Raw genomic sequence first — 72089 nt, forward strand, 5'->3', positions numbered from 1 at the left:
AGCCTGCTCCTGTCCCTTACCCCCCCCTGCTCTTCTGGGCCTTGGCTCTGAAGGGTCTCATATGACAGTGTGTCAACACCTTACACATCCAGGCAATCTTCACAGCCCTCCTCTCTCCCAACCTTTCCTATCCTTGCTGCCTTGACCACTCTGAGGCCCAAGGACGTGCACACCAAGCGTGGTTCACTCTCTGGAGGATGGACATAGGGCAAAAACCCAAGCAGGTAGGCCTGGAAGCAGGTAAATATGGTAGTCCACGGAACCAGGTAGCCATATCCACTTGGCCTTAGAAATTTCTCACCAGGGAAGAGGGCAGCCAAGGAAAGGCTAGCAGGTGGCTCATAAGCTACAGGTATTACCTGCACATGCACCTGGCCCGCAGGACCAACCTGTGCCTGCAGGCCATCATCAGGCATCTGGATCCCATTTTTTACCTCAAAGAGAAGAATCTTTTTTTTTTTTAAGATTTTATTTATTTATTTGACAGAGAGAGATCACAAGTAGACAGAGAGGCAGGCAGAGAGAGAGAGGAAAGCAGGCTCCCCGCTGAACAGAGAGCCCAATGCAGGACTCAATCCCAGGACCCCGAGATCCTGACCTGAGCCAGAGGCAGCGGCTTAACCCACTGAGCCACCCAGGTGCCCCCCAAAGAGAAGAATATTAATGAGAGGTTGCTTTGAGAGCCACTATGATTCAGGCTTCATGGCCTCCACGCCCTGAAGACTAGGCCAACGGGGACAGGAACCTGGCAGCTGGAAACTACGAGCTGAGGCAGTAGCCAAGGGCACTAGGGAGACAATGTCCTTCCTGATCTCAGGGCCAGAGCGCTCTGAGGCTTGACCCTTGGGCAAGAAGTTACAGCTGTGGCATTTAATAACAAATAGTAAAAAAAATTCTTTTTTTAATTTCCCAGCTTTTGTTCATAAAAAACAGATTCTGTGTTGGTGAAAGACAAGACAAATAGATCAATGGAGTGAAATAGAGATCTCTGGGACAGGCCCACAAGAATATAGTCGAGCAATCTTTGACAAAGGGAACAAAGGCAATACAGTGGAATAAAGATGGACTTTAAAAAAAATAATGGTGCTGGAACAACTGGATATCTACATGTAAAAATCAAAAATCTAAACATAAACTTTATGTGTTTCACAAAAATCAACTCAAAATGGACCACAGACCTAAACATATAAAATTCCTAGAAGATAACATAGGAGAAAATCTGGATGACCTTGGGTTTGATGACGACCTTTTATTTTATTTATTAATTTTTTGAGAGGAAGGGGGCTTGGGGAGGGGCAGAGAGAGAAGGAGAGAACCTCAAGAAGATTCTGTGCTGAGCATGGAGTGTGACACAGGGCTTGACCCCACAACCCTGAGATCACAACCTGAGATGAAACAAGAGTCATATTTAATTGACTGCACCACCCAGGTGCCCTTTGGTTTTAAATTCAATTAATTATTTTTTTTAAGAGAGAGCTCGCATGAGCAGGAGGAGGAGGAGCTGAGGGAGAAGGAGAGAGAGAATCTTAAGCAGACTCCATGCCCAGTGTGGAGTCCAACATGGGGCTCAGTTCTGTGATCCTGAGGTCACGACCCACACTGCAGTCAAGAGTCAGATGCTTAGTGACCCCTGAATTTAGTTTTTAAGAAGAGAGTACTATAGATTGCTTTGTGTCCCCTCAAAATTCCTATATTGAAATCCTAATCACGAATGTAATGGTATTATGAGGTGGGGTTTTGGGGGGATTACTAGGTAATGAGAGGAGAGCCCTCCTGAATGGCATTAGTGCCCTCATAAACCCACACACACAGAAGAGAGAGCTCCCTCAGCCCTCCAGCATGTGAGGGCGCCGTGAGAAGACGGCTGTCTGTGAATCAGGTAGTCCTCCCCAGACACCAGATCTGCTGGGACCTTGACTGCAGAACTGTGAAAAATTAACTTCTATTGTTTATAAGCCCCCCTGTCTATGACATTCTGTTACAGCAGCCTGAACAGACGAAGACCGAAATCTAGGAAGAAAAAACAAAAAATGCAAACAAAACAAAACACAACTCAGTCGTGCCCCACCCACACCCACCAGTTTCTATATAATAATTAATGGTTTTTGAGCATTCACTATGTTCTAGGTGCTAGTGTACTTGCTTTATTCAGCCTATCTCGTGTAATCTACTTTATTCTCATTTCAGCGATGGGGCATGAAGAGGTTAAAGAATGTGCCAGAAAGCACACAGATAGATAGTACTTGGCGGAACCAGGCTTTGAACCCCTGCCTGGTTCTCTAGAACACACTGTTAAGCACTGAGCCTCTTTCGTAAAACAGAGGAAATGATTGCTGCTCTCCTAGGGCTGTTCTAGGACTGGCCGATTTAGGCTATAAGAAGTGCCTGTTGAAAGCAGAATGCTACGTATTCTGTCACTGCTGCTGCCTCCCTTCCCTCTTTGCTTCCTTCTTTCTTCGGCCGTTTGCCTACTTTCTCTGACTACTTTCTTTTGACTCCCTGAGTGTGCAATTCCCAGTAATAATATCGATGTTCCTTTTGGCGTATTTATTAACCAAGCGCTTCCCTCTACCTGTCTTAGGTCTTCCGTTTAGACTGATCACGTCGTCACTCATTTTGTTTGTTTTTGTAATCAGTCACCACAAAGTCTTCTTTTCTCTGGGGAGAAGACAGGGTGTAATTTACAAATCAAGTCAGCGGGAGTAGGAGGCCCTATGGGCCCTTATAACTCTGTCATCACTCCTGGAAATGATCTCGTTAAGCACACACCCTTTCAATGGAGTCAGCACTTCTGTTTTGACGCAGAGGGCCTCCTGAGCAAGTCTGTCCTTCAGTTGCTGCGCACACGGGTTAGCCTGGCTCTGATCTACCGTGCGCTGCCTTCTACTTTTTGTAGCTGGGAGTCCCTGGAGGAGGGCAAGTCACAAAGAGGGCATGTGAGATTGAAGAGATCTGCGGGATCAGTTTCCCTCCCCAAGGAGAACAAACTATTTCAGTCTTTGCTTAAGGCGGTCAAAAGCAAGACCCCTCCATGGAGGAAACAAAGATCTACTGAACATCGAGGGAGCTGAGCCATCCAGAGCACAGACTCCGTACCCGCGGCCGCGTCTCCATCACTGGCCGGATTCCAGACAGTGAAAGCCCGCGTGGCTTGCTCCTCCCACTGGGCAGGGATGCCAGTTTTTATCCTAACTGAAAGAAAATCCCCCTGACTGTTCCACCCACCAGAGATTCCTTCTGGGCCAGCCCAAGCTGTTTGCATCACCCCTGACTGCAAAGGGCCAGTTGCATCACTGAGAAGAGGAAGCCCTGAGGGGAATCTATTCTCTGCCAGTTTCTCTGAGTTGTTATGACTTTTAAAAGTGAAACCAACCATCTGCTTCCTCCATTTAGCACATTCCTGAGATTAGTGAGGCAAGGGAGGGGGGCCCTGGGCTCCGAAGGGAAGGCCCAGCTTCTTTCATGATTCAGAGCCCAGTTACAGCTCAAATGTCTGTTAACCTGCCTTTAATTCCCTCCAGCTGTCAGGTTCTCCAAGTGGTCTGAAGAGGTCCTGCCTTCCTAATACCCAAATAAGGAGATCTGGGCTGGGTCCTGCTCTTGGAGAGACTGAGGGGCTTGGTGTGGACTGGACCCAGGGTTCATTTCCAAGACGACCCTGGCACCCGAGAGTTTAGAATAATGATATTTTGGAAAATCACGCAAAATAGGCCCAGGAGGCACTGACTAGTCGCTAATTCAGACAGCTTTGCAGATACCAGGAGTTTCTTCCCTCTCCTGCTTTTGAGCTCCTTGTTATGCAAAGCCTAAGAAGGTTTTTTGGTTTTTGGTTTTTTAAATAAAGAAAGGCCAGGGAGGAAAACTCTCCTTCGTCTTTGTGTACTGATAGGTTGAGGGGGACTCCAGTTGGAAGACGAGGCTATAAACATCCTATTCTAGTCCTCTGGTGCCCTGGCTCCTCGCCTCTACCCTTACCCACTTCTGGGATGGCGGCACCCCTTCCAGCTGCGCGGAAGGAGCTGCGGCATGGGCTCCCTCTCTCCGCTGGCACCGAGGAGACTGCTCAGTCACTGCCTGCCCAGACGCCCAGAGAGCTGAGCCAGCTTCTTACGAATGAAAAGGAAGGAATCATCCCAGGCACACCCCACTGCAGCTTTTCCCAAACAGCTTCCCAGGTATTAACTTGTGCGAACAATGAAAGGGAAATTTCTAGGGTATAAATTTCCACACCTCAACGTCAATGGGCACAAACTTGCTCCATGTTGAAGCCCAGAAGGAATGTTCTGCAGGTGATCAGTGTGTTCTAACTTAATTCTTTAGATTCTTTCTTGCATTCCACATATTGCTGGCCTGGATTTGTACCTCAGAGGCAGTTTGCAGAAGGAAAAATATTTAACAAGGCATATTTTTTCCATTGAATCCTCCAAACGCGTTACCTTTATAAAATTCAGATTATCAGGGTTTTTTTCACAAAGCTCAGGATACTATCTTAATTGCTGAGAATTAGTCTCAAAAATGTTTTTATAAATAAAAGTTTACTTGGGCACTTTTTTTTTCCCCAAGATTTTATTTGGCAAAGAGAGAGAGCTACAGCAGGAACACAGGCAGGGGGAGTGGGAGAGGGAGAAGCAGGCTTCCCTCCAAGCAGGGAGCCTGATGAGGGGCTGGATCCCAGGACCCTGGGATCATGACCTGAACTGAAGGCAGACGCTTAATAGCTGAGCCACCCAGGCGCCCCCTTGTGCACATTCTTTAAGGACAAAGCTGGCAATAACTGGATGTCACCTGTCCTTCAGTCATTTGCTATTCTAAGCAGGCAAACAGAAGGGAGTACTCTGGATGGTTTGCTCTCTGTGGCACTTTCACTGGAGACCACAAACTCATTCTCTTATTTTTGTGTAATGTCTCACAGGCAACTCCTTTTTTTTTTTTTTTTTAAGATTTTATTTATTTATTTGACAGATCACAAGTAGAGAGACAGGTGGAGAGAGAGGAGGGAGCAGGCCCCCTGCTGAGCAGAGAGCCCGATGTGGGGCTTGATCCTAAGACGCCGGGATCGTGACCCGAGCCAAAGGCAGAGTCTTTAACCCACTGAGCCACCCAGGCGCCCCAACTCACAGGCAACGCTTAAGGCTAAGGACGAGTTTGCCAGGTCAGCAATATACTAAAACCCAGTTGGAACTGGGGACTCATTGCTACCAAGCCTTGCTCAGACTTTTTCTCATTTATCTGCCTGTGGGACTTGTCCTCTCTCACTGCTGAGTGGTTTTCTCCATATTTGGTTAAAACATGGTCACCAGCAACTCTTGAGTTTGACCTTCTGCACCTTGTACCATCTGAGATGGTATGTCTCCCCCACCCTCAATTTCTCTCTTCTCAAGTCCAAAAGTCCTTTGACAGAGAGTTCATTGATTCAGTTTGGGATACCAGAGAATGGTTGACTCCGCCCAGAGATTTGGAACAATGAAATATGTTCATGAAACACCAAAATGTTTTGAATGGCTCAAGTGGGGAAGTCCCTAGTGGCTAAGATCATGAATGGTCTTCTATAACATATTTGGGTTTTACTTTGAAGGTAAGGAAGGAGTCATCAGAGGATTTTAAACAGGGTAGTGGCAGGATAAGTGTCTATTTTATAAGCACACTGTAATGTGGAAGACAAGAGTAGGAGGCTCTCGGGTCGGTGCAGCCATGCACCAGCGCCTGTGAACTACGTACAGTGTCTCCTTTCTGCACATCTGTGACTCATGCAAGATTCAGTCTCACAGTGGCAATGACCTGGGCCCCACCTTTTAGCCTTTTGCCTTGACCAACAGCCAAGATGCCTTGCCTCTTTTAATTGGATTGGCAAAACCTAGTAGGACACACTTAGTCCTGACCCAGAGTAAAGAGAGAGTATTTGTGGGTTCTGCTCCCAAGAAAGCTTTTTCACCACAATCTCCCTGGCCCTGCTTGCTGTGAGAGAATGCGTCTGAGGGATTATGGTGATAGGAAACAGTTTTCATAGCTCTTCCCAGAGTCATCATGGCCTTCAAGTAAGAGGAAAATTTTATTTTTAATTGCATGTTTGGGAATTACATTAGAAGCATCCCTACTTAAGTGTAGGAGAGGAAAAAATTTTCTCAACCTTCTTAGGGTTCCTGGCCAGACTTGAAAATTAAACTGACAAAGACAGTACAAAAATAGATACACAAATATATGGAACAAAAAAATAACCCAAAAATAAACCCACAATTATATGGTCAATTAATCTATGATAAAAGAGGCAAAAATTTGCAATGCTAAAAAGACAGTCCCTCCAACAAATGGTGCTGGGAAAACTGGACAACTATAAGCAAAAGAATGAAACTGGATTGGCTTTATTACTTTATATGTAAAAATAAACTCAAAATGGATGAAAGATCTACATGTGAGACCTGAAACCATAAAAGAGCACAGGCAAGAATCAACTGAAAGAAAGAAAATAATGGTAATGAATCTTCAGAGGCCAAAAACCAAAAGAAAGTGGAACCCAAAAAAGACAGGCAATGTTTAAGTACATAATGGCTGAGAATTATCCAGAATTGCTAAAAATTTACTCTCAGGTTCAGGACACCCCAAACAGGGTCAGTGAAAGGAAACTCGCATCCAGATGCATTGTGCTGAATTCATACTTCTCTGCACTTGACATCATTTTCCAACCGCCTTCTGTGGGTTCCATTTGGTTTGGATCCATTCAGTTCTGTTGTTCATCGGAAATGCTATAGGCTACATTTCCCAGAGTCCACAGCTGAGGTTCTGGATGTGACTGAGCTTCTGCCCATGCTCTCCTATGCCACTTGAAAGACAAAAGGGAGGCGAGCCCGTCTCCCGGCTACAGCGCTGTCTGCTGAGTGCGGTCCTGAGATATGAGTGCTTCAAGACCATGGCGACAACTGGACTCAGGGACCTCTATGTTAAATCTCTCCTGTTCCTTGTTTTAAGACTCATACTCCTTACTCCTAACCCCAAGGAAGACCTCGTGGGTCTCCCACTAGCAGAGAAGAAATAAAAAAAGCTATATAAATCATCACTCCCAGATGCTCTGGATTCATTCTGAGGAGCAGCTGCTATTCCTCTACCTCTGTCTCCATATCAGAAGGAGCTCCTTATTCCAGGTACCTGCCCTAGGCGGGTCCCTGATTTGCAGGATGGCAAGAAGCTGTGCTTCAGCCACTGCCCTCTGACTACCTGGGTCATCTGTGACAATGCTTCCCCTCTGTCATCATGCCCTCTGACAGGATTCCACTCTTATTTAGGAGAACCCTTGCTAATGGTCTCTTCTGTGGTATTTTTTCCTCTTTGATAAAGCTACAGCCTTATAAGAGTGACAGTAGCACTTAGGTTTGTTAGTTCTGCTGGAACATTTCTTGCTTACCAATTTACATTTTTCAGGTTTTGTCTCATTTCATTTCTGCTAATTTCCTTAGAACTTTTCATGTGCCTTTTCCTCCTACCTAATCAAATTAAGTGCTTTCTTTATTTTCTCATTATTTTTAATAGTAAAAGCATCGAAGACTGAGAACTGACCTCTGAGTATTTCTATGACTTTGTCCCAGAGGTTTTCTGGATTATGAGGAACTCTAATTTTTGTTATTTTATCCAAAGTCTGTTATTAAGTCATTGGCTCGTGTCTTTTTCAGTGATTATATTAGAGAGCTTTAAAACATTTTTCATATAATTTTTTGTTGTTATTTACTTGAATTCTTGTTTTAATAATAATAATAATAACAATAGGGACGCTTGATTGGCTCAGTTGATTAAGCAGCTGCTTTTGGCTTAGGTCATGTTCCCCGTGTCCTGGGATACGGTCCCGCGTTAGGCTCTTTGCTCAATGGGGAACCTGCTTCTCCCTCTGTCTCTGCCTGCCACTTTGCCTGCTTGTGCTCTCTCTTTCTGATAAAATAATAATATTAATAATAGTAATAATAGTGAAGTATTACTGATAACTATTTCTCATTTTATTGCACTGTGACCAGAGAACACAACCTGGAGAAGTTCTTCTGTTGTTCATTTATTTGGACCCAAGGAAAAGAATTCTACTCATTAGAAATTCCTGATAGTTGTCTTATTGTTATTTGCTGAGGTTCTCAAACAACTTAAGTAGTTCCCTAAAGCCAAACAAAGTATGCAGATGTCTGAAGCCATGAGCCTCCCAGACGTCACTTGAGGTCTATCACAAGATAAGACATCACAATCTAAAATTGCTCTGTAGCAAATTGAAAGGAAACTCTCCCCCCCTTGGTGAGCCAAATTCCTAGCCTAATTTTCTTTCTCAGTTTCGAAATTTCCCATATTTTCTTGTCAATCTCGTATATCCAGACATTTTCCGTCAAGTTATTATGGTTTGGTTCCTCTTAAAAACACCATTACTCATATTTTAGATATCTTCCCTTCTGAGCACGTCATCTCAGCAGACTGGTTAACAGCATTTCTCCCCGACACACGCCATTCTGCAATGATTTGTTTGCAATTATAAATCTGTCACACAGGAAGCAAGTACCATTTTTTGTTTATTGTTGTATCCCCAGAGCAACTGATTACCCACTGCATACATGTTTGCTGAGTTGTTTATCAAATTTAGAAAGTATTTTGTTTAAAAAAAAAAATACCTGTCTTTTATTTCTATTACGAGATGTTAGGGAGGGATGCTTGCCCCTTCATCTTACAGAAGGAAGGTGGCTTTCCATTGGGCTACTGAAAAAAGTTCAATTTGTGATCACTGTATGTCATAAAGATTTGAGGTTTAATGTTCACCCAAAGATGGGGTGTCTGGGTAACTAGCTAAGTCAGTTAAGCTTCTGACTCTTCATCTCAGCTCAGGTCACAATCTCCCAGCTGTTGGACTGAAACCTGCTTGAGGCTCCGTGCTCAGTATGGAATCCGCTTCAGGTGCTCTCTCCCTCTCCCTTGCTCTGCCTCCTCCCCAACTCTCACTCTCACGCGTGCGCTCTTTCTCTCTCTCTAAAAATAAAAGTACTAAATTAAAATAAGATAAATAATGTTCACCCAAAGAATCTCAGCTCACATATGAGCTAACTGCTCTGGTGGCAAGGAAACAGAACATGCTATTATATTGAGATTGGCCAACACTGCTTGAGTTTGTCAAGGCAAAGATGCTGATGGGAACCAGGTACGAGAGCTCTGGGTGTTTGCTCTGTAGAGCCACCTAAAGAAGCAGTGGAACTCCAACAGCAAAAACCTGGAAATAAATGCCTACAGAAAGCACAGTAACTGCAGAAAGCTCAAGTAACTATCTAGATTGGAAAAGTATCTGCTTGAGAGAAGGGAACTGAAGTCTGAGAGACCTGATCCTAGCTTCCAAAGAGCCAACAAAGAGCTTCATGAAAGACTCTGCTTTGTTTAAGCAGACTTTCTTTGTTTAAGCAGACTTTCTTTGGTCACTTCAATGGATGCTTTTTCTATTCCTTTACATTGCCACACCAGCAAGGTAAGAAAGGTTAAAAAGAGAGTTAGGGAAGAAGTTAACTCTGACCCCCTTCCCCACTAGAATTTTCCAGGCTGAAACCAGCTGATCCATAGGTAGGAGGGAATGAGCCAAAAAATCACATTTTGAGATCTCTTTAATATCTTTTCCTAGATACTGTAATTATTAAACATATTTATGTATTCTTTATTTAAAGTGACCATACATCCTGAATAGAAAAGAAATTCAGGGGTCTACCAGAGTTTTCAGAGTAGGGGGAGATTACTTCTTCTGAATAAATATTAAAGGGATAGTACTCTTCTTATATCATGAGTTATACACTGCTTAGACTTCATGTGATCCATCCCCTTGGAGGGATGTAGGGCAGTTCTAAAGGCTACCTAGAACTGAGAGAATGTCAGCTAAGCCTCTTAGTTCCAAAAAGAGAACTTCCTCTGGAAACTGTAACCAGAAAAGGAATTTATGGGATATTAAGTAGGTCAAGGGGCTGAAGAAATAAACCTATGGTTGGGTTTCCAGAAACTCTTCCCAGAAACTCACCACAGAACAATGCTTCTACTATTAACCCCAGGCCCAGAACCAAGCCACATCCATCCATGAATAGCATTTTTCCTCATGTAACTCACTCCAAAGTCGAGTGTCTACTTGGCAGAACCTAGATGACCTGCCAGCACCATTCTACCCAACAAAGGTGGAAATTATAATCAAACTATAGAGTCTGTTCAAGAGACCTTGGCTCCTGGGTGGCTCAGTCAGTTAAACATCTGACTCTTGGTTTCCACTCAGGTCATGATCTCAGAGTCCTGACATCAAGCCCCACATTGGGCTCCACACTCAATGCAGAATCAGCTCGTCCCTCTCCCTCTGCTCCTTCCCTGGTACTCTCTCTCTCTCTCTCATAAATAAATAAAATCTTTTAAAAATATATGTTAGGCAGCCACACATGACAGATGTCTTTAACTCATGACGTAAGTACGTAATAGGCCCTTTATTCTGGTTTCTCATCCTGTTCCTTGCACTGTGGAGTATTTCTTGACTTTCTTCCAAAGCCTGGAGGAATGTCTAGGTCTCATAGTCCTTTTTAGTTATAGGAGGTTTGTACCTGCTTAGGATCTACAAAGAGTACAAGTTGTCGGGATAGCTGCTTAATATTTTTACTTCTTTTCCCTACCCAATCTTAACATTCAGCTATGGACCATCATGTCCATGCAAACTTCTCAGGGAGCTCCAACTCACAAGGACTTCTTTTTCCAATACAATAGCAGTGCATATCTGAACCATTCATCTGCACTTGTAACACCTTTCACTGTGTTGTTATTTAACTGTTATCTTCTATCTTATTTGTAAAGGCTGCTGGAATGGAGGGAAGAGAACTCAGTCAGGGGTCATTTCTCACAGGCTTTCATACACAATACATGACAGGTGTTCAGCAAGTATTTTATAATTGCCACATTTAGAAGTCAGGCCACCACTGGTTAGTAAGTTTCTGTTAAACAATCCAAAGTCAAATCAAAGTTTTGCCCTTTTTTCCATGTGTAGCCAGCTTTACCTGTGGCTTTTGGGGAGCCTGCCCACACAAGGTACCTAAGTGAGTGCTTGTTTTTCCACCCCCACTTGTATCCCTGCCCACTTCAGTGTCAATCCCAAAAGCATGGCTGGCTTCCAAGTTATTCTTCACAATTCTCCGAAGAAAGTTTCTGTAATACCAGTATGAGTAATGAGGACATGTCGTAAGCTGTGTGACTTGTGACATATGCTGTAGGTCAGTGGCTCTTGAAGAGCTTCTGGGGCATAGGTAAGCCCTGGCAAACCACTTGGTCTGCTGTGAAAACCAGTCCCTTCTTCTTCATATAAGTTTCTTCTAACACTGCTTTTAACCAGAGGGAATAGTTCTGTTTGTTAAGTTTGGTACCTCTTATCCGTGGTATAGGTTTTCTTTAAGTGTTTGTACATTTTTGTACTGAGGAAACTAGTTTTGGGCCTGCCTATTCTGGTTACCTGCCTCTGGCCATTGTGGGAGAGGAGAGGGGCATGAAGTTGGACCTTAGTCTTACTCTTTGCTTTGAGCATGCACATGTAGCACTGCCCACTGCATAGCACAACAGCCAAATTACTCCAGATACAGTGACTCGATTCATCAGCCTGATGAAGGCTCAAGGTCCCCTCCCTCTTCTTGTATCTGTGGACTCTAGGGTTGAAAGTCCTTCAGTCACTTCTACCCCTGCCATTATTTTCTCCTGCTTGTAATTTGCTTTATAATTTTGGAGGATTGATTTCTCTGTAGATTGGCTCTAGTGTGATTTTTATCCACTCAGTATCCTCAAAAATCTCACATTCACTGACACAGTAACTATCTTGGATCTATCTGGCTAGTGTTTATTACAAATAAATAGTCCCTTAATCAGAGGTTTTCATAACACGTTATAATTTACAAAACTCTTATGATTATCTCACTTAGTTCTCACAATTTTGTCATGAAATGTTACAAATAAAGACAGAACGATTTGAGAGTTTAGTGATTTGTGCAAAGTCAAACCACCATAAATGAAGGAAAAGAGGTCTCTGTACTCTGTGCCATCTAAGTAGGTCACAGGAGGCTCAGTTCTCTTGGAAAGTGCTGAAATTCCCTCCACGTTCTCTCTTTCCATTGTAACAGCTCTCCTCCCTGTAGGACTCATATCCCAACCTAATCCCTTACTTATGTTGACGGGAACTCCTGATTTAGGCCCATCTCTCTGGTTAGTTTTTCACTAAGTTTTGAGTACCTCCAGTACTTACATTTTTAATACTTTAGTTACAAAGAACCCTTCTTTATCTTACTAATGTCAATCAATTTTAACATCTACCTGGAACACCAGGTTAACAAAAATAATGAAGCTAACTCAGGCATGACAGAAGAGAATGCCTAGATCAATGAGCGATGTCTGCCATGCCATACAGGGAATGGTGACAGCCTTTGAGACACTGAAACTTATAATTTCCCCCACTTATTCTGCCTGCATCTCTGCTCACCATCACCTATCTTTTCTATTGGCTAAACTTCCTTTAGTGAGTATGGGACTCAAGTATATTATTATATACCTATAGACTTGTATCTATATACCTATAGACTTGTATCAGGATATTTCTCATTTGTCAAGAATATCTACTTATTTGTTTCACAGCAACTTTTAAAGGATTTGGCTGACTTTAACCAAATTTGCTGTAGTTACAAAAAAGAATCCAGATAGATAGGCAGTGAATTTTATTTGTATTTCAATCCATTCTGACATTGACCAGGAAGGTAGGACTATTGATAAAACTTTTTCAACATGTGTAAGTAATTTCATTAAGTAATTTTTAAACAAAAAAGAAATTTGATATATGAGTTTCAGAAATGCAGCTTCTCTGCTTCTTGATCCCAAACCTCCTTTTTAGAATTTCAGAACTCCTTCTGAATACCTTAAAAGGAGAAAACTTAGAAACTACTCCTTCCGTGACAGAACATAAAGCCAAGGGAAATAAAGAGCTGATTTTTTAAACTCTTGAAACTCAGCTACTTTACTTGGTCAGTCTTTGAGAGGGGGTGTTTAATTACTTGCCCAAATCATAAGAATTTTTGGAAATCCCAGGTAAATCTTCTGTTTTAAGTAAGAATTTTATGTTAGTTATCTTAGACTCACAGATTAATCCAAGTAAATCATAAGCAGTGTAATTCCCTCTTGGCAAACAAATATTTCCAGCCATATTTCAGTCTCTCCCTGGATGCAGACCCCAAGATAAGCTAACTTTTGACAAATTATTTTTTTCAGAAAGGGAACAAAGAACAGGAAAGTGTGAGTAACAATAAAAACTGGAAAATAAATTCAAACTTATGCAGAGTTGATGGTATCAGTTTAGCATTTGGCACATGGCGATACATTCCTCCAAACCCATTATTCAACCTCAAAAAAGCCAACTGACTCCTTGGATTTTGTTTGGTTTAAAATAGAGATGATGTTTTCTCTGAAGAAATATTCATCCTTGATTTAATCTTCCTCTAAGCTATGATATGTGGGGTGGAGGAGGAGGAGGAAGAGTGAGGAGTACATATTGATAATGGCAAATCATAGACAAAAGTGGAAATCTACCATCTTTTCTTCCTCCTGTGGAGCAGGCGGCTATGTCATGTGATATTGGGAAAGCAAAAAGGACCATCCATCGCTTTCAGAGAAGATACATTCTGACCTCTTTTTATAGGCAAAATAGCCCTGTTAGTAGCTCATTTGAATAAGCCCATAATTTTCACTTTGGTGTGAATTTAACCACTAATTTATTCATTATTCATTCACCAATCACCATACATTTACCAACTGGCTCTAAGATGCCTGAATTGCTGCTGGATGTTAAAGCTAAAACTGTACATTTAACAAAGCTACTGCTTTCACTGAACCTATTGTAAAGGAAGTAAAGGAAATATACTAGTAAAGGAAGTAAAGAAAGCATAGAAGTAATTTATCCATTACACTTGATAACAGACAAGATAGAAAATACAGGAGTTAATGAATGAAAAGGAAGTCTTCCTGGAATAAGTAATAATTAAAACTGGAGAGAAGGTAGACATTAAACTAATCAAAGAGAGGGAAGACAATATTTTAGGCAGAATAGAGCCACCAGTTTAAGGAACCGAAAGTAATTTATTCTGTTTGAGATGTAGGTCTTTGAGGATTGAGGGCAAAAGTAGGTAGATATGCTATGTAGGGCTGAAGAGATAGGTAGACACTAGACCTTGAAGTCACATACACCATTTAGAAGTTGTATATGGCTATAAGACATGGAAGTCACCAAACAATGGTTTAAATAAGACATGGGGTTATTTTTCTCTCATGTACAACAAATCCAGGAAGAGGCAGTACAAATTATCTCCATGATGGGGAAACCATTAAAGATTTCAGCTCATTTTTGCTTTCAGTTCTTTCATCTTTAGTGCAGACTCATCTCCATAAGACCATTTCAAGGTCTCAAAATGGCCACTTCAACTTGAGCCACCATTTCCTCCAAGGAGATGGAAGAAGAGAAAAACAACTGGTTACAGTCCCTCCAAGTCAGTTCCTTTTCTCAATGCTACACTTGAAACTTTGGCTTTTATTCCATTAACCAGAACTTTGTCCAATGTTCCTTTTTACATACAAGGGGTACTAGGACGTATGGTTTCTTAGCTGAGCACAATTCTCCCTAATAAAATTGGGGTCTATTAGTAAGGAAGAAAGAAAAAAAAAAAAAGATATTCATGGCAACTAATGATCTTTGCTTTGCCATACCATCTTAACTCTACCTGAAGGCAATGGAGTCATCCAAGAATTTCGAGTCAAGGAGTGACATGGTCAAATTTTGTATTTTCTTTCTTTTTTTTTTTTTTTTAAAGATTTTATTTACTTGTTCGACATACAGAGGTCAGAAGTAGGCAGAGGGGCAGGCAGAGAGAAAAGGGGAAGCAGAGAGCCTGATGCTGGGGCTCGATCCCATGGGATCATGACCTGAGCCAAAGGCAGAGGCTTAACCCATGGAGCCACGGGTGCCCCTCAAATTTTGTTTCTTCAAAAGGACCTCTTGAATGTGGGGGTAGAGATAGGATTGAAGAGGATATGATTAGTGACCAAATGTTAGGAAGATGTTAAATAAAACCAGGCAATAGGTCATGGTGGCCAAAAAGTGGGATTTGATAAGGACAGAAGGTGAGACCAGGAGGAAACCAGGAGCATAAAGGAGTAAAGATAAGAATCCTGTTGACATCAAAGACAACTCTCACCTACTTACCATTGTATCTGATATAACTTATCCCCACATAGCCTCATTCTTCTGAGCAAAGCAAGCCAACATTGCATTTTTAACTTAGCTCTTTGGGATGTTATGCTATAACTGGGGTAATCAGAGTGCTGGTGTCCTATTATTTTTTAAATATTAAAAATTCATTCTTTTTTTTCTATTTGAAATAATATTATGAACTCTAATCAGCAAATGTATTTTAACAGTAGTCATAAAACCAACATTACCATGTATACAAAGGACAAGACCTCAGTTTGGCATACAAAAGTACCACATATTAAAGTTGGGTTCCATCCAACAGTGGACCTGACAGTTTCATAGGGAAGGGAAGCAGGTAATAAAAATATGTTTTAAAAGAATGCAGTTAAGCCAGATTGGCTCCATGCTTGAGAATATCTGGGAATTGGCCAGCTTTAACAGATGGGGGCAGGGGGAGAGAACGGAGGTGAGACAGGTGCTGCAGATAGAGGTAATAAGTCATTTGAAGGCCCTTTCAGTAGAGGAGAGCACAGTCTAGGAACACAGATTCCAGACAAAGGGCTGAGGAGGTAAATAGAGACCAGATCATGAATATTCTAGTCATGTTAAGGAGTTCTTACTAAAGACGATAGAAAGCTTGAAGGATTTTGACATAACTAGATTTATATTTTAGGTGATGATTCTGGCTAGTCTGAGAAAAATGGAATTCAAGAGTGGCAGGGAAACAAGTTCAAGAGGGAGAGAAACCAGTTGGGACATCATTATAGTAATCCAGAGAAATGAAGACCGCAGCCTGTACAAGGGTATTGCCAGTGTGAAGGAAACAGATCCCAAAGGAATTTAAGAAAAAGTGGTGGGGACACCTGGGTGGCTCAGTCGTTAAGCATCTGCCTTCGGCTCAGGTCATGATCCCAGGGACCTGGGGTTGAGTCCAGTTATCATATATTCATAGCCTAGTACAGGTCCTTAAGGGTAGATGCTTGATAAATGTTGTTCTGTGAGAGTTTTCTGACTCAAGCACCCAGACAAATGGTCATTCTGATTTATAGAGGGAAACTCATTTGGTGGTGAGTGGTGGTTGAGTTTTAGGCATGTCAAACTCAAGACGCGCCTGTGGGAGATACACATGAAAATGTCCAGATCCATGGCATTTGGAAGAGATCAGTGGATTCTTTGTATACATAGAAATAAATAAATAAACAAACAAACAAATAAATAAAAGTTTCTATTATACTGAAAAAAAAATAAAGTTGGGTTCATTGGAAAAATTCAGGACTTGTGGAGCACCTGGCTCAATTAGTAAAGCAGGAAACTCTTGATATTGGGATAATAAGCTCAAGCCCCACATTGTGTACAGAGACTACTTAATTTAAAAAAGAAAAAAAATAGTAGGGACTCCTGGTGGCTCAGCCTGTTAAGCGCCTGGCTTCAGCTCAGGCCATGATCTGAGGGTCCTGGGATCGAGTTCCACATTGGGCTCCTTGCTCAGCAGGAAGCTTGAATCTAATTGATTCAGCCTGCCATTTCCCCTGCTCATGCTCTCACTCTCTCTCTTTCTCTTTCTCTGACAAATAAATAAAATCTTTAAAGAAAAGAAAGGTTTAAAAAGGTATTAAAAAGTTGATTCTTATTACATTTGCAACATATTTATATAATTTTCCATAAATTCATAAATAGGACTCCATAAATCGTGTTTTTTAAAAAGATTTATTTATTTATTTGACAGAGATCACAAGTAGGCAGAGAGGCAGGCAGAGAGAGAGAGGAGGGAAGCAGGCTCCCTGCTGAGCAGAGAGCCCGAGGTGGGGCTTGATCCCAGGACTCCCGAGATCATGACTTGAGCCGAAGGCAGAGGCATAACGAGGCTTAACCCACTAAGCCACCCAGGTGTCCCCATAAATCCTGTTTTGATAAAATATCTATGCATGCAAAATAGTATATATGTATGTGAACATTTTGGAAGACAATAATAAAATGAATACTCATTATCCCCTATACAAGTTAAGAATCAGAAGGTTAGTTCTACTTCATGTTTAAAAGCCATCAGCCACACAGAGTCAAAATATTCATGGTTTTCAGCTACCCATGACCATGTTCTTTGTAGACATACAGACAAGGAAAGATGACAACAATATGAAGTCTCAAAGGCTTCATACTTTCCCCAGTGTCTTGACTCATCCTAAAACCATAATAACAGCTTTACATAATTAGTGTTTATTATGTGCCAGACACTCTTCTAAATGCTTCACACATTTGAAATAACAATACCATCAGTGATTCTGTGAAATAAATATTAATATCCTCATTCCTATTTTAAGGATAAACAGGCCTGGAATAGTTCAGGATCTTGTGCAAGGCACACAACTAGTGAATAGTAAACCAGGATTCACACGAGTCGTCTGGCCCCATAGTCCATTCCTAGCCACTGCACAGATTATTGTATGTGGAACTATGGCAGTGATCACGATAATGGAACTGATGGCAGCACTGATGATACCTTTTACCCTTAAATATGGCTGCTTCTCTACTAGAATGTGAGTATAGTCTCTAAAATTTCACCTGTCTCTAACATTCTCTACTGGTTCCTTGATGCTCTGAGGTTTTAAATTTGGCTTTGTGAGTGGTTCTTTATATAATCAGTCTCTTATTTTCTCCAAGTGTTTCAGTTGAGCAATCCTGCTTACTGTAAAAGAAAAAAATCCCCAGATCTCAATGACATAAAATACTGGAAATTGCTGGCTTTGTAGATGAAATAGGTGTTTTCTGATTGGTGACAAAGAGAAGGAAAACAGGCTTTATTCCATGAAGTTTGTCACAATTCCACAGGTTGTGGAAGGCTTCAAAGTTGCCCTGGAGGTTAATATCCACCAGGAGATAGGAGAAGAGCACGGATAATTGCAAGCCGGAGGGATTATGACTCACATTTCATCGGGTAGAATTCAGTTGCATGACCCCTACTGACTGCAAGAGAAGCTGGGAGTCCCAGAAAGAAGAGGAAACAGTTTTGTTGATTAGCTAGTAGTCTCTGCTCTTGCAAACCTTACATTTCTCACCTGTAAAATGGTACGGCTGACTTTTTAAAAAACTTTTTTAAGACTGTAGAATTTTCAATAATAAAACAAAAGCCTCCAGGTTTACCACTTCATACATATCAAAAAGTCTTCACCATTTGCTAATAGTCCAAAATATTCCATTTAATCTTGCCTCTTTCTTGAAACCCCATACACATTTTTATATTTCTCTACTTCTTTTAGAGGCTTTTATGTCTTTTGTTTCTGTGAATTACTATCCTACAGGACAGGGGCTGTGGTTTCTACTAGTGGCAACTAAAGATTATTAAACATCTTGAAAATGTCATGAACGGCTTTATTTAATCCTCTCAACAATCCAGTGGAATAGGTTTCTTATCTCTTACCTGTATGATGGTGGAGCAAGGAAGGCAGTAAGTAGGGGCCATACAAGTAAGTAATCAGCCAAAGGACTCAGCTGATAAGGGATGGTCAGGTCTCAATTTGAACTCTAGCCTCCATTGAGTACAAGTATTGGGTTTATACCAATCATATTATTCTGAACCTTCTACTTCTTTTCTGCTTAGATTCCTCAGAACACCTAGCACAGTGTCACGCACCTGGTGAAAAAAAATTGAACAAATACTTGTTCAAATAAATTGAATTGAATTTTATATATCCTTAAGTTTAATAAGCCAATAGTGTAAACCTATGCTCTTGAAGGAAACACATTGTCTCTTCTTTGATTTCTTGTCCCTTCCATGCCTGCTTTATTTTTCCTTTCCCCTCACTTGCACTTCATCATTCTTTTTGTTGATGCTCCTAAGATCCATCTAGCACGCCAAACCAAAGGAAGCTATTACTTAGGAAGTTATGGCACATATAACCACACTTAGCCACTTGAGAATTTCTGGCAAAAGTTTTATGAAGAGCATGACTTTCTGTAATCTGAAAATATTTCCTGTATTATTTAACTTTATGGGAAAAAAATGCAGGCATTCTTGTGGAATATAAATCTAGACACATCTGTCTGCATGTTTGTGCTTTCCTTGGGACATTGTATTTTTCTCCAGGCTCCTCAGCTAGATTTGATTCCTCTTCCAGGAAGACCCCTACTGGATAGTATATGAGTTATGTTACCAACTGACACCACATTAACAGACAACCTGCCAAGCTAGAAGAAAGTCATGTGGTTTTTTCTTGTTGTTGTTTTGGGGCATTTTTTTGTTTGGTTGGTTGGTTTTTGGTTTTTAATCTTTTGGGTTGTTTTTGTTTGTTTGTTTGTTTTTGTTTGTTTAAGACCAGCTGGTAAAGCTTCATCTTACAAATGTCTTCTGCTTATAAGCACATGGCTAGGGTAGAGACTCAGAATAAATCCTACAGCTTCCTTATATCTTGTACAAGGTATCTTGTTCTGTGTACAAGGAAGTTGTGAGTGGGTAATTAGTAAGGGTGTAATTGCTTTTTTGTGAGTAGATAATTATGGCTTATGCTGTTTATCTAATCAATTGTACCCATAGAGAGTAACTACCTTCAGAAAACAGTAATATTATGGGTCCCTGGGGAACTATTTCCATGCTACCAATTTGGACCCAGCAAAACAAAACAAAACAAAACATTTACCAGGGGGCAGGACCTGGATTTGTAGAAGGAACTTTTAACTATTTAATGAGGAGACATTACTAATGAAGACACTTTATCTTTCAGATACTGCATCACTTTGGGAAAAAAGAAATGTGGATTCAGTATAAGAATTTTATTAACGATATCTCTGTTTTACCTCTGTACCTAATAAGTTTCTTCAAGATAATTTATTCACAAAAAAATATTTACTGGCCAACTTGATATGCTTAGCACTCTGCCAAGTACAGAAACTCATCATCATGAAAATAATAAGGTCATAAAAGAATTTTAAAATGAGAATTCAGAGAGGGAAAGCTTTCTTCTGCCTAGTAGAATTTAAAAAGGCCTTATTTTCTCCAAGCTGAGCCTTGAATCATTATTATACATTTACTTTATTCCACATCATACACAACAGTTTCAGAATAGCAATTCTAATATGTAACTACCATTAATACAATTAGTCAGAACAGCTTAAAAGATATTTTTAAAATATCCTCCTCATTCTCCCCTGCCTATTTTAAAATTATAATATACCTACATTGTCAGAGGATACAACCATTATCTATTATAATTTCTTCTTTGTAAGCCTTGTTTTTGTAGAAACCAGGTGTTGCATGATCACCACAAGTCCTTAGGTCTGTGTCTGTGTACTCAGTTGTCTGGAGCTCATTTTCTAATTGATTCTTCATGAAGAGCTTATGGTAACAAGATTTTCTGAGTTCTTAAAAGTTGGAAACAGCAATTGATCCATGCCCACTGTGCTTGAATATCAGTTTTGCTGGATATAAAAATCCTTGGCTCGTATTTATTTTTCCTTTGGATATTTTAAATACATTTTCTATTTTCTTCTGACTAAAGTGTTTGTGGAAGTCTGCATAATGCCTCCTGCCCAAAAGATATCCTTGTCCTAATAACTGGGACCTGGGACTCTTACCTCATATGTGGAAAGAGATGGTGCAGATGTGATTACGTTAAGGAACTTCAAATACGGACATTATCCTGGATTATCCAAAGAGGCCCTAAATGTATTCACAAGAATCCTTATGAGATGGGGCCAGAGGCAGACTATAGAAAGGAAAGAAAACAATGTGACTGTTGAAGCAAGGGGAGAAAAGGTGAGGTGGTATGGGGCTATTAACCAAGGAATGAGAAAAGCCTCTAAAAGCTGGCAAAGAAATGGTTCTCCCTGAGAGCTTCCAGAAGGATCCAGCCCTTGTTACATTTTAATTTGGGACCTGTACGACTCTTTACAGACTTCTGGTCTCCAAAACTCTAGGAGAATAAATTTCTGTTGTTTTAAGCGGATTAGTTTGTGGCAATTTGTTGTAGCAGACAGGAAAGTAATAGAGTGCTAGCCTGGTGATAATGTTTTTGCCAAGACAATTATTGAATTCTTTAAATATCTTAAGTTCAGGAATTTTAAAAAATTCAGTCATTCAGGGTCAGAATTCCCAAGGTTATGCATTAGGAATTTTAATACATGATTTCAAAACTTTACTTCAGAAGAGTTTTTTGAAATTATAGTTTTAGCATTTCTTTTGTTTTCTGTATGAGTTTTCTTTTTTGAGGACTACTGTTACCTTACATGTTGGATCTTCTTTGCCTAATCTCAATACTGTCACTTTTTCTTGAACACTGAGCCCATGAAAACAAGCCAGGATACACATCTGTCTCTAGGCACCACTAACCTTGAAGACACCAGTGCCTTGCAGGAGAAATTAGATCCCTGTACCACAGAGCTACATAAATGCTGGCCTTAGGACTTGGAGAAGCTTGGAAGATCTGGAAGGAGCAAGATGGGCTGTGGTTCTGGTGTTGCCCCCAGCAGTATAGTGAGTCCGCAGATCCACAGCAATGACTGTGAGGTGCCACAGTACCTGACACTGTATTCTAGGCTTTTGAGTATAAAGATCACTATTCCTTTATTTCCACTTTATATCTGTCATGCAGACTTCTCCCTGTAACTCTAGGATTAAAAGAATTCTAGGAATTATGCTTCTATCTTAGCTAACTTGTACTAGCACAAACCAAACCACAATTCACCCCTTGTCCACATAGTATCCTTTTATCATAATTTACTTCCGAATAAAGATAACATCAACATGATACTTCCACACAATGATGCAACTGTCCCTTGTCCAACATGCTGGTTCTCCCCCAAAGATGATATACAAAATCCATTCATCCATCTTTGGTTGGTATTCATTGTTTTTTCAGCTGAGTCACAGTCCCTCTTTGATATTCTATTACTTAAAATATAAGATGTAAAGTTAACTACCATTAACAGATGGCAAAGGAACGGAGAGTAGAAGGAACAAATGGATTGTCATATACATCAATATAGTCATATCAAAATAAGGAAGAAATAGAAGTATTATAGTCCTCATTTCTGAAATTGGTCACATGGTCATAGGTGGTATTTTTTAACTTCCTTTTCCCACTATCCACCCCCACCTCATTGGCCTGGCTAACACTTCTGGTTTCAAACAACTGGTTTCTTCCAATTTTCAGATCTTGAGTTAAATGTCATCTTTTCCTTTCTTTTCTTTAAGATTGTATTTATTTATTTGATAGAGAGACAATGAGAGAAGGAACACAAGCAAGGGGAGTGGGAGAGGGAGAAGCAGGCTTCCTGCTGAGCAGGGAGCCTGATGTAGGGCTCGATCCCAAGGATCCTGGGATCATGACCTGAGCCAAAGGTTGATGCTTAACAACTGAGCCACCCAGGTGCCCCAAATGACATCTTTTCAATGAGATCTCTTCCCTGTTTAAAGTGGATAAGCCCCTCCTTTTTTCCCCTCCTAACACACTAATTTGTTTTCTTGTTTTTGCTTGTTGGTCCTTATTTCTTCCTGACTCTCAAAACAGCACATTTAATGAATGAACAAATTAATTATTCCCTTTACCTACCGCTGACATCCTACCAGTCCGAGGGTCTGATTAATTTTTTTGTTATTTTTCAAACCCTTTTTTTCCTTTACAGTCATCAACCCTTAGTTTTTTTTTTTTTTTTCTGATATCCTGGCTTCTAGCTTCTCTGCAATCCAGTTAATACTACACACTCTACTCAATACTTAGCAGAAACAAACTGTTTTATATTTGTATTTATATTTCCAGTATGGATAATACATGCTTGTTAGAGGAAGAATGGGTGATAGACACGATAACAGCAAGGGCTGGGGGCTGAAGAGTAAAAGAAGATCGAGAATAACAGCTTCTATTCATTTCTCATGAGGAAAAGAATATTACTAAGTGCTTAGCACAACGCCTGGCATAGAGTAGGAGTAGAATTAATTCAAGTTGACTGACTGACTATTGCTTGATTCATTATAGTGAAGAGATTTTTATAAAGTGAAAGGTTCAAGTTGCCTTAAGGAATGGTTGTAGGAGTATAGAATGTTACCTCTTAAAATTCATTATAAGGTGAAGATATAGATTATCAAAAAAATTCATTATAAGGTGATGATATAGATTATCAAATCCTAATAATCTCTAAGGTGACATATGTTTTAATTAATAGTGCGCCCTAAATAAAAGTAGACAGCTGGACTGAAATGGTCTTTAGAGATTACTTCCTGCTTGTCCTGCAAGTCTTCTTGTTGATTACTTTTTTAAATTTTTTTACTGTTTTTGTTTTATCTTAAAATTTCAAAAACCAAAGGTGAGGACAGCTTAATCGGGAGGAACATGAAAAGTCTTTCATACACATCAGCAATAAAGAGAGTATATATGAAAATAAAGTATTTCCTCAGCTTTGGCATGACTCCAAGAAAACCTAAATGCTCTAAGTCTGTGTTTCAGCTCTTAGATCCTCTATTTTATCCCACAGATAGGCCCTAAAAAGATGAAAAAGTCAAACAGTTCCATCAACCAAAATGCTGGTCAGGACCGTGTTTCACTGTGCCCCGTACACAATGGTTTCGGATTTCTCAAGGACTGAGTCAGAACGCTAGAACACCCTGGCTGTTTGGCATCCTCTTCCTATGTCAACTTCCTGCCTGATTTTGGATGGAATGCTACCCTAATTGCCCCCTCAGATACCAGTCAAAGCTGAAGGTCTTTGCGTCCCATGCCCTCAAGATTGAAACCAACCATCTGACCAACTTCTGTTGGATAGGGGAGGGGAGTGGTGGTATTAAAACATTAAAAGATTTCATGTGTCAGCTCTCCTAAGTAACAATTACTTTTAGATTTTATCAATATCCTTTTGTGTCGAGATCCCATGGATCATGGATTGAATCAGCCACCATGGCTAGTTATTAGGGATGCTAGAGAGAGGTTGCTAGCCACCCACATATTCTGTGACTGAGACTGCTGCCAGGGAGAGGAAATTATTTATAGATAGGTAGATGATAGATGGACAGATAGATAGATGAAAGGCAATTCCAAAGTGCTGCCAAAAATTTAATTTGAGAAACAGGGTATATTTAAGATATAAACAAAGAAATGTGGCAGAGTGACTGAAATCCTCAGGGATTATATTTTAGTGCTCATAACATCTCAGATTGATATCTTAAAATACTACTTTTTAGAAAATATTTAATATTTTTAAACCATCCTGTGTAGTCTTTATTAAGCATTCAGAGTGAGTTTAATAAGAAGCTCTCTGTATGTCTTTTCCCAAAAGTATTTTAAAAATGTAGCTCTTATGATGTTTCTTTTTCTCATTTTCCTCTAATAAAAGTAATTTGAAGCTTTTATTCACTGACAGAAAGTAAGGTACTCATATGAATTAGATCAAAATGAAAAGTGATACTGACAAGAGCTCACTCTGTTTCCCAAACCATGATAAATTCTTATTCAAAAACCTTCAGTGTTTCCCTTTGTAGGACATGATCCAAAATTCTTAGCTTTGTCCTTATGCTTTCCATATTTTATCCTCAAACTACCCATTAATCCTGTCTCCAACCATGACCAAACACAAATTCCTACCTTGGAAAAATAGAATACGCTCAAATAAATGGGTGAATGAGAGCCATATTCTTCATGGTAGCTCCTTGTCCTCAGAAAACCATGAGAATTCCTACGACTAGGCCTTTACATGTCTTGTTCTTCTCCAGCTATGTTCTCCTCTCTTTTCCAGTGTAAATCCTACAAGGCTCTTCCATTATGCTTCAGTGATCTCTCCGTCCTAAATCCCCGTAATTCTTTTATTCGTTTGGCGCTTACTTTTGCCTTGTAGAGTTTGTGACTTTTATAAATGAAGAGTTATTGAGTATTGAGAACAACATGTTTCAGGCAATATACTAGGTATTCTCATATTCAGAATAACCCAGAAGATATGTGTTCATATCCCCCACTTTACAGATAAGGAGAGTAAGTAGGATGTAATTACTACTAAGGAAAGGGGACGTAACTCTAAGAGATCTTCTCAGGTTTGGAAATGAGGCAAGAACTCCTCATTGTAGAGTTGTATTTGAATTGGTCTTTTGAACCATGAAGAGGAGCCCTGAGGACTTCAAGTGAGTGTTTTCATTCACTTGAAGTGAACAAAAAGCAGAAGTGCAGTTTGGCAGCTCAAGGATGCCCTGATCATAGCTCTGATGGCAGATAGGAAATCAGAATACTTGCCCTGTCCTTCCCTCATCAGGGAATTAGCTGATCAGAACAAGGAAAGGAAGGGGTGCCTGTGTGCCTAAGTTGGTTAAGTGTCCAACCTTTGATTTTGGCTCCCGTCATGATCACAGGGTCATGAAACCAAGCCCCGCGATGAGCTCTGAGCTCCATGGGGAGTCTGCTTGAGATTTTCTCTCTCTGCCCTTTCCCCCCCACTCCCTATCCCCCGCTCGTTCACTCTTTTTCTCTAAAAATAAATCAATCTTTTTAAAAAGATTTTATTTATTTATTTGACAGAGAGAGAGATCACAAGGAGGCAGAGAGAGAGGGGGGAAGCAGGCTCCCCACTGAGCAGAGAGCCCTATGCGGGGCTCCATATCAGGACCCTGAGATCATGACCTGAGCCGAAGGCAGAGGCTTAACCCACTGATCCACCCAGGTGCCCCTAAAAATAAATAAATCTTTAAAAAAAAAAAAAAAGAACAAGAAAAGAAGAGAGGATAAATAAAAACTCTAGCATTTGAACTAGTAGTGAATTCTGAAATCTTTATTTGTTTCCATGTAAATAACAATATTATTATTAGCTATATTATTAATATCAATATTAATACTTCCTGAGAGCCAGAGAAGCACTAACTACAACATTACGACTTAAAATAGGGGACCTGCCCAGTATGCTTAAGAACAAATTATGATTTGGATCAAGATTAGAATCCCTTATGCCAGCTTCTAAATAGAAAGGTACTAGGTAACAGTTGGAACTGCTCTTGAAGGAGTGGTCAAGAAGGCTGAGGGAAAATGTTTCAGAAAATAAAATTCCACACAGGGTGAGAGAAGCCTGGACATCTTGACTCACGGCAACCAGTACCTAGACATTTAGTACGAACATTCACGGTTGGCGCTGTGAGCACAAGATTCCAAGATAGTCACTTAACAAGAGAGGAAAGCAGGATCCAAAAATGGGAAATTACTTGTCCGAGGTCACTTAGCTCATTAGAGACTGAATCAAATTAGATTTTCAATCTCCTGACTTCTCACTCCGTTCTCCTTCCATAAAACTTCGCCATGCGGAGAGAAGGTTTGATTATCTTTCTGGAGAAATGACTGAAAGGCAACCTGCGTATTTTGATGGGTTCGAGTTGGGGGCGGGCAGTAAAGTTGGTGCATGACAGAAAAATCCCTGCATGGCCAAAAGAGGCCCCATGGGAAGGGCAAACCACGTGTACCTAAAGGGAGTGGGCGTCTGTCGGGAAGGACCCTGACAGCACAACCCACAGAACATCTATCCCAGGACTGGAATGAATGTTCAGGAGAAATATAGTTAGAAATTCCAACCTTTAAAAAGTAAATATATATTTTCTTAAATATTATCTATAGTCATAAACATTTACTTATTAGTTACCATCTTCTGAGTAGCTTCATCTTTCCAAAACCATAGTGAATAACAAATACACACACACACACTCACACACTTCAATCCTCTGAGTCGTCAAGACAAATATCACAGAATATCTTGCTCAGAACAATTCATGTACAGCATTTCGCCCAATGCCTGGCCCACAGCAGACCCTCCGCTGATGTTTACCTGTGATTATGATCGTGACCGTGACTACGGTTATGAAAGCACCTGGACAGCCACTCAGAGCTCGGTTGCTCTTACCATATGCAGTTTCTCTCATAAATAAAACTTAAGAGGGGATGGAAAACTGTGTTAAATAGATAGGAAAAAATCCAAATGCAATTGAGACCATTTAGTATGGGGCAAACTGTCTTCTCCCTTTCTGGAGATCCTGGAAATATCACTGTACTGCAGCACAGTACAATACCTTTGATGACACAGAATCATCCAGAGTCTATGTCATGTTATGCAGTCTGTTTAAAATGGGAGGAAACCATTTGCTGCCATCAAAAATTTGAGAACTTACAAATCGTCTGGAAATTTGTTCACAGTGCCATAAGCCTGAGGCATCAAGAGGGATATTTAAACTAAAAATAAAGGGATCATTTCTTATTGGTATTGCTGATTATTGGTCATTCTAGTCTCAATTATCAGTATTAGATCATATGCAATATTACAGATATCACTGTTTTCATATACTATAATAACTTGAGTATCTTGACATAAAGTTGCATGCAAGAATAGAACTGCTTCATTTTTGAAGCTAGCAACGCAGTATACACGTACACGAAATAGGGCTGAGTGTGTATCTCAGTATAAGCAGGAAAATGCATGTGTGTTGGTTTGGCTGGCGGTAGCAAAGAACCAAAATTCCAGACCACCAAAATTCTTACTGATTTTTACCCCGAGCCGTCCAGTTTCACTGCTCTCCCATGCCATAAAGATAACCCTCAACAATAAATTATCTCACTCTCCCAGTTTAGAAAACTCTCCCTCAGTTTTCCTGAAGTCAGTGATCAGATTTTTCACAGCATCACATCACCAGGATGATTCTTTGAAGGGAAATTTCTATTAAGAACAGTGGAGGCAGAGAAAGCAAGCAAAGTGGCAAGGAAAAAAGAAAAAGCCCAGAGCAGAGTATTTCTCAGCTGGTTGTCTTCAAGTCCTGCCAGCTGTTCTCAAGATGATTTTCCATTTGAACTCCAACAAATGGGAGAGGTATTAGACACTACACAAACCGCAACTAATTTCATCTTGGAGAGACCGTTTTGGCTGCCAACCGTTAGTCCACACCACCTTTGGCCAATTCAGAGCCCCTTCCTGGGTCCTCTTCATTTTCACAAAGCCAGTGTCAAATTTCCAGCAAATGGTAGTCAAGTGTCTTTTTCAATAAAGAAAGTTTATTATGACAGTTTCCTGACCAGTAGATATAATGTGCCTTGAGGAAGAGGCACCTATTTTTTCACTCTTGTAGAGGCACCTAGTAGGCTTGAAGCAACCATAAGGGACGAGGGGTAGGTGATTTAGAAGACATAAGGATAAATAAAGTTAATTGGTACATAAAAATAAGTTTTAAATATCCCTGAGTTGGGGGATTTGATTCTGGTCACATCCCGTGTGGCCATATATAGGGGCTAAGCTAGGACTTCACTCCCAAGGAAGAATCAAAGTCCTGTCCAACCCCAGTTCGTTGTTCGTGCTGGTGTCCGGCTCAGGAGCAGCCCTTGGGTCCTCAGTAGGCACAGAATCCACCAGGATTTTGATGAATGAGAATCAATTCCCCACCATTCACCTGAATGTCTTTGTAGGAGGTACTGTGAGTGGTCACGTTAAAGTAGACTTTGTCCTTGAAAGCCAGGTAAGCCACTCCAATGGAGTCAACAGATGTGACCTTGCTCAGAGAGAACAGAGGTTTCCGACCCTTCCGGTAATAAAGGCTGAGGCTGAGCTCCTCGGAGAAGTAGCCCTTCAGGGAGATGAGGTAAAACCCGTCGCAGTTGATAATGATCGAATTATCTTGCACCTTCATGGTTTCTTCGTTGTTTGGGGATGTGATGATGCAACCTTTCTCATTCTCACACCCTAAGGAGGGGAGGGCAAGAAGGAAAAAAAAAAGATTCCTTAGCTCAGCACTGGGCAACCTTCTAATCCATCTACAAGCTTGAGATGGTGATAGGGAGAGGTTTTGAAAGGAAAGTAAGAAAGAGAGCATTGTGTTTCTGAGTGAGGGGTGGAGCCTGCTTCTGCTGTGGAATGGAAGACAAGGCACAGCTGATAATACTAGTGGCCCAGAGAGTTTCAGGTACGGGTAGGATTCAGAAACAGAGAGTTCACAGCAACCGGCCGTAGGCACGACAGACCAGGGCCGGGAAATGGAACTCCGAGGTTTCCCCGATTTTTCACAAAACCAGGAAGGGCTGGTCATTTCGGTGCTTCTTTTCTTTTTCAACAGATAGACTAGGGCAAAGGGTAGCAAGAGGCCCCTTGCCCAGATCCTGCACACCACCTCACACAAAGCTTGTTACCGCTTCTCTAACCTCTCTCCACCTGACCGTGAAATGCAAATTTTTCATATGCCTTGGGACTGGATGACTGGCCTTTGCCAGCAGTCACTTAAGTTTAGTAAGCATTATGCACAGAATGTCTGTGGGCTCAGTTCTGCTCAGTAAGATGCCAGAGAAAGAGCTCAGGAACACAGACCTGCTTCTCCATTTTATATTATTGCTAGTTTTTCCTGGCAAATGACTTGGGAAGAGTTGCCACCACAGGGGGGAAAACATGGGGGTAAAGGAGGCTTTGGTAGCTTTTATGGGGCCATTCCAAGCGCAAAGCAAAAAGACTAAATTTCTTTTATTTCTACCTCACAATATCATCCTGAATGGCCAAGCAACCACATCTCGGATTCCCCATTTTTGCCCATGACCCTTAGTGATAGGAAAGAACAGGTCTCCACTACTGGACATAATTCATTTAATTCTACTTTGCACCAGGCCCCGGGGGGATTAAGTTGAATTGAAAATGAGGGTTGCTAGTGGAAGGCAAGATACACTTCCCTTCAGACTCAGAAGAATGTAATAAATAAATGAATATCCATATAGAAACTACTGGTGATTGTCCTAATATTAATCGTGGATCCAAATAATGCTCTCCTGGTAGTTAGAAGATCACCTTGTCTTCATGTCCAAGACACGCCTGCCCCCCACTCTCCTTAAGACAAAATCTTGTCCTGTAATTGATTTAGTGGGAAATAATGTGTCATACGGTCAGACAGCCTTGTAAGAAGTGAAGCCTTAGTTTTCTTTCCTGAAAAATGAGAATAATTCCTACTCAGAGGGTTCCTGGAAGGGGTAAGAGAGAGGCACATAACGTGATCAATACAGTGACAACCACATCTCTGGTAACTAATTACTCTCTTGTCTTCTCTATACACCTTTATGTACCTAATGAAAACGGCACGCAGGCTCTAACAATTGCAGGATTTTGTGCTTCCCAAAGGGTAAGGAGAGATTCTGTTTTTGGAAGAAATTAAGAGACTAGAAGGAAGATTCTTTTAAAAACATGAATCAGTTAAACAATACTTACTGGTAAATTGTACTCTGATACTTTGAATTGGAGGATACTGAGGTGGCACCTGAAGGAGGAAAAAGGATATCTATTTAGGGGAAAAAGCAAACAAATGAAATTGACAAGTCATATTCTATTAAGCAAAAATGCAGGACTGTAGAGGAATGACTTGAGAAGACATGGCGTGTTTTCTACGAAGATTAGACTCAGACTTTCTACCGCCCCCTTATTTTCTATAACATCTCCTCAGGTAAATTAAGAATATTCTGCTCTGTCATGCAAGTATCTAAGATCTGTGTCCACCTCTGCCAGACTCTTCTCTGGTATACTGTTTTGGCTCTCCGAGCCCCATTTTCCCATTTTGGATAATGGAGCATTTAATAGTCATCTTGAGAAATCCATTCAGTCATAGAGATCCCCTCATGAGCAAGGCTGTGACCAATCAATCCATCATGGCCACAAGACCACAGAGTGTACCGGGAGTGAATTCCGGAAGCTTCCTGGCTGCTTGTTCTTTCGCTGCAACCTGGGAGTAAGACTGTTGTATTTTCAGGTCATACGGGCAATAGGAACTGGTCTAATCATGCAGAGTTCAGTAGATTTGAGTGCATATATTTCTTTTTTTTTTTTTAAAGATTTTATTTATTTATTCGACAGGTAGAGATCACAAGTAGGCAGAGAGAGAGAGGAGGAGGAAGCAGGCTCCCCGCTGAGCAGAGAGCCTGATGCGGGGCTCGATCCCAGGAACCTGGGATCACGACCGGAGCCAAAGGCAGAGGCTCTAACCCACTGAGCTACCCAGGCGCCCCAATGAGTGCATATATTTCTAATGTCTCCTCCTCTTCTGTTTAATGACTTGAAAAACCTAACTTGAACCAAGTGGGTGCTCAGCAGCAAGAGAGAAGTAAAGTACTAAAGAAAGCTGATAGGTCAGATATCTCCAGTAATCTAACGGCTAAAAGAACAAAGCAGTTCCATAGGGAGCAAATTCCAAAATACATGAAGTGGAAATAAAGGCAGAATCATACATAAAGTATATCACCATTCATGTTAAAAAATATTAATAATGCATGTGTGGGCCTTGACTATATCTGAAGGAATACCCACAAGACAGCTCATAAATGTTGCCTCTGGGAAGTGGAATTGGAAGCCTGAGGTCAGAAGTGGGAGGATGCTTACTTTTCATGATCTACTTTTTCACATTTTTAAAATTTTTCACCATACACTGTGTTACCCACGAAAAAAGGAAATTAAAACCAAAACCAAAACCAAAAAGCACCACCTATTACTCCTGCCAAGAACATCTCTCCTCACAGGTTATTTTTGGCAAGACATTGTGATCAAAGGTACGGGGAGGGATTTGTTTTCATACCCTGGGGTGTGGAACCCCAGCTTCCCACTCTCCTGGCGCACAGTGGCTGCAGCCAAGCGGATTCCACCGGCGCTGCCCACACAGAAGAGGAATCCCCTACTGCCCTTCTAAGTCAAATCACAAACCTTACCAAGCTGAAACAGCAGGCAGCCTAGGAAGAAGAGAGAGCCTTTCTGAGCCTGCCAGGGGGTGAACCCCAGAGGCCATTTAAATTCAGTGGTGAGCCCATGGAGAGAGGTGTTGACTTGGGACGACACGAGAGCTCGAGGGGGTACGGTTCTGTCCCCTCCGTGAACTGTTTGCGATGCTGGAATCTGGGTCCGTCGTGCCTAAGGCAATGTTCTGGAAGAGAGCCTCTCAAAGGGCATATTACACTATCACCATAATCCCCTGGGTAGATACATGCCCCCCACTCCTCTCCAGCTGGTTGGGCCCAGCACGAGTGGCCACGTAATGAAAGTCGGAAGCAGTGTGTGGAATAGCACACCGAGCACAGGGCTCAGCACACGGCAACTTCAGTGCTAAAGTCGGCCAGGCTGGTTCACAGGCATCTTGGGCAAATTTCATAACTTCCCTAGAAGTCAGTTTTTTCATTTTCAGAAATTTCCAGGCATCCCTTCCAGCATTAACTGTCCAAGATTTGGCTTTTAAAACTTGTAATTCTAGGTCAATTGTAATAAAAGAAGAAAGCAGGAAGCCTCTTCATCCAAACTTACATCTAGCTCTCAGATCTAAAAGTCCTCATGATTTAATTTGACTGACTCTGCAAAATCTCGAAAAGGTCCCTGCAAATCAAAGACATTTCTGAATGTTTTGAAGTACCCTGGTGGAGCAGGGTCGGTAGTCATCAAGAGGACATTCTCTGAGACCGCAACGCTGAGAGGGAGGAAGGAAAGTGCACGTGACTTCCTCTCTGGGGTAGATCTAACAGAACTCCAGACTCAGCCTTCCTGTTCCCTCTCCTGAAGCTTGCCCAGCATTAGACGTTTATGGATTCTCAGAAGCCTCTCATGACATCAGTACCATCAAATCCAGGCAATGTTGTGAAATAAAATAAGGCAACCCTTCCTTTCTCTTGCTCCCTGCCCTTCCACAACTTTTTCCTTCAGCCTCCATATTTGATTACTTCACACTCACTACCCCACTGCCCTGAAACCCCTCCACAGTGCCCAGTTCCAGACCTGCCGTGGCCTGGCTCCTACCTCCTTGTCAAGCTTTAGAGCCACACATATCCTGTCTGTGTCTTAGGCTCTCACCAGCTGTTTTCTGTCATCTTTTTGCTGAGCCGGGTAGGATGAGGCAGAGATCACAGACTTAGGAGTCAGACTCAGTTGAAATTGTGACTTGCCTAGCTTTGTGCATTTGGAAACTTTATATATTCTTTTCTTTCTCTCTCTCTTTCTTTCTCTTTGATACAAAACAGTACTATGCACAATCTTTTTTTTTTTTTTTTAATTCAAGTTACCACCTACCACCCCTCCAGAAATGCTCAGTTTGTTCTCTCTAATTATGAGTCTTTTATGGTTTGCCTCCCTCTCCCTGCTTGTTTTTTTTTTTTCTTCCCTTCCCCCATGTTCACCTGTTTGGTTCCTTAAACTCCACATATGAGTGAAATCATGTGATACTTGTCTTTCTCTGACGGACTTATTTCGTGTGGCATCATATACTCTAATTCTACCCATGTTCTTGCAAATGGCAAGATTTCATTCTTTTTGATGGCTGAGTAATAGTCCATTGTACAAACCATATCTTCTTAATTCATCTGTCTATAGACATTGGCTCTTTCCACAGTTTGGCTATTTTGGACATTGTTGTTATAAACACTGGGATGCAGGTGCCCCTTTGTTCACTACATTTGTATCTTTGGGATAAATACCTAGTAGCACAATTGCTGGGTCATAGGGTAGCTCTATTTTTAACTTTCTGAGGAACCTCTATGCTGTTTTCCAGGGTGGCTGTACCAGTTTGCATTCCCACCAGCTTTGCAAGAGTTCCCCTTTCTCCTGAGTTGTTAATTTTAACCATTCAGGTGTGAGGTGGTATCATGTATCTGTTAACCATTTGTATGCCTTCTTTGGAGAAATGTCCTGGCTTCCTAGGATGAGTTTGGAAGTTTTCCTTCCCTTTCTGTTTTTGGGAACAGCTTCAAAGATTAGGTATTAATTCTTCTTTAAGTGTTATGTCCATCTAATCCACTGTATCATTCAAAGCTATTGTTTTCTTGTTGAGCTTCTGCTCAGATGATCTGTCCATAGCTGTAAGTGGGACATGAAAGTCCCCTGCTATTATTGTATTATTATCAATTAGTTTCTTTAAGTTTGTTATTAATTGATTTATATATTTGGCTGCTCCCAATTTGGGGACATAAGTACTTACAATTATTAGATATTCTTGTTGCATAGACCCCTTTATTATGATATAATGCCCTTCTTCATCTCTTATGACGATCTTTGGTTTAAAATCTAGTTTGTCTGGTATAAGTATGGTTAGTCCAGCTTTCTTTTGATGTCCATTAGCATGATAGATGGTTCTCCACCCCATCACTTTCAATCTGGAGGTGTTTTGGGGTCTAAAATTAGTCTCTTTTAAGCAGCATATTGATGGGTCTTTTTTTTTTTTTAATCCATTCTGATACCTTATGTCTGTTGATTAAAACATTGAGTCCATTTACATTCAGAGTAATTATTGATATGAATTTAGTGCCATTGTATTACCTGTAAAATCACTATTCCTATAGATTGTATCTGTTCCTTTCCAGTCTTTGTTGCTTTTGGTCTCTCTTGCTCCCTTTAGTATTTCTTGCAGAACTGTTTACTGTTCACAAACTCCTTAGTTCTTTATTGTCTTAGAGACTATATCTCCTTCTATTCTGAATGACAACCTTGCTAAATAAAGTATTCTTGCCTGCATATTTTTTCCGTTTAGCATGTTGCCTATATCCATTAACTGAAGCTGATGCTTTGGAGTATTCCGTGATCAGGAGACTTGGTCCATATAGGGGGCCTGTGTTGGTCTTCTGATGGAGAGGTCCACTGTGCTGGCTCACAGACCTGCCCTAATAAAGATGCCCCATGAGGTGCAGAGGGGCAAGGTTTGGTGTAAGTAACTCCAGCTTCTACTGGAGGTGCTGTGTTTCATGCCGTGCTAGGGGAAGGGGTGTGGAAAATGGCATTACCCCACCCTCTCGCCCCAGGGAGGGAAACTCATAGCTTCGCTGTTCAGGAGGCCCTCATGGAAAAATGAACAATCTCTTCTGTGTCCCAGTTTTCGTTAGATCCCTGCCCTCAACTTGTCTGTGCCCAGCCATCAACACGCCCAGGGTCACAGTTCTCCTGTATTTTATCTCCAGCTAGTGGTTGAGATTCAAAACAACAAATCCTAAAGTATCTGGCAGGGCATGGACCCACTCCCTTCTGGAGGAGAGCCTCACAGTGCCATGCTGGGCACCTTTCTGCTCCAGAAAAACAGTCTGGAAGCATTATATACTAGTTCTGATCATTAGTTTTTAGCTCTGTGAAAATAAGGCATAATATTACTATTGGACTATTTCAGATGACTGTAAAGTTTAAGTAAGATAACACGTGAACGCCCCCAACAGTTAGTCTGGCAAAAGCCTTTGAAAAATACTCGCTTTCCTCATTCTCTCTGCCAAGAATGGCCCTCCAGCCGCATCTACTCATCAAAAGATCACCACCTTCAAAGCCTAAATCAGATCCCTGATTTTTAGCTTCTGCGCCTCCATAGCAAGTGTTTAAAAGTCACTATCTTCACATGGATGTTTATAGCAGTTTTGTTCATTATTGTTAAAACTTGGAAGCATCTAAGATGTTCTTCAGTAAGCGAATGGGTAAACACACTGTGATCCGTCCAGCCACTGCGCTGTCATTCAGCGCTAAAAAGAAATAAGCCCATCAAACCATGAAAAGAGGTGGAGGTATCCTTTTTTTTCTTTTTAAGATTTTATTTATTTATTTGACAGACAGAGATCACAAGTAGGCAGAGAGGCAGGCAGAGAGAGAGGGGGAAGCAGGCTCCCCGCTGAGCAGAGAGCCCGATGCAGGGCTCGATCCCAGGACTGTGGGATCATGACCTGAGCCGAAGGCAGAGGCTCAACCCACTGAGCCACCCAGGTGTCCCAAGGTGGAAGAATCTTAAATACATATGACTAAGTAAAAGAAGCCAATCTGAAGGGGCTACATACTGTATGATTCTACGCATTAAACATTCTGAAAAAGACAAAACCACAGAGACAGCTACAGATCAGTAATTTCTAGGAGTTAGGGGGAAGGGAGAGATGAATACGTAGAGTAAAAAAGTTTCAGAGCAGTGAGACTATTCTTTGTGATGCTGTAATGGTGGGTACATGCCATTATTCAATTGTTAAAAGCCATAAAATGTACAACACCAAGAGTGAATCCTAAAATTTAAAAAATGAAATAAAATAAAAACACTCTACTGACTTCCATTCTACACTGGATAGAAGTCTCATCTGCTCTACAAGACTATTTAAGTGTGTGACCCTAGTAAACAGTACCACCTTGCTGATTTTCAGAGTGGAAATGGTAAGATCTATATCTTAGAGCATTGTTGTGAAGACTGCATAAGCTCATGTTTTGTGAGTCTTCAGTATGTGGCCTGGAACAGTGAAAGGAGTTGACAGGTGTCAGCTATTATTCCTGGGTGCACATGGAAGACAAGATCCATATCACATTCTTAATTTATTCTGTGCAACATCAGTCAAGCCTCATGTATGACGACAGAATCAAGGAATTAATAAAATACTGAATAAAGACTACCAACGTCCCTGAAATGTTCGCTCTCTGGCTCTCTGTAGCCCAAAGAAAAGGATCTGGGCTTCATGAGAAAGATTACCAGAAAACAATCAGAGATACTTATTTTACCCACATGCAAATAAACATGGTCTTTTTAATATCTTGAAAAGCAAAATCCTCAGATCCTCTCCAAATACTAAAAGAAATGGGAAAATATCAAAGGTCCCAGAGAGCTTCCACATAAGAACAAGCTGTAGAATAAAGATTCTTTAATCTGGAAAATCTGAAGAGCCCACGTCATTCTCAAAGGTGAGTGTAGGGCCAGTGCATCCGAGAAAGTCCAATCCTGGTGTTCGAATGAACTGGTCTCGGAAGCATGAGTATAAAAGAAATCATCTCCTTGCTGCAAACAAGAAATGTTTTTTCTACTGAATTATTCAGTAATTGATTGAATAATCTGATTGCCATATTATTTGGTGGTTTGACACAGCATCGGCAATTACAGAGTATCTATTGTACGGCAGGCATTAGAGTCAACTCTGGGCACAGAGAGGAAGAGAACAGACAGTTCGTATTTTAACAAACTTATATGCCAGTTGAGGAAACAAAACCCTTCCTCTACATGAAACCTTAACTAATGGTCAATAGACAGTATATCCCGTAAGGTTCCAGAGAACAAAAAAAAAAGAAAAGAAAAGAAAAAATCACTGCAGGCTTTGGCAGCTCAAGGAGGAAAGACATGACAGGGGCCCTGAAAGAGGAAAAGGAACCAGAGAAGCAAAAGAGATTCTGTGGAAGGAAGGTCTAGGAATGCGACCATTCTTGGCATTCAAGAAAAAATAAAAATTCAACATGCCGTGCACTAGGTTATTCTTTCTCAGATTCATTACCTCATTCGCTGTGCAAAATAATCTTCGTAAGTATGAATAATAATTACCCATGTTTTGCAGATAGGAAAATGAGAATCAATGCTGTTAAGAACTTGCTCACGAATAAACAGGTTTTAACTTGAGTTTGGTTGAACTCCAAGTTCCTGATAATAACCCTTCTCTTATCCTATACCATCTTAGAGAGAGAGAGAGAAACCTTATGAAAATAATGTCTGATGGTCCAAGATTAATTGGAATTATTTTCATCATCAGTATTGATCAAGACTAACATATTAGGTTTTAAATAGTTGTTAAAATATTCAGATATATCTCAAAATATCCAGAGGTTCTTCAGGGGGAAAAAAAAAAAGCTCTTCAGCCAATTCTACAAGGCTTCTGCATAGTACAGGTTGGCAAAACTTTTAGCTCAGCTCTGATTAGGTACAATTGTCCTGGCGAGGAGCAGGGGCCCGTGAGTAAGTATAAAGTAGGCAGCAAGCAGGTGCTGCAAAGAAGAGCCAGAATTTGGACCTTTCCTGGACTCTCTTAGCATCTTGCGTACTGACTTGCCGAACACATGGTGGGGATATGTCGGGTGTCTGGAGCTTCCCCGGCACTGTGTGCCATGCTCCCAAAAAGGTGACGCTTATTTAAAGAGCTCAGCTTCGGAGTGTGAGTTTCTAACTCTGACTCACTGGGATGTGGCATGAGGCCGCCAACTCTGTACTCATTTGGCAGTTGTCCTTGAGAGGGGCGTCTGCGGCCGGAGGGAATGACGCTCATCAGAGGTGGAGGCAGGAAGCTCTGCGTGCGCCGCGGGCCTTGCCCTTCCCCCTGGGTCCCGCATCCCGCGGGGCGCGGCGGGGACACAGACCTCTGAACGGGACTCCCCAGCTCACCACGCCGCCTCCACGGGGATGTGAGCCGCCCGTTCCCAACCTTCAGTGGAGAGAAGAGGCTCCCGAGATCTTGAGAGTAGAACCCCGCGAGCTGTCAGGGTACGCAGCAGGGAGCCTCCGGAAATAGGGGCGTTTGGGCACTTCACTCCTCCCAGCAGGCTGGGCAGGCGGACCGCGCCCTGCACTTCTGTGTCCTCAGAGAAACAGCCGCCTTGCCAGGGGCCCACCTCTGTCACTCAGAGGGGGAAAAAATGAGAAGAATGGGCAAAATCTGGTTCTTTGGCCAAAGAGGCTTCTCCGTGCAGAAAAACTTATTCCAAAAGGCATATTTTTTAAAGAGGAAAATGTGTGACTTTGAAAACTTCTTTGAATAGGCTTTTGTGCTTTAATGAACACAAAGAAAAGCCATTTTAATTGTCATCCAAACTCTCTCTTTCGGCATTCCCGTGGCCGCGGGCACCTTTGTGCTATGATCTGTCTCTCCTACACAGCCCATTCCGGGCTCTAAATGTAGCCTGCTCTCTGTAACCCCCTCCACTCGTCCTGTCAGGTTTGCTTAGTAATGGATATCCCTCCAAGAGGCACTTACTAACCCTCTCCTTTCTATCTCAGAGAACAGAAACTGTGGTTTCGGGGTCCTGAATGCTTAGCAATTAACAAATTCCTGAGAGGAATCTAGGTATTCAGGTCAACAACCAAATGAAAAAGCAAAAGCATCCATGTGACCTGAGCACACTTTCACAATGATCTGATTGACCTAATGCGACCAGTTCTTTATGTCCTCAAGGGAAAGATTTCCTTGTATCTGGGCTTCCCTTTCCACACTGGAAAGTCCTTAGAGTACACTGACAGAGGGTCTGCCAGCTCCTTTCCAAGAGCTCCCTTCCTCACCACAGTGACTGAGTGAAGTCTCCACTATAATATCCTTGTTAGCAGCTTAGTCTCTAAGCAGCTGGAAGGGTCCATTACAATGTACCAGCTGCATTTTCTTTTTGTTTTTTCCTTTTTTTTTTTTTAAGATTTTTATTTATTTATTGGACAGACAGAGATCACAAGTAGGCAGAGAGGCAGGCAGAGAGAGAGGGGGAAACAGGCTCCCCGCTGAGCAGAGAGCCCGATGCGGGGCTCGATCCCAGGACCCTGAGATCATGACCTGAGCCGAAGGCAGAGGCCTAAACCACTGAGCCACCCAGGCGCCCCGCAGCTGCATTTTCATAAGTCTTACCATGCCTCAGACATAATGACTTATCAATAAATGTTTGCTGAGCTAAGGTGGAACTTATCCCCTTAGACAATGCCCAGACTTTAGCATGAGACTCCATAATCATGTAATATCGGACACAGGCTCTAGCCAACTCTACATTGCTCAGGGTTTTTTGGAAATGGCCCTATTCACAAAGGGAGTTGCAAAATTATTACAATCAATCTCTATTTGAAGTCACTCATTCCCCTTCTCACTTGCTGTACAAAAAGCTTTGGGAGGGCAACCTAGTAGAGCAGATAAGGCATTGATCTGGGAATAGGAACACCTGGGTCTTGTCTTAAGCCAGAACAAGTCCTTTCCCTTCCTCAGTTTCTAATTTCCTCATCTTGATGTCCAACCTCAGTTAAACTGGTAGAATGAACGGTGTAGAATAAAAAGTACTTCTTCACACCATGGACGGACCACGCAGTGCCTACAGACACTTCATGTCCCAGAGCAGGCCAATCACAACATTCAAAAGAGAAATCCCAAGAGACTGGGTGATAAGAAGACCTTTTGAACAGAAGATCTTCTCAACACTGTAAATCCTTCTACTATAATAAAAACAACAGGCCTCCTCCCCAAGTGGCTCCCTCTGATGGTTAGTGAACAAACAAAAATACCTCTAGTGCTGTCTGTGCAGTGAAGCTCTTAGCCTCAGTTGCATGAACCTAAATGATCCTCAACCTGTATTCTGGTGCAAACTGAGATTGGTGGCTGGTAACATTCATCAGTGTGATGATGATGGTGGTGACAGTGACAATGAAATTTTAAATTAAAGCCTTTCTAAGATCTGGTATGAAGATAGGTAGATGGATGGATAGATAATAGATAGAATCACAAGCATTGGCATAGATGTAGATAGTGGAATATTATGTCACCATAAAAAAGATGAAATCTGGGACCCCTGTGTGGCTTAGTCTGCCTTCAGCTCAGGTCCTGATCTCCAGGTCCTGGAATTGAGCCCCACCTCGGGCTCTCTTCTCACGGGGGAGTCTGCTTCTCTGTCTCACTCTCCCTCTGTGTTTTTTCTCTCTCTCCCTTTCAAATAAATAAATAAAATCTTTTAAACAAAAGGACGTGGATACACCTAGAGAGTACTACACTAAGTGAAATAAGTTGGGCAGAGAAAGACAAACACCATATGTGGAATCTAAAAAAAAAAAAAAATGAATAAACACAAGCAGAATCAGAGCGATGAATCCAGAGAACAAGCTGATGGATGTAGGGGGCTGGGAAAAATGGGTGAAGGGGAGTAGGAGGACCGGCTTTCAGTTACGGAATGAATAAGTCAGTGGACTAAAAGGCCCAGCATAGGGAAGGTAGTCAGTGACACTGTAGTCACATTGTTTGGGGACGGGTGGTGAGCCTAGCAAATGTATAGAGAAGTCGAATCACTATGTGGTACACCTAAATGAATGTAACATTGTGGGCCAACTACACTCAAAAAATTTTTAAAAAAGAAAATGAAAGACTTTCTGCAAATAAGTGGTAGAGAAACAAAGCACCTAAGGCAAAAGAAAAGTATGCTTGCTTTGTAATCGCCGTCAAGAAACCAGGTATCGAAGCAGGTAGATAACTTTCTCTGAAACCTCTTAGTGAAATTTCTTACTGTACCCCACTTGGCTATCCAGTGCTTCTCACACACGGTGCGACTGCTTCTTTAACCCTCTTGTTTCCCCGCTGTGTCGGAAAATCTGGGAGGGCGAGGAAGACCATATGTTGCAAACCACCGCTTCCTCTGTGTCTGACAGGTAAGCGTCCCTCCGCAGATATTGCTAAATAAGTAAGCGAAGAAGTAGTTCATAATGAGTTGAACAAGTGCCCCGCGTTCGTGTCCACCTGGCACCTCAGAAAGTGACTCCATTTGGAAATAGGGTCTTCACAGATGTAGTTAATTAAGTTAACATGAGGCCAACTAGATTCGGGCGGACCCTAAATTCAGTATGACTGGTGTCCTTCAAGCAAGAAGAGAGGACACCGTGATACACACAAGGAGATGATCAGGCAAAAAGGGAGGCAGAGCTTGGGGTCACGCACCTATAAGCGGAGAAACACCAGCGACCGCTAGGAGCCACTGGAAGCTGGAAAGAGCCAAGGAGGGAGTCTTCTCGAGAGCCTGCACAGGGAGAGTGGCCCTGCCAGCACTGTGATTTTGGACTTCTACCCTCCAGGACTGTGAGAGAACAAATTTCTGTTAAGACACCTAGGTGATGGTAATTTACTATGGCCACCCTAAAAAACAAATCCATTGTGGAATAGGTATTTGAAATAGTGAACAAATCACACTTTCACATTAAAGTAAGTATTCAATTCAGAGTGTGATGGACTAGAAAGGTGCAGGGAGATTATGCAGTTGAATCTCATTATTTAAAAAAAAAATAGCAATGAAAGAGAGAAAATAAGGCTCAGAGAAATAATGAGTTAGTGCCCAAATTGAGGTCCTCTTTCTTGTCTATGAATAGACCACATATGCAATACTCCAACTTATAAAAATAACCTGTAAGCTATTACGTGACTGGAAAGCTTCATTGATCATGTTACCAACATCTGCATAAGTAGATTTAACTCTCCTCTGAAAAAGAATCTTCTTCCTCGATACCAGGTTGTAAATACTTCCCTTAATTTTTCTTCAAAAACTACTGATGTCAGAAAAGGAAACAAATTTTAAAACAGGCAGACAAAATATTTAAAGCTTAGGGTCATGGAGTCATGACCAGGACTAGAATTCAGACCTAGTCTTAATTTTTTTTTTTTTTTTTAGATTTTATTTATTTGTTTGAGAGAGAGAGAGCAAACACAAGCAGGTAGAGAGGCAGATGCAGAAGGAAAAGCAGACTCCCCACTGAGCAGGGAGCTAGATGCGGAGGGACTCGAATGTGGGGCTCAACCCCAGGACCCTGAGATCATGACCTGAGCCAAAGGCAGATGCTAAACCCACTGAGCCACCCAGGCGCCCTGCCCCTCCAGTCTTAATTTCTAACCCTGACTTTTCTACATAAGCCTAGGGAAGTCTCTCATGCCTCAGATTTCCTCATTGCAAAACTGAACACCTAACTTCCTCCAAAGTTATAATGAATTAGAGAGGACAAAAGTAGGGGGAAAATCTGCAAGACAAGGGGCTGTTATTGCAAGTAACAGCAGGAGTGACACCCCTCTGTTCTCCCCCCAAAAGAGCTTTGAGTTCCCAGTCTTCATCAGATACAAGGTCAAGTTACGACCTTTCAGGGCGTTGGAAGCTGAAAACATTAGGCACCCAACACACAAGTAACTCAAAATATATTTTGTATCACTGAACTATAAAATGTGTTTTACAACTTACTTTATAACCCAACAGGTTTTTATGTTTGCCCTCAATGACTGTCGGCCGTGCTGCTTGCTTGTGTTTTGTGATATTGTCGTTTTCATCCAGATCTTTGATGGTTTCTGTGGTTCTCTAGGCCTGTGCCCTAGCTCTAGCTACAGAGAAGCCCAGCCCTGAGGGTCCGTGGTCTACACACAGGACCCTCCCTTCTCCACAGATACAGGGCAACGCTTGGGCAATGGTTTTCTATCCACAGGCACTTATTACATTAGTGCTGTGAGCAGTAGGCTTGAGTGTTCGGTTATTTTTCTGTCAGAGTGTGTTCTTCAGTAGCATTTACATGTTAGCAAAGCTAGACTGATTTCTACAAATTTACAACCCACCTAAGGTACATTTTAGAATGGGTCTGCTGAAAGGAAAAATAATTTTTTTAAAGATTTTATTTATTTATTTGATAGAGATCACAGATAGGCAGAAAGGAAAGCAGAGAGAGAGGGAGAAGCAGACTCCCCGCCAAGCAGAGAGCCCGATGTGGGGCTCGATCCCAGGACCCCGAGATCATGACCTGAGCCGAAGGCAGAGGCTTAACCCACTGAGCCATCCAGGTGCCCCAGAAAAATAATTTTTAATTACGCTAATCAGCTCCCCAGTGTTTTCAGTATTGTGAACAAGACAACATGCCTTTTCTAGACATAATTTTCTACCCATTTTGGCAACCAAGTCATTGGAGAATTGGATGAAATACATCAGATGGGGGGGGGGCCTGGGGGGATGGAATAGGCCATGTTCTAAGTGTGTAAGTTAGGTCTGTGGACCCCTGTCGGCCACTAACGCTAGTAACCCCGCGCACCTTCAGAAGTTCTCCCCTGCGTCCTTCCTTTCCTCTCTCACGCAGTCATGAACTCTTAGAAATCTGCGTTCAAAAATGCTAGAATTATTACAAGGATTCGTTTGTTTGTTTTTAATCGTATAAATTTCAGTAGCAAAGTCAAGCTTCGTGAAGTTAAGGTCAACCTTGACTATGATACGGTTTCTGAGGTTTGAGTTACGGGGTGTTTGTCCAGGTGTAGAAGTGCCACAGAGTGACATTCTAGTGGTCCTTCCTCTGGCTACGAAGCGGGTCCAGGAATCATCGTAGTCTCGGCATTTGCAGAGCTCGATACCACAGCACTCGCTCCTCACGCAAGCCAAGTGCCAGCTTTGGAAACGACTAAATGGACAGTCTGCGAATGTCACAGAATTTTCCCCGGGTCAGGGAGTTGGAAGGCCGGACTGGACAAGTCCTCTGGTTCCTGGCCCAGCACACTGTTGTCTTTACCCCAACAGCTCCTTCAGAAGTTTGAGAGGTTTTGTCTTGTCCTATAAGGAAGTGTTTTCATTCTTTCACTTGAAAAAGTATGGCTAGCAGAAGTGTGGGGACTTCAGACAACACACAGCTCTAGGAAGCCAGGACCACAAGCTTCACCTGTGACTCGGGAACAACCTCTCTACTCCGTACTTCTCTTGTTTCCTTTAACTCACGAAATATAACGTAAAAACATCGTACATGCTTCCCCTAACCTAGCTACCTCCAGTCTAACATTCGTTTTCCATGAGTAAAGAATCCCTGAAAAGGCTGGAAAACTGCGGTTTCTCTAAGAGTAAAGGGCACGAGAGTAATTGCTCTGAGAAGTCGTCGAATTGGAAGGGCAGGGTGAGCGGCCCTGGGCAAGGCTGGGTCTACCCCGCGCTTGTAGCTAGGGGCTGAGATCACAGCAGAGGACCTGGGACACTACACTCCTGGGGCTATACTGAGACCCCTTTGCTCACTTCCCAAGCCTCCTGTGTGTGTGTGTGTGTGTGTGTGTGTGTATGTTTCTATATCCGTAAACATATGTGGCATTTTCCAGCCTGGTCTCCGGCCACATTACTCTGTCCTATTTTGAGTACATGGGTCAGGACATGTACCGACATTGGTCATGGATCGCTGTGTAAATAGTGAACTTCGGGCCCCGTGGCCCCCCCCCCCCAAGTGTTCATTCTCTCACACGTGGATCAGCACTTGGTTCCTGAGAAAAACTTTCTAATCCGGTAATCCGAAGCCCTCAGGAAACGAGCAGGCGCTCTTGCAGAAAACGGGAAAGCCGAGAATGGTTCGTTTTACTGTGGTGCCCCCTAGTGCTGCAAGAGATGTGACTCACTCTCTCACTTGCCAATAGGTAGACCACACGAGAGAAGCGAAATTTGGAGAAGCAACAATTTTAGTAATTTGTCCTGCATTCTCTTTTGCATAGAGTAGAGGGAAGTGTGCTCTTTAGCATGAGTCACAAGACCTTTTGTGATCTGTCCCCGCCTAGGTTTTCAGCCTCACCTTTTGCCACTTTCCCCTATGAACACTCAACTTCAACCACTCTGAACAAATTGCGGTTCTACCGGGGAAGCCTTCTGCCCCTGTCCGAGGCCACCACCTGTCTTGTCCATTGAAAGACTTTCCACTCCTCCTTCTAGTATTAGCTGAAGCACTACCTGCTCCCCCAGCTTCTACCGTCTCCGAGTTTCTGGGGTTTTATCTGTAAATAGACTATGTCCGATGCCTGCTCAAAAATCCAAAGATTCTCTTGGGTTTTTTATTAGTACTTCCCCCTGAGGACCTGAAAATAATTAATGACAAGTTTAGTTCAACACTTCAGACGTTTCTTTTTCACTCTCACAGAATTGCTCATGAAAAACTCAGATGTATTGGAAATCACTTATTTGCATGTCTGTCATTTAAAAAAAGAATTTCTAAAAAATGTGTTCGTTTACATGGGGATGCATTTAAACTGAGCTAATCTGAGACAAGATTTCTTCAGACAAAAACACCTCTTTTTCTTCCTAATTGATGCGAATAAAAAAATCAAGTTACTGCCTGAAACTTGGTTGGAAAACTATGAATTCTAATTCTGGGCATCACTGGTACAGAAGAGATCACTCACTCTCCAACTACCCCCACTCTGTTCTTTCCAGCAGTTAAAGTGGTAAGAGTATAAACCTTTCACTGTGGGATTTGCTAAAGAATTATCGCCAAAAGCCCTCACATATATTAAGTGCTATGTTAAAGGTGGTACAAACCTTGGGAAAGCATCAAAAGCCCTGAGGCACGCAGATATAATTTTTTTTTCTTTTTCTTTTTTTAAGATTTTATTTGTTTATTTAGGAGAGAGAGATAGCAAGAGAGAGAGCAAGCAGGGGTGGGGGGTGTGTGGAGAGAGAGAAGCAGACTCTCCACCTAGCAGGGAGCCCAACACGAGGCTCAATCCCAGGACCCTGGGATCATAGCCTGAGCTGCAGGCAGAAGCTTAACCGACTGAGCCCCATGTGGATATAATTTACAAAAGCTTTGCATATTATAGGTCAGCTCTTTTCTGCCATTGTTCCCAGCTGACAATACAGGTCCAGCTGGGAGCCTCGTACTTTAATGGCAGTCCCAGTAAATATCCAGTGTGTATTGGTTCTGGTGAAAGAAACACTTGGTTTTATAACTTGTATCCTCAATATACTTCTAGGACAGACACTTCTTTCCCCTTTCAAAATAAGACATTTCCCTAGCCCAGAACAGGTGATGCAGAGAAGCGTGTGGTATATAAGTAGGTACAGATTACAAATACTTGTGCTCCAGTCCCTTCTTAAGAAGCAGGAAATTCATAAGCTTAGACACAAAGGTCTATTTACTTATATTTTATATTTCTCAAATTCTCATAACCGTTCTACAAATTTATATATATAAACTACATACTCACTGCATATTGAGCTGGGAGAGTTCTTTCTGATCATGTGATCCAACTGCCTTGTGTTAAAATGAGTAAATCAAGGCCCAAAGAGGGAAGTTACAAGGAGGAGAGGGTAAGACCTATCTTTTTTCTAGTATCTCAAAAACGAAGACTTCTGCTTTTCACATAAGTCAATACAACTTAGCAGAGTTGTGAGAAAACAAAGTTTACTAAATAAACTTCATTGAAGGGAAAGTCCACTGTCAAATGCAGTTTAAAAGCTACATCTGGGGGCACCTGGGTGGCTCAGTGGGTTAAGCCTCTGCCTTCGGCTCAGGTCATGATCCCAGGGTCCTGGGATCGAGCCCCGCATCGGGCTCTCTGCTCAGCGGGGAACCTGCTTCTCCCTCTCTCTCTGCCTGCCTCTCTGCCTACTTGTGATCTCTATCAGATAAATAAAGAAAAAATCTTTAAAAGCTACATCTGTATTGTTGTTTCTTGTTTGTTTTACAGAGCCCTATATGGAGGCAGTTATTTTATAAAGCTAAAAGTTAAATCTGGGAAATTAGGAAAAATGATGATTATTCTCCGAATACATTTTCCTACAATAAAAGAGATCCAGCTGGACAAATGATCAGCATTTAAGCTCAGTTTCACCCCTCAGACACATCACTGGAATATTATGTTTTGTAAAATAGACATTGGATTTATATCACCAACTACCCCTTCCTTCAACCAAAATTCCAATCTTATCACTGAGTTTAGGAAGGCTACCAGTCTAGGTCCCCTTTCTATCAGCTACACTGCACCCCTCGCCCCCACACACAAACTGCCCCCAGCATCCCATTTGATCAAACTCCAGGGCGAACACACATGACCCGTCTATGCTGGCCTCCCCCCGACAGACCTCATGAGATGACACGTAAGGCCCCATTGTGCTGCCCTGGGTCCTACAACAGTACAATAAATGACGTTAGCTATGACAGTCTAGCGAAGAAATAAGAAAAAACATTAAAGGTGATGTGCGGTGAAGAATTTCAAATATCTGTGTCCCCCAAATTTTGTACCCCGAATATATGAGAGCACATTTCTTGAGCAAGTGGATCTAACATACCTCCTGTTTCTTTGCTTCCATTTCTGCGCCAGGACCAGAGAAGGCTGATCCTCTCCCAGAGATGGGCTCAGTGAATTCTAGCATCCTGGAAGCCCGCAGTCAGCTTTCCCTCCAGGCTTTGTCACAGAGTCCCTGGGTGACTTGCCAGAAAGGACTTCTCTCCTTCTCAGCATCAATTAGGTGCTCACAGTCTCGGGCGGACCCGCCACCCGCTGCTTCTCTGTTCCACCTTTTCCTCTGTCCTGCTCGGAGCCCCAAGGGCAACTGTTGAGTCTTGACTGGGTCATCGGCCCTGTCTTTCTGTCACCCCACAGTGTGAGGAAATATGTACACTGTGGTTGTTTGAAAAAACGTGCTCAGGGCTCCCAGACCTGGTGAACGCACTCAGCTGTTCTATTTTGGGTCGTTCTCTTTGTTTTCTTCTCAGAAAAGCCTAATTCCGGTCTCTGTCTTGGGCATCCTGCCATGGACACGTTACTCCTCTGCCCACCCCTCCCCCAGTCGCCTACGCTCGTTTCATCCAAGGGGCTCTGCACAGGGCAGGAGGCAGGTGACAAGACCAAGAGAGCACTGGCGCGTTGTTGTGCTCACGGGTCTGCAGACCTGACACGACACCAGCTACACGTTTGGAATTTAGGAACATGAGCCCTCTGCGCGGTACACTGAACACAACCACACTCCCACCAGCCTCCGTGCACCAAAAACCCCGACTTCCTGTAGACAAAGACAAGCCCAGGCATTGGTTAGGACTCTGCTTATCTTCTCCTGGTCTCGTTTGAGGTACCCGGTCTCTGACACGGCTATCAGAGATTCAAGTTCCCCTTGTCTCACCTTTACCAGAGAGAGACTTTTGTAACCTAAAATGACCTGCCAAGGAAACGACCTCTCAGACTGGCCCCACCAAGGGAATGTGGGAAGACTCTACATTTATTTTCTCTTCAGTGGAATCTCCTGCAGCTGAAACATCCTTAAAGACCAAAAAATGTTTGTAGATATGAACAAGTAAATAAGAAAAAAAAATGTAGAAAGAACCAGAACAAAGAGAAGGAAAAAGAGAAAGAACATCTTCATTAAGTGGGAGAACGTACTGGAAAAAGTGGAAAAAGGCAAAGTGGTGTCTATAAGTTGTGACTGGCAGAGAGAGAGTGAAAAAAAAAAAATCTCTGATTAAGTTATCAGGGCAGCTCTTTGGCCATATGCAGACACACATGTGAACACACACCTCTCTGGCCTTAGAACCCATAGATGAGCTATTGAAAGGACTTAGTACCGGTGCCTTCGGCATTCTTCCAGCAGCAAATCGCCTGTGGGGTTTATGAATACAGTGGGAAAGTGGAACAGGTCCCTCTCTTATTTCCTTTTTCATAAATTCCCTGATCAGATGCTTAGTAGCAGAATCTGGCTAAAGCACATCTATCAGTGATTCCAGGTTTCAGAGTGAGAGCTCATAAAGCAATACCAGATTTCCTGCATGGCAAGGAGAAGGAGGAGAAGAAACCAGAAGCAATGCCCTTGCCCTACCTACCTCTCCTGTGCCCCACCTCTGCCCCTCCTGAAAAGAAGGGAGGAAAGGAGAGACAGGAGGGTGTTTGACCACACTCTCCAGTTTCTGAGGGGCAGGCTGGGGGGCGATGACCAGTTTGGGCACCAGATGATTTCCAAGTTCCTGGAGCTTGCTGGAGCTGCCTCAGCATGAGCTGGACGGGGAAGGCGCCCGGGGAGCTTCCGTCTTACCTGGGAAGCGTAGAAGTGCAGGCAGATGTAGGTGAAACACAGGAGCAGCCCCAGCCCCTGGATCACGGCTGCCACCAGCAATAGCTTGTTCTTCTGGAGTCTTCGCCCTGGTGCGTTTCCCACATTCTCGTCCAGGGGCTGGACCCCTTCCATCTTCACGGTTTGGATGCGAGGAAGAGGAAAACTGTGGCAAAGGGGAGCCTGAGGGAGACTGACCTCTTCTCCACAAGGAAGGAGATGAAGGGAACAAAGCTTATCAGGGAGAAAACGCACAGAGGTCCCAGGGCCGAGAGAAGAGGCGATTGAGAGGGCACAACGCACTCTCTCAGTTTTAACACCGCAGCTTCTGCAGGCAGGCGGGGGAACTTCTCTGTGACTAATCTGAATTTCCCCTTTACTTTCTTTCTTTTTTTTTCTCTGGGCGAACAGGGAGTTGTTTTTGTGGCATTCCAGTTCTGATTTGAGTGACTGTGAAATGACAGTCATACAAGTGTGCTAATTTCTTCATTTCTCATTGCACCAGTAACCAAATTGTGGGTCACTGATGGAGATAAAGATCATCATCCGTTGAGGTAGGAGTTCCTCTGTCCCTTCCCTGAGGCGTCTCTCAGACCATAGAAGAGATTTGAGGAAAACGTCGGACTTAATTGCTCATGGGCTCGTCCCTGGGTAACGAAGCGCGGAACCGTCGGACACATAGACGCGTGTGTATAAAGGTGCACCCAGACCGTTCCTGAGACGAAAAAGAGTCAAGAAGAAAACAGAGGACGGCGGTCATAAAGCAATAAAGGAGTGAGATCCTCTGGTTTTAGTACATCACATTCTAATAAATATTGCGCATCCCCCTTAGCAGACACTGCTAGACAGCCTTACGATCTTTTTCTCAGTTCATCCCTCGAGGCAAATTTAGTAAACATTTGCATGATTAATTTTAAGCATAACAGATAAGAAGCAGAAGAGTATCCTGACTTTTCCCCCTTCCTTCTGCTTTTCCTTTTCCCCTTACATAATTTTTGTGTGAATGAAGAAATGAATAGATTGAAATAGATTGTTCCTTCCCTTGAGGTCAGGGGTGGGTAGGACTCAGAACTTGGAAAGTAAGAGTATTCTACCAATAGATGGGCACTCCTTACCGCTGAGCACGGAAATAAATGATGAAATGATTTATAACGTCAAGTCCAGATTGACAAATATTTACTGGATACAGAGTAAATCCAGTGCTGGACTGGAGCCCGTGGGGCTGCAGGGGAGGGGGCGTTTAAGGCAGGATTCTGTTTCTTCTATAGGCAAATAGGTCTCTCTGAGCTCCCCAGGAGACACTCAACAGATATTCAAAGAAAGAAGGAGGGGAAAGTCTATTTTGATATCAGCAATATGAAATGATATATCAACTTAATTTTATGGAAAGTGAATATTAGGCATATTGCAAAGAGAAGCAGTTTGTGGAAAGTGGAAAATACTTTTATGATTACAGCATAAATCAGAGAAAGTATGAAATAATATCCTCATTATAATCATTATGCCTTGCACTTGGGGAACACTTTGGTCTTCAGACATTCAAGTTTTTGTCTGGAAGATAAGGTAACACTATCATAGACACCAAGCCAAAATTAAAAAGCAAGTTCCATTGGAACTTATCTCTAGCTAGTGATTCCAATGAGCAAAGTATGTGTAACGTACAGGACGTGGAGGGGAAAAATATGAAAGAAAAGTCAGTGTAATAGTTGATAGTCATAAATAGATGTTAAAATTGGTAACAACTTACTCATTTATTTTCAAAACCCGACTTAAAGAGTCAAAAACTGGGGCGCCTGCGTGGCTCAGTGGGTTAAAGCCTCTGCTTTCGGCTCAAGTTATGATCCAGAGTCCTGGGATCGAGCCCCGCATCGGGCTCTCTGCTCAGCGGGGAGCCTGCTTCCCTCTCTCTCTCTGCCTGCCTCTCTGCCTACTTGTGATCTCTGCCTGTCAAATAAATAAATAAAATCTTTTTTTAAAAAGGGTTAAAAACTAAGATGCTGTCAGCAACTATAAAGACTAGCTGGAGAAGATCCATGAAAACTGTTATTTGCTAAAATTGTAGAAAATACTTTTCAATGACTGCCGAAAGCATGGAAAAAAATAATTGTTTAGTGTATGTACTTATGCCCCGACCCGCATCTCTTCTCATTATTAACATCGTGGTTTCTAGGGAAAAAACTACAATTACTGGTTTTTGTTAGAGACCAAGAGAACCTCGGAACAGAGTAAGCCTCCACTTTTGCGTTGTCCCAAACGAGCTTGGGGTCAGCCATGTGGCAGTGTGTGAACGTCCGTGACCGCGTCGCACCTGTCACCGACCTGTCGGGGTCTCCAACACCCTATGTTGCCTACTTGGGAAGTTTCGGTTGAACTTCACACCATGGCACACATTGAAACATTTTCTTAATCGAACACATTCTCACCGCTTGTTCACTTTCCTGGTGGGAAGCAGAGGAATACGCCCAGAAAAAATGAATATAGATTGGCCTGGAGGTTCCAGGCCAGGCCTTCGGACAGACCACGTCAGCATCTCAAAGTCGGGCTGGCCCGGCATTTGGAACAGGCGGAAGCACCGTCTGAGACGGCGCTGAACGCGTTCTCGCTCAGGCAGGTGAGGAGAGCGCTCCGGCTTCCAAGGAGAGTTTTCAACCAGGTCAAGTGCGTTCCCTGAATCTCTGAGCCCTTTTGTAAGGCTTCTCGCCAAAGCCACACACACAGACCCACCAGAGCAAACCAGCCTTCGAAGGAAGCCTCGGACTTCATTCCAAGCAATTATCTTCCCATAGATCTTTGATCGCTAAATGAACAGCCATTTCGAGATTACAGAACATAAAAACCTTTGACAACTAATAGACTACCTCGTGCTTAAGAAGCAGCAAAAACTTAAAAAAAAATTGTTTTTTGGTGTGTGGGGGATACTTAGGAAACACCAACATGATCATTTTAAGCGTAACAGAAAAGAAGCAGAAGAGTGTCCTGACTTTGTTTTGTGTTGTTCTACTTGGTTTTTTGGTTTGGTTTTGGGGGTGGGATGGGGTATAAAATATGGCTCTTCATTGGTTTCTAAGTTAGTTGTCCATTCAAGCAGCGTTAGCCAGTTGCCAAGATACCGGCACTAGGGAAGCGACATGAACAAAACGTCCTTAGTCCTCAAGGACATCACGGACAGGAAGGCAGGACAGTCCAGGTGGGGAAGGAGGAGCAGTGACAGCTGCGTGGGGCGTGAGGGAAGCCCAGGACACCTGGCGAAGCTGCTCGTGAAGCTGCTCGTGCGTTGCTGGTCTGGGGACTGTGACTGGAGACGAGGACTGTGCAGGAGAGCGGCGGCGGAGGCTGAGAAGTTGTCGCAGATGAACTTTAGCTCTAAGTTAAGAACTTTGAACTTTATCCTGAAGGCCCTGGGGAAAAAAAGGAAAGCTTTGAAGTAGAATGTGTTATGGTGACATTTTAGAAAAATATGTTCTTGTGACATAGAAATGGAGGGGAGGGATCGGGGACCAGCTGGGGGACTTGTCCAGGACACCCAGCTGATGAGAAGAGTGAGGTCCGAAGCCACCTCTGCCCTGAGCAGTCCCTGTCTTCCATTCTTGAGTGGGAGGCTTTGCCCTATAGGAAGAGGCAGCCCTTATTTTCCCGCAAAGGTGAGCTTGGCTTCCCAAGCCCCAGGTGGACAAAAAGCAGCATCCACCCAGCTAAAAGCCCCCCATTTTTTATTATGTTAGTCACCATTTATTATGTTAGTCATCATTTGATGCGTGTTCCATGATTCATTGTTTACATATAACACCCAGTGCTCCATGCAATACGTGCCTCCTCAATACCCATTAGTGGGCTGAACCATCCCCCCCAACCTCCTGCTGCCGATGAAACCTTCAGTTGGTTTCCCAGAGTCCACAGAGTCCACAGTCTCTCCTGGTTTCTCCCTCTGATTCCCCCTTCGTTTTTCCCTTCCTTCTCCTAATCTCCTCTGTGCTATTCCTTATGCTCCACAAATGAGTGAAACCATACGGTCATTGACTCTCTCTGCTTGACTTACTTCACTCAGCATAATCTCCTCCAGTTCTGTCCATGTTGGTGCAAAACTTGGGTATTCATCCTTTCTGATGGCCGAGTAATAATCCATTGCACATATGGACCACATCTGCTTTATTCCATTCATGTGTTCAAGGGCATCTCAGCTCCTTCCACAGTTTGGCTTTTGTGGCCATTGCTGCTATGAACATTGGGGTGCATGTAGCCCTTCTTTTCACTACATCTGTATAAAAGCCTCCTTTTTAAATTCATAAATTCGGAGAGAGCAGCTTGCTCTAATTCACACAAAGACAACAGCAGGAGCTGGGGCGGTCTGAGGGCTTGCGAGTGAGAATTAGTAAAATCCTAAACAGAAGAAGAGAGGAGAAGATATTTACAGTGGCTGTTAACTCACCAAATATTTTGAGGGCCTATTCTATGCCAACCTCTGTGCATACCAGGGGAGTCATAACTAAGCTCTGTCTTGGGACAGGTGACAAAATAGTTGGTGACGGAAACCGCATTTCAAATGTCAAAAACCTGGTTTGCCATCTGACTTCCCAACCTGCTCTCAATCCTCATGTCCTCATTCTTGTTAATGTTTTAGCACTCAAGAATCTCAAAACCCCAGAATCAGCTTTGACTTTTCCTTTTCTTTGGACTTTCCCCCCACTCGGTCAAGTTGTGTAGGACTATCCCTATAACACGGCTCATACTTTCCCGCTCTTTGCCTTTCCTGCTGCTTCTGAGGCGAGTCCTTAGGACTCCGCACTTGAACTCCTGAGTGTTGAACTTGAACTCCCAGCTGTCCTCCCTGTCTCCAGTCTCTGTGCTCCCCGATCCATTTGGCTTTGGCAGACTCTTTTAAACCTAGTGACGGCCAAATCCTATCAAGGGTCTACCTCGCAAAGAGGACGCAGCTGAAACTCATTAGCTTAATAATCAAGTCACTCCGTGATGGGACCGCAGGTTTCATGTGTCCACTCCAGACTTATCTCCCTCTGTTTCCTGGTGATTTCTGATCGTCACTCAAATATCCTTCCCCTCCACCTCTGACAATCAAAGCCTACACACTACATACACATTTTCCATGAAGGGTTGGTTGTCTTGGGAGGCATTTAGCTTGCAATGTTCCAGAAAAACAAAAAACAAACAAACAAAAAAATCAACCCTAAAGAAAAACCCTGAAGGATTCCTGTTCCAGGAATCCATTGAGTGGGAAGGGATGTATGAACAGAAGTTCCCACAGTCTGGTCGATCATCAGAGTCACGGTAGCTTTTGAAAGATTCAGATTCCTGAGCCTTCATTCTAGAAATTCTGATTTGAGAAGTTTGGAGTAGAACCTTGCGAATCTGTATTTCTAAAACTTTCAACAACAGCCAGATTAATGACTCTCCCCCGATGACCACTTAAGGTTTCTTTCAGTATTACATTTCAATGATAAGGAGCCTCCCCTGGACCTCCCAGAAGGATGCAGTTGTTTCCACCCCTGTGTCAAAAGCACTATCATGATCTCTCTTCCGTCATAACAATTTAAATCTATTTTAAGCTTCTCCATGATGTTGCACAATCCGTAGGTTAAGAGTCTTGTATAGCGCTCACTGCCAGGGCCAAAGTCCTCTTTCTCTAAGATTTACTAAATTAAATTGGATTTGCTTGCAGTAGATCTGAGGTGGCTATTTTCAGGACCAGAAAGAATAAGAGTCTAAACAAAACTGAAAATGGCACTATTAAATACAGAAGTTTCCTGATAGCTGGACTTTGGTCTTAGATGTGAAAGATTAGCAAACCTGAAATGTGTAATTTTCATTGAAACCGGACGTGCACCACTATTTCAAATGCAAATGTGAACTCTTCTAGTGATATTTCACTGGGGTTTTAGACTCCTCAGCCCCTCATCTTGTCAACCCCTTTTTCTTCTGATGCTGATTTTCCCCTTCATTCTTCATATTTGCTACTTTTCTTTATCTTAAGTTGATCATCGGCAGTTCTTTTAGGGCATGATGACAGATTCTAAAACTTAGTGGCATAAACAGCCACAGAAATTTTTCTCTCTGTGGAAATTTGCCCAGGAAGTATTACACCACCATGAGAAGAAGATATCTAGATGCAATATTAATTTGCAAGTTGTGTAGGTACAACACATGGCACTGCCAGAATATATAAAAAATTGTAAGTTGATTTTTTAACATAGAAAATGTAGGCCACTTTCTTTTTTTAAAGAATCAACTTTATTGGAATATAATTTTAGGCCAAAAAAACCCTGTATCTCTTTAAAGTGAAAAATTAGATGAGTTTTGACTGTAGATACTCATGAAACTACCACCACATACAGAATCTTTATTCACACCCAAAATATAATTTTTCTTTTGAAAGTAATCATTCCAAAAGCAAATCCAGGGTACATAAGAACATAAGAAATGCCTTCCTCTTTCCAAAGTGTGTTTAATTGGGTATAAATTGGAATTCATGTAAACCAGTGATTCCCAACAGGGGGTGATTTGTCTCCCCAGGAGCTGGTCCTCCGGCCATGTCTGGAGATATTTTGGATTGTCTGGATTTGGGGTGGATGTTACAGGTACCTGTTGGGTAGAACACAAGGGTGCTGCTAAACATCCCACAAGGCTCAGAACAGCCCCCACTATGACAAAGAATTAATGGTTTAAAATGTCGGTGGCAGTGAGGTTGACAAACCCTGGTATAGATCCGTTTCCATAGTTGACCATGGCTGAAGCACTGCTGTACTCACTCTCTGAATGCTGCATTTGCTTAGTGTCCCGTCTGAAACCCTCTCCACCGCCCAGCAACAAACCTATAAGGAGGGTACTATTTTGGTACCCATTTTAGAATTGAGAGAAACTGAGGCTTAGTGAGATGAACTAACATGGCCAAGGTCACATGGAAACCTTATGATACGGGATTTGAATCCAGATCCTTGTACTCTGAGGTCTGTTCTTAAACTCTATGTGATACTACTAATGTTTTTTTAAGATTTATTTATTTGAGAGAGAGAAGGCACAGAGGGGAGGGACAAAGGGAGAGGAAGAGAGAAACTCGAGCTGACTCTGCACTGAGCAGGGCTCGATCTCACAACCTGAACCAAAACCAAGGGTCAGATGTTTAACCAACTATACCACCCAGGTGCCCTGAAGCTATTAATTTTTTAAGTGAAAATAAAAGCTCTGTGTCCAGCCCAGGCACTTAGTAAGCAATTAGTGTATCTCAGCAGATGTTAACATCACCAAATTCATACACCCACTAATTCGGTAACAATTACCAGCTGGATCTGATCTTTCCCCCCAAAGTGTCAGTAAACAGAATACATGCTTCTGTTTCTTGTCCGCCTTCTGTGTGCCAGGAACAAACCCTCTGAGCTTCATTCAATCCTTCTGGGAACAACTGAGTGCGGTTATTACTAATCATGTCTTCATGAGATGAGGAAGCAGAATCTCAGAGTAACTCAACCACGACAGTGTTGGGATCTAAACCGAGACCATTCAGGTCTGTCTGTTCACTTAACTCTTCCAAACCTTCCGCAGCTAGTGGTATAGACTGAAAGCTTGTGTCCCCCATAATCGGCGGTTGAAGTCCTAGTCCCCCAAGGATGGTAACTGGTGAAGGAGGATAATTAGATCATGAGGGCGCAGCCTTGTCTGATGGGACAAGTGTCTTGATAAGAAATGTCACTAGAGAGCTCGCTGACTCGCTCGCTCTCTCTCTCTCTCTCCACCTGCCAAGTACAGTGAGAAGGCGGCCACAAGACAGGAAGAGAGCTCTCACCAGAACCTGACTCTGTTGATTCCTTGATCATGGCCTTTTGGCCTCCTAACTGTGAAAAAATAAGTTTCCGTTGTTAAGCCCCAGGTCTACGGCATGTTATTCTGGCCGCCCGGACAGCTTGAGGAAGCTAGAGGCCATAAAAGCCGTACCAGAGGAGCACTGTGTGTCGAACTCTCTCTCTCGTTTCCACCTCCAGGTACATGCACTCTGTGATAACAACGGCGTTCCCCTGCCATCCTCAAGGTGCTTCTAGGGAACTCTCTTCTGGATGTGCTTCTAGTTTGGATCGAGAGTACAAGAATCTATAAAACACACAAGCGATTTTCTGGACAGAGTAGGCCTTCAACAGATGCTGTAGTGTGATTTCTTTTTTTTAAAGATTTTATTTATTTATTTGACAGACAGAGATCACAAGTAGGCAGAGAGGCAGGCAGAGAGAGAGGGAAGCAGGCTCCCTGCTGAGCAGAGAGCCCGATGCGGGGCTCGATCCCAGGACCCCGGGATCATGACCTGAGCCGAAGGCAGAGGCTTTAACCCACTGAGCCACCCAGGCGCCCCATGATTTTTTTTTTTTTAATCTGTGCGGGCATTTTCGTGTTTATTCTTCCATGGACACACATGTTCCTTAACCACCTCTTAAAGCTGAGGTCTGGTCAGCAGTCTCTCTTCTTGAAGGTGGTTTTCCCTTCGCTTCCTACTCTCAATACCACCATATAGTTTATTCACTCATTTCCACCTTCCTACGCTGTACTAATAGGTCTTAGGGGTATGTCCTTTGTGCAAAAATCACACACACACACACACACACACACAGAAAACAACAACAAAAACCCCTGCAACTTTATGCAAATCGGTTTAGGGACCGCCTCCAGGCCTCTCCTTCCTACTTTCTGTGGGGTTGCTTGGTGCTTTCTAGGCTCAGTCTAGGAAAGCTGGATTAGGTTATTTTTTTTTCTTTAGCACCAATTGCAGTCTACCCTGGGTCAGAGTTTCGCGTAGATGTGCCTATCACCTCACGGGGAAGAGAGGACAAGCCATTGTCACATGTCCTTGCTCTCCCCCAGCACCTGTCCGTGGCTGTGCTCAGGACAGGGACTGAATTCAATGAGATCAAGAGCTATAGTTTTATTCTAGTTCTTTGGAGCTTCTGCGGTTCTGTCCTTCTATACTTCTAGTTCCGTGATTCCCTGCCATTCCCTGCCACACTTTGCTTTTATTCTTGACATCCTGGGCAGAGTCAAAAGACCTGTATGCAAATAAAAGATGTACTACCTCCTATTGATAAATTATTTCATGTCACGGCCTTCATTTAGTTATCTATGATCAACCAGTAAATGATAGACAGATGACAGATAGAAAGATGATAGATGCATAGATAGATAATAACCTCGTTAATTAGGATACTGCAGCTGTCATTTAAAAAAAGGGAAAACACTCCAGTATAAAAAGATTTACAAATGACTAAAATAAAATTATAACAGAATTAAGAGAAAAACTCGAAATGCAGTGGCTTTTTTTTCTTATAGAAATGTTATAACAAAATGCTAACGAAAAGGACAAATAAGGCACAGTGCTGAGAGAAGCTGTTTGATACAAAGTAGCATTCAATAATTGTTAGCTGTCATTATTAGTGTCATTATCATCACTTGAGATCGAGCATAGTAACTGTTTATATCAGGAAAATCGGTAAACACTACAAGTTGGGACTTTTTTTCAGAGAGAACTACTTTACCAGCGTACCACTGGACTAGTGCCACATACTGAAATGATAGTATCTTGGATCTATTAGGTTAAATACAACATTATTATAATTACTTTCGCCTGTTTCTATTCGCTTTTTTTTTTTTAATGTGGCTACTAAACATTTTTAGATTACATTGTGATATTTCCAGTGGACACTATTGGGCTAGAGAGATCCTAACCCCCGTGGTAGTCTGAGCCTGTCGCATTCCACAGTGTGGTCCCAGGAATTTCTGGGCATTCCGGGGAGAGCTCAGATGAGCCACAAATCAGTCCAGATTGATGCTTTTCATCTTGGTCAACAGTTCTCCCCTTGAAGCTCTGTTCTTCCTGAGTCTTCAGCCTCCTTGCATGGTCTAATCACCTTGACATTCCATGTTGATCTCTCTAGATCCCTGTTTCGGTTGGCTGTGGCTGAGATCCCCTCCATTGCTACTACAGATGTCTACTGACAGCACCCAAGAAACCAATATATTTATCTCACGGGCCCTACATGCTTCATCTCAGTTTCCAGGGAAGAGCCAACTCAATGCCCATTGATGAAAATACTCTAAAGCTCCTTACGCACAGTAGCCCCCCTTCCTTGACACTCTGAATCTCTCTCTTTCCATTTACTAACGATCTCATCTTCTGTGCATTACCCAGAAATGGGGAGCAAAATTCCCCTAACATACAAAAAAAAAAAAAAAACCTTTGATATTTCCTAGCTGCCCCACCTCTAACCTTCACACTATATTAACCAAAGCTCCTTCCTAATGTGTATAAAATGTGGGATTCTGTTATTGCAAGGTTAGCGAAAAAATTTTTTTTCATTGATCTTTTCATTACTACTTAAGAAAAAAAAAGGAGAAAGTTCTATTTGTTTTCTTTTTCTACTTGTGTGGGAGATGAATTAATCCTAACAATTTATATAAGCAGTAAGACACAGTAATCCTGGCAAAATGTGAAACCCCTTGACTACTAGGGTTGAGACAGAAGAGATTTTGACAAATGATCAGAGATTTAGGGTGTGTTTTGCAGGTCAGGCAAGACCTACTGGTTTAAATACAAGTGAAGGAAATCAAGGAATCAAAGATGATTTCTGGATGACTTAACGGAGCCGCGGTGTACCGGTGCCATTGACTCAGTAAGAGGAAGATGGTAGCGAGGAACGTGGAGGAGGCAGTTTGCAAATCAAGGGATCTGTTTTGAACAGCTCTTCATTGAAGCATCACGGGGTGCTTAAGATGACTCCAAGAGTCATTTTATTCTTCCCATTTTACAGATGAGGAAACTCAAGCCCAGAGAGGGTATGTAACAAGGTTAAGATCTTTGGTGGCTGACACACTCCATGGGATCTCTTCCTTCACAGGCAGTGTAGAGGTTAAGAGGGATGAATCCTAACCCCACAACCACCATTTGCTAGTTTTGTGAGCCTTAAAATCTCTAGGCCTTGATTTTGTCCTCTTGAAAACGGAATGTTTCCTGCTAAGGGTTTGAGTGAGAGTCAAGTGCGGCAGGATAGGCAATCGGCAGGACATAACGTATAGCACATGTGTGGTAAGTGTTAACTAACGTTATCTCCAAAGCTAGGAATATCATAGCGTTATGGTTCTGGATTACTCCTACTAAACGGACCCATCTATGAGGTATATGTTCTTCCTCCAATCGGTCTTCAGCTTTGACACTAGTTTTGCTTCTTTCATCGTTAAGGCTGTGTTCCAGAATGAGAACCCAGTTGCCTATGCTGGATACTCTCTGACTTCTGAAAGTGAGGGCAGGGGAGAAGCCAGTGAGACATGAAATAAAGCCCGATTGAGTAAAGGAAACATCAGAGGCAGAAGACCAGGCACAAAAACTCCACTGAAAGGGTCTGAAATGACCAAAGAGAAAAAGTCCCAGCCTTAATCAGGGAAAGTTAGTTGTGTCAGTGAAAGAAAAAAAAGATAATAATAACCACACATGATACAATCAGACAGTAAAGATCTCGATCCCAGAAAGCCAAAGGTGAAGAGTGATCAAGAACGGTTCCCCCACGCTGACCTCACAGGAAGAACTGATCCAAAATTAGCAAAATTGAGAGGTTTAGCTTAAATGCCTGGAAAATTCCTTCCCTGAGAGTCCCCAGGTGCCGCCTCCTCCGCCGGCCCACTGGGCACCCTCGCCTCAGCATGCCCCTCCCCCCTCGTGGCACTCTCTCTGGTAAGAAAATAGGACATGGAGAAATCAGTGCCAACTGAAGTGGGGAAGGGGGTGGGGAGGTGACCCTTCCAAAGTGTCCCCCAAATGATGCCTTTTCAATAACTGTAAAAGGAAAGATGAGGATATGATCGCTAGGACTGGTGTAAAAAGCTGTTAGAGAAAGCAAGGCAAAGCAGCCCCACAGAGAGGCAAAGTAGAGGGGTCAGAGTGTCGAGCCTTTTCCCAGAAGTGTAGGGCTCCCTCCGCCCCAGCCTCAGCCCCATGCCGGGCAGGCTGTCTCGAGGCTGGATCCTAGCTACGAGTCCGGGATGGAGTGTCTGGTTCCTGCAGCCTGGGGAGACCGTCGACCTCGGGGACTGCGACCAGGTGCTGAGGGACCGGCTGCCTGCGGCTGAAGTCCAGCTTGCCCCACCCTTTTCAGTAATAATGGAAGAATAACTGAAGTAATTGGACAACTTAACTTCATTCAACTTTGGTTTTCTCAGTAATAAATATGAGAAAGAATATAATGGCTGTATAATGAAGGTGAGAAAAAGTCTAATAACGGGGTCGCTGTGCGATGCCAGTGAGGTAATGTTCCCAGACCCCCAGCACACAGCCTTCAGGAAGCATTTGTAGTTATTCTGTCTCTCTCTGGAGTTTTATTGGATTAGACCAGAATGTCTTCGGGAAGGCGTCTTTTCAGGAAAACAAAAACAAACCCAAAAAACTGCCAGGAATTCGTCCCTTTTCAGTCCATGTCTTTGCTTACCCCCGTTCTAGAAAAGAATATTTACCCAATAAGTTCCAAAAATAAGTTGCTGAAGAAAACAATGGGGGAACTATTGCATAAAGTCCCAAGAATAAAAAAAGTGAAGACGGAAGACGAGAGCGACGTGGATTTCAGAAGTTCGCTGGAAGGGATGAGTAAGGAGAGCCCAGAAAGGCCGGCTTTCACTCTCCTGCGGAGCTCAGGGGCGTTTCTGATGTCCCAGTGCGGAGCTGAGGTTTCCTCCTGTATGTAATTTTGCTCCCCCTTCTTCCTTTTCCCAAACATATCATAAACTGTCCGATGACCAGAAAGTCTGCGTTGGCTGGAAACAAACAGGAAAGGGGAGGGTGGGAAACTCTTATTGTCTGTCTGGGTCTTATCTCACCAAGAGCTCCAGGCAAATAGGATGTGGTAGAACCCAGAGAGCCGGGCCAGGTAATCCTGGGGACCCCCAGACGGTGAAGGAGATACGCATAAGGGGGTTGCCTGGGGAGAGCCCTGCCCGGTCTGCACCCACTCGGGAGGGATATGCCCCAGCCCAAAGCCCCCAGGTGATTTCCTCTTCAGAAAAAGCAGCCTGTGAGTATGGCGAGCGTGCAGGACAGGAGGCCTGAAGGCCCGAGGTAGCACCAGAGTGATTCACTGCCGAACTGGGACGCTTTGTCAGTGAAAGGGAAGAATATTCAAAACTACTCAAGATAATGTTAGTTCAACAGCCCACACCAGGACTGCCCAGGCAAGCCGGCACAGGTGCCCCCTCCTCTGTGTCCGCTGTCCTAGCGCCAGCACAGACACAAGAGCAGCGCAGTAGAAGATGTATGCTGAGGAACAAAGAAAAAAGGGGGGATAAGTGTGAGGGAGGGAGCGAACATCCTTAAAAGCACTAGGACACACCAGGCCTCTGTGGATCACCTCATGTTCCTGATCTCATGCATTCCCGGCAGACCGGCAGTTGAAGGGAAGTGATGCAAATGGCCTTGAATTCCGGACACTGGGAAGCAGCAGCTCATCCTTTTTTGCCTGCGGCTCCCCCCACCCCCCAGGGCCGACCATCAGGATGACTGCTGGGCACACTGAGTCGCTGGAAACTCCGTGGGATGCTTTACATGCGGTAGCTCAGGGCAGCTCTCCAAACCCCGCAGGGCGAGGTGGCGACGGGCCTCGGGGAGGTCGAGTAGCTCCCCCAGCTCACACCCTCCCGAGCCCTGAGGCAGAATTCAGACGGTCTGCCGGCCGCAGGGCCCGAGTTCTCACCCACGAGGCTGCAGGAAGAGGAGCACCGTTCAGCCGAGCCCAGGAGAGGCTCCTCCTGGTGAGTAGCTGAGCAAAGAGAGTAGCCACGAGGCGACCTGCCCGCTCCGGCCGCGGCCCCGCGCCCGTCCCGCTGCCTCCGGATTCGCGCGGCCTCTCCGGGGCTGGGCTTCCCGCCCGCCGCGGCCGTTCACCAGCAGAGCTCGGCCTCCCGCCTGTCCTGCCGTTCTTCTTCACCAGGACACTCTGAGCCCCCTTCGGAGCCGGGGCTCTCGCTCCTTCCACGCCCCGCAGCAGCGGGGGGCACGGCCGGGGGCACAGAGGCGGGTCCCGCGGCCTGCAGTTCAGGTGTACAGAGATCTTGACCCCTGGCCCCAGCGCTGAAAGAGAAGTTCCCCAGGGCAAACCGAAGGCACTCTTCCTTGTACAGACACACCTGAAAAAATTCACTGAAACTGAAAAATCATAAACAACCCCCAGATTTCCACTTAGTCGTTAACTTTCTTCTTCCTCACTTGGAGCCAATCTTTTAAACCGACTTTTCTCTCTGACATGCGTGCGGGCTTGACCTTGCTCTTGAGCCAGAATCTTTAGCCGTGCCCGGAAAGTCACTAGCGAAGGAAAAGGGCTGATGTGTTTCTCAGGGCCTGGCGCCCCCATCTGCTTGAAGTCCTTCTTTTCATGAAGGAGGCCCGGGGAGTGAGCGCTGTCCCAGCTGGGACAGAGCCCCAGTAACTTCTGGGTGCCAGAATTGAGGTGCAACCAGAGTGAAAAGAACTGTGAAGTGAAATTAAATTGCAACTGCCTAGACCAAAATACATAGAGGTTAAAAATAGAAACAGAGAAATTGTGTTTCAATTCTCCAACACAGAGATCGGCGATCGAGAATCACACCAACTACAGAAGTAGAGGAGAAATACGAGTTTTCTAGTCATTTTGCTAGAAAATAAAAAGACAAAACAAAAGTCAGCAAGCACCTAGTCTAATAAACCCTTGCTTATTTGTTTTTTTTAAAATAAGTTCACTTTATCTGACTAAATATGAGTAATAATGATATGGTGATCTTTTTTTTAAGTTAAAGAATGAATGAAGTTTTGATTTGGAAGGGCGTAATTTACCAGACCTAATTATCACACATCCCTGTACAGACAGTGCAGCACGACTTCATGTTTTTTTCAGAACACGATCACAGAGTCAGTTTTACACTAGGTGGGTAACAGGTGGTCCCCCCAAATCTATTCTCCTCTTATGCTACGCCCTCTGTCATCCATGCAGAGACGACGTTTCTCATCCTGACTAGCCGTTGTGGCCATGCAATTTAGTTCTTGCCAATGGACTGTGAGAGGAAGTGATATAAACATATATCTTCTGTTATCACTTGCTTAAAAGGAAATTGCTTGTTCTGGACTTCCTCTCTTTCCCCTTCCTTTCAATGGAAAGTCGGGCGCGTGACAGATTTCTCTCCAACTCCGCAGGTGAGCATCACCCCCTAGAAGAAGTCCGAGTCCTAAGACGGAAGGAACTTGCACCCCCCCCCCCCAGAGCCTCCAGAGCTAGACTGTAATCGCTATCTCAAGTCACTGTATTTTGGGGTCCCTTTAAAGCATCTTGGGTGTTTTCCATAATCAGTACAATTAAAGAGAAAGATTCATCCATTTTCTCAAGGACTCTTTTAACCTTCGTGTGTCAAAATCATTCTCTTTTAAATCATCAGATCACGCGACCGTCTTTGTGACCCCTTCTTCCTCAGCTGTCCACTGATTGGAACCTGCCTGAGCCTCCTTCCTCAACAGCTCCAAGTGTGACTCTTCAGTTGTACGTTCACAGACTCATATCTTGACTCTCTTGCAAGCTCTGCAGTTGTACGTTCACAGACTCATATCTTGACTCTCTTGCAAGCTCTGCAGTTTTACTCAACAAATCAGTTTACTTGGCATTCAAATGTTCACAACCATAGACTTAGCACAGAAGGAGAAGGATATTTATGTGGGGACTAATTTCGTGGTTAGCCAGTTCATTTGTGAATATTTTACGTTGCAAAAACTTTCCTTTCTCTTTATGACCTAAAGGCAGGACCTCAGATAATGCTACCTCAGTGCCAAATCGTCATACCTGAGATTTTCAAAAGGTGTTCAGGAGAAGGAGAATTTGTTGTCTGTGCCTTTAGTGGTTAACCTAAATCGTTTAACATGCATCCTTAACAAACTCCAAGTTTCATATTTTTATCGTCTCTTAAGCACTACACAGATCCGAGAATGTTTTCATTCTCCTCACTGTAATTCCCTGAATTTAAGTGCTGTGGCGGTCTGGTGTCTTGGTTCCGTCTTGTTCTGATTTGTCCTACCAGGTAGGTATTATCATCGCTGTTACTATGTTACACAGTCAGTGTTTGTTTTTATGGAACCACATCTCTAATCACATCCTTGCTCACCATTTCTTTTTGTCGCTCAGACTTTCCATTCATGCTCAAACCCCAGAGAGGACTGGCTTGTGGTTATAAATTCTCAGGGGAGACTTTTCTTGCTCTGCTCAAACCAAGGTCAGACCAGACAAGGGAAGATTGAGCTTCTCCTTAAACTAAGACCAGAGCCCGTAGGTGTCCCAGCTTTATTTGTGAGTTTCTTATGAGATCCCCACTTTAGTCCAATCTTAGTCATTTTCCCTTGTCTTCTAAGTCCTGTGCACCCATCAGAACAAAACATCAAGGTCACCAAGGTTTGTTAGATAATCCCAGATGAAATCTGCTTTGATGTGCATTTGCCCTTAAGGTTCCTACTTTCACTGAGTTTCCAGCCTCTGTGGATGTCTTCTGTTCTCGCTGGCTCAGAGATGGACTTTTAAAGCACCCTTTATATTCTTTCCATTTCTTTTGGTTGTTTTCAACTGGAGGATAATTCAGGATAGCTAATCGCCTTGCTGCTAGAGCTGAAATTCCTTGTTTTAAACAAGTTACACTTTCCTAAATAGGAACTCTGCCACAGAATGACAATAATAGTAACAGTAAATAGCTAATATTCACTGAGCATTACTGTAAGCTGGGTACTGTTAAATGTGTTTCATTTATATTAAGTTCTCTTGATATACATGATATTAATATAATAATAATATTAACGGTATTACAGTACCACTAGAGAGTCACACCCAGATAATCTGACTCCAGAGCCCGTGCTGCTAAATTATATCTTTGTCTGTAGGGCATGGGTCACAAAGGAGGGGTCTAGGTCACAGGCATAGGAGGAAGAATATACAGATCTTCCCTAATGAATGCAGCCAGTGAAAATTCTGCAGAAATGCCAGAACTTGCTTTTCTAGTCCTGGGAATGAAGCAACACAGCCTCCCAATGGGCTCTGTGTTCAGGAGACTCACGCCTGCTGCACAGATGGTGTCACAGGTTCGATATAATGCCAGGATAGTAATAAGGTTCATCGTGTATGCCATATCCCTTATGTGGAGTGACTGTAAGGGACCTGCCCTTGAGAAGGCCAGACCTTGAGGCTGTCACTCAGCTCAAAGAGAAAGAGGGTTCTAAGCGATTCTCGGTGTGTGCGTGGACCAGGAGGTGGATGTGCCTTCTCTGGGATACTCCTGAAACAAGAACATGGAACAGGGCAAAACCCAGATTTGAGTCTGATCTTCCGCCACCTGCCCCGGCCGACTGCGCCAGCCTTCTCCAGACCGCTGCGTGGCTTTACATCCTCTCTCCTCCTCCTCATGAGCAGAAAGTGAAAAGCTTTACTAGGTAGGTCTGCGGTCACCCTCTCTCCACCTGCTCTGTGTCCTGTGTTCCACCTAATTTACTAAGTGCAGCCTTGCATACAGACTGCTCGTGTCTTTAGAACTTAGAAGGAGGTAAGGGGGATTGAATAAAAAGTGAGCATAAATGGGGCACCTGGTGGCTCAGTGGGTTAAGCCTCTGCCTTCGGCTCAGGTCCTGGGATCGAGCCCGGCATCGGGCTCTCTGCCCAGCAGGGAGCCTGCTTCCCTCCCCACCTTTTTCCGCCCGCCTCTCTGCCTGCTTGTGAGCTCTCTGTCAAATAAATGAATAAAATCTTTAAAAAAAAAAAAAAAGTGAGCATAGAAAATGTCTGTTCCTTTTCTTTAAGATTTTATTTATTTATTTATTTATTTGAGAGATGGAGAGCAAGTAGGGGGAGAGAGGGGTGGAGAATCTCAAGCAGACCCCTGCGGAGTGCAGAGCCCTCCTGGGGCTCCACCTCACGGCCCCAAGATCATGACCCGAGCCAAAACCAACCAACAGAGCCACCCAGGCATCCCAGAAGAGGTCTGTTCTAAGCGGGGAAGCGACAGTAGAGAGACTGTCCAGATTCTTCTCAGCTTTCTAGATCCAGAAATGCTTAAAGGCATTTTTAGTGGTGACAAGCGTAAGTTCCAGAATCATTCCGCTGCAGTTTGAATCTTAGCTGTACCACAAGCTATCTGTATTTGAGCAAGTTACTGAATGTCTCTTAGCCTTAGTTTTATCATCCATAAACTTGGGATAGTAATTAACCCATATCATAGAGTATATAAAGACCAGCAGTTCTAATTTTTTTTTAACTCAGGAACTCTTTATGCTCTTAAAAATCATTAAGGACCCTTAAGAGCTTTTATTTATATGTACTATATCTATCCTATCAATATTTACTATACCAAAAATTAAAACAGAATATTTTGAATAATTTATTCATTTAAAAATTAACCCTATGGCATATTAACATCAAATTTTTATAGAAAAAACCTATATATTCAAAAAATTAATGAGAACAATTTATGTTTTTATCTTTTTTAAAAAATATCTGGCTTAATGGAAGACAACTGGATTCACACATCTGCTACATTCAGTCTGTTGTGACATGCTGTTTTGGTGGATGTATACAAAGAAAATCTAATCAACTATACATGTAGTTGAAAGAGAGCAGCGTTTTAATATTCTTTTCAGAAAATTGCGGATATCATCATTTGATTATATACCAGAACTCAACAAGTGGTAGTTTATTAAAAATTAGTTGCCCTGTAAATAAAAAATTATATCCATGAATTTATACTGTTCCTTTAAGATCCATTGGAATATCTTGCATCTTGAAAGGATCCTTTACCATCTATGAATTTGTAACGTGATTCATTGATCATTTAAGTACTGGCTCACTGAATGTATACAAATCTTCCTAACACTGACCCATTACATTATTCAAAAGCCAGGAAAAAAAATTTCATCCATTCATATCACTGCTATGGTCACCAGAAAAGTCATTAAGCACTATACTAGCAAGCAATCACTCTCAAGGTGGTATGCAAGTTTTCCAAAATGGACTTTCACTTGAGAGCTTGAATTTTATCATTGACAAAATATACTGCCAGATGTTTTTCTTGAAGTTAACAGACTCATTTTTTAAAAGATTTTATTTATTTATTTGACAGGCAGAGATCACAAGTAGGCAGAGAGGCAGGCAGAGAGAGAGGAGGAGGCAGATTCCCTGCTGAGCAGAGAGCCCGATGCGGGGCTCCATCCGAGGACCCTGAGACCATGACCGGAGCCGAAAGTAGAGGCTTAACCCACTGAGCCACCCAGGTGCGCAACAGGCTCACTTCTTTTGTTTAAAAGAAAGTATCTGCCAAATACTCAAGTCTAAAAAAATCAAAAAGACTGTTTCTTAAGTCTTTTTCTCCCAAAGCAAAAATTGTGTTCCAAGGGGTGCCCGGGTGGCTTAGTCTTTAGGTGTCTGCCTTTGGCTGGGTTGTGATCCCAGGATCCTGGGATCAAGTCCCACATCTGGCTCCCTGCTAGGCAAGAGGCCTGCTTCTTCCTCTCACACTCTCCCTCCTTGTGTTCTCTCTCTCTGCCAGATAATAAATAAAATCTAAAAAAAAAAAAAAAATCTTCCCTGTTTCAAGGAAAAAAAACAGCTACTGAACTCTTCACTCAGTCACAGAGGGACTTTCCCTCTAGAAACCGTATTTCAGTGCGCAGCACAGCCTGTGTCCGCACTCAGAATATTAAAAAGATGAGATGGATACTGAAAGTCAAAATTTGATAAAATTAATTTTTGCTGGGCATTCTTATGTGAAATGGCTGCTTCTGTTTGCTGTGATTGACTTTTAGAGAATGTGGTGACCATTGCAGAGTGTCACCATTGCCTTAACTGACACCAAAATGACGACAGTTTTATCCACCCTCAGTGCCACTGTGTGAAAGTGAAAAAGTCCAGTATGTGACAGTGCAGTTAGGAAACAGTTTTGACCTCACAGACCTCTTAAGGCACCTCATGATCCACAGATGACACTTGAAAACTGTTGTTAAGAGCAGCTATCAGCAAACTTTTTCTGGCAGACATTTTCTTTTAAACAAAAGAAATGAGCCTGGTACTTCAAGAAAAACATGTGGCAGTATTTTCTTTGCCAATAAATTCAAGCTTGTTGACTACTTGAATTTAAATTTAAAAAATTTTTAAAAATTGTTAATTTTAAAAATTAAAAATTTTTAATTAAAACTAAATTTTAAATTTAAATTTTAAAAGGTATACCTATCGTGATGAGCACTGAGTAATGTCTAAAATGGTTGAATCATTATATTGTATACCAGAAACTGATGTAACACGGTATGTTAATTATACTTGAAATTTTTTTTTAAGTATTAGCACAATACATGAAGTATGGTTTAATTACAGTAATTGCTCCGCCAGTGGTAGCTATGATGACAAGTTTTCATAGCTCTCCACCACAAACACACACGTCTACACATACACATATGCACCACATTAAGACGGATAAGCCTTAACAATACTGTCTTCTGTTTCCTGCCTTTTATTGTAAATTGAATAATTAAGTTAGCCCAATTGATTGCTGAAGTGATAGAGTCAAATTATTTATAGGAATAAATAATAAGGAGGTATTAATAGAAGTTCAGCAGAAGGGCATTACGAGTTTCAGGCATATGCAAATGCATTTCACACAAGACGTGGTTCACTGGACAAGTATAGGTCCAGCTATGTGAAATTCTGGGTCTTAGCTCCAGATCTGTCCTTAACTAATTTATAACTGTATACTTCTCTGGGCCTCAGTCTGCACATGTTCAAAATGGAAGACATTGATGTGAACAGTATATCAATTTCCTATTGCTACAATAACTTTGTGTAACAAACAGCCACCAAATATCAGTGGTACATAACAATAGCGTTTATTGAGCTCATGAACTTGTGTGTTCGCTGGGGGTCAGCTGACAAAGAGTTGACTTGGGTGGGGAGTTCTGTGCCAGGTGCCTCTCGTTCTCTTTCTGAGACCCAAGGAGGAGTCCTGGCATTTTCTTCTCACGGCAATGACAGAGGTACAAGGAGGCAGAACAGAATAATACAAGGCTTCTTTGGCCCCAGGCTTGGAAATGGTAGACCTTCAACTTCCTTCTGTTGGCCAAAGCAAGACATGTAGCCAAAACAAGGTGAAGAGTGGGGAAATACACCGCCACCTTTTCCGAGGGTAGAACTTCACAGTCACATGGCAAAGAATGTGGTTACAGGGAAGAACTGGAGCCATCAATGCAATCCACTACAATCTGCATCCAAGATCATGATCTGATAAAAATTACACAGATTTCAAATTAAAAGTCTCATCTACGCAGTTTTTCAAGACATTAAGATCTTTGTTTATAATTTCTTCAAATTAGCTTGGGCCAATAAGAGGAGAGAAAGATGGACAGAGCGGGGTGGTATGAAAATTATGGGAATGGGAAGGAGGAGTGTCATGGGGAGGAGAAGAAAGAGAATGAAGGAGGGGGAGGAAGATGTGAGAGAGAAGGGCGGACTGAGGGCCTGGGGCATGTAAGGGGAAAGCACTAATGACTAAGTCCCAACAAAGTGTAGCCTGAACCAACAAAGTTATTCGGAGCCCACGAGAAACAAATTTAGCACATTTTTTAGGAACTACGTTTTGAAAAGGTATCTATTCTGATTCTACCCAAAATAAGCTATATGGAAACTGTGATTGTCTAAAACACACTTCATTCTCAATGTTTCTGTAAAGCTGATTTAGCATAAAGCATGTCTAATTATGTTAAAGTTGTCAAGATTTCATGGTAGACAAATCAAAAGTCATAGAAGATAGCCCATGTCTAAAAAAATGAAAGTGAGATTTTTAGATCATACTTTTTTTTATTATTGAGCTTATTTTCTATGACAGATTCAGATCACACTCACAGTTTTATGACATCATCTCACACCATGTACTGATTTCAGACCATCAGTCTCTGATTTGATACTAGGTTTGATCTTAAAGTATTTCCAGCATTATGTTCTGTTCTTCTCATCTCACCTGCGTTCCCCTTATTCCTATATCACTTCTTCCAACTCTTTCCTACAATGTAATTTTAGGGCTGCAAACAAAGTTTTGAAGAGGTCATTTAGTAAGAGAAAAAAGTAGCCTCCTAATCTTTATTGTTATTAAGGTGCTTATTATGATGAAGATTAAGACATGTTTATAACTAAAGAGTTAGAAAGCGGGAATCAGCCAAGAATCTGAAACCAAAATGATTAACATTTTCCATCTGCAGAGTCTCTAAACTCTGAAACTAGCTTGAAACAATTCAGGGTTAGAGGCAAGTGAAGTGTAGGAGGCAGAAGCACAAAGCGTCCAGGTTCCAAACCCAGCTCTGCTACTAGTGACCTGGCAAGTGACCTCCCTTCCCTGGGCCAATACGGTCTTCGCCGTAACAGAAGGAAATCAGAAAACTGAAGACCTCAAGCTCCTTTCCCAGCAACCCCGTCTTACAGAATGTTCTTCAGTTTTCATGTTCCTTCCCATTGTCAGATAACCCATTGAAAGCACTGAGATTTTTTTGTTTGAGTTTTGTTTTTTCGTTTTTTGTTTTGTCCTTTGATCATCAGATACCAACGTAATTATCTCTCAGTGGTATCTCTATGGTATCTCTCCTTAGGTCTCCGTTAGGCAAACA

The 72089-nt window shown here is 42.6% G+C and overlaps 1 protein-coding gene and 1 long non-coding RNA gene across 3 annotated transcripts in view; both read right to left on the reverse strand.

Annotated features, from left to right (window-relative positions):
* Nucleotides 1-25935: 25935 nt before the first annotated feature.
* Nucleotides 25936-49782, reverse strand: TNFSF4 (TNF superfamily member 4). Of its 2 annotated transcripts, none has more exons than XM_004756714.3 (3): nt 49415-49782; nt 30398-30446; nt 25936-28897 (listed from the first exon to the last, which is right to left on the reverse strand). In XM_004756714.3, exons 1-3 carry the CDS (start codon nt 49565-49567, stop codon nt 28548-28550), a joined length of 552 nt encoding a protein of 183 aa, XP_004756771.3. In that variant the 5' UTR covers nt 49568-49782; the 3' UTR covers nt 25936-28547. The 2 variants fall into 2 exon arrangements, with proteins under 2 accessions (XP_004756771.3, XP_004756772.1); XM_004756715.3 differs by lacking the exon at nt 49415-49782 and adding an exon at nt 47681-48323 and having other exon boundaries at nt 25938-28897.
* Nucleotides 49783-70306: 20524 nt separating this feature from the next.
* LOC123393243 overlaps nt 70307-72089 on the reverse strand; it is a 5340-nt gene continuing 3557 nt past the window's right edge. The window contains exon 2 of the long non-coding RNA XR_006607980.1: nt 70307-70713. This is a non-coding gene — a long non-coding RNA (uncharacterized LOC123393243). The remainder of the gene's footprint in view (nt 70714-72089) is intronic.

The sequence above is a fragment of the Mustela putorius genome, unplaced genomic scaffold (genome assembly GCF_011764305.1).
Source record: "Mustela putorius furo isolate JIRA1106 unplaced genomic scaffold, ASM1176430v1.1 tig00000785_pilon_pilon_pilon, whole genome shotgun sequence".
In the NCBI taxonomy this organism is placed as follows: Eukaryota; Metazoa; Chordata; class Mammalia; order Carnivora; family Mustelidae; genus Mustela; species Mustela putorius.

What these genes read in the sequence shown, in the direction of transcription:
- TNFSF4 (XM_004756714.3), bottom strand. Translation starts at nt 49,567, where the DNA reads ATGGAAGGGGTCCAGCCCCTGGACGAGAATGTGGGAAACGCACCAGGG. An exon ending in TGCACTTCTACGCTTCCCAG is followed by an intron (nt 30,447 to 49,414) that starts GTAAGACGGAAG and finishes TTCCTCCTTCAG; the next exon opens with GTGCCACCTCAGTATCCTCC. An exon ending in TATCAGAGTACAATTTACCA is followed by an intron (nt 28,898 to 30,397) that starts GTAAGTATTGTT and finishes TCCCCTCCTTAG; the next exon opens with GGTGTGAGAATGAGAAAGGT.